Raw genomic sequence first — 67,527 nt, 5'->3', positions numbered from 1 at the left:
GGAGGGAGGGAGACAGAGAGGAAGGGAGGGAGTGAGAGAGGAGGGAGGAGAGGTATAGTCGAGAGGGAGGGGCAGAGGCAGCACTAACAGTGTGCTGACAGCATGTAGAGCAGTCACCAGATATCTTTAATCAGTGAAATGTATTCTCCCCCCGCCACCAGCACCACCACAACCACCGCCACCTCCCTCCCTTCCTCCCTCTTCACCCACCCCGCCCGGGGATTGTACTGCCGGTCAGACCTGCTGGGCCGACACAAATGAATCTTGGCGGAGGTGTGGACAAAGGCGGGCGTAAGGTTATGGCGTGTAGATGATTGGAGAACAGCCACTTTCTAAGGGAGCTGCCACGTCCCACAGAGAGGGTGTCACCGCCAGATGATGCAGACAGACTTCTACTGCCCCCCCCCCCCCCCCACACACACACACACACACACACACACACACACACACACACACACACACACACAACAATGGTGCGGGGGCGTAGCCACCGAAGAAGCATGGGACCACTACACTGAGCAGGTTTGTTGTAGGAGATCCCAGTGCAGCGCCGTCAGACAGTCATCTGTGCATCTCATGCATTGAAACACACACACACACACACACACACACAGACGCACACACACACACACACACATTGACATTATTGTAGTCGTATTTAATGCTCTGTGCTCGCACATACTTAAGACTCTCTAATAATTAATTTACCAATGCAGATTATGGATACAGTAGTTGCAAAATGACCACATGATTAAAAGTGATGTTGTATTAAATGAAACATGTCAACATGCCAATAGTGATTTTATGTATTATTTATCATCCCCATTCTCTTCGTGTGTTTTTTTCCAATTATTCCAGCACAAACAAAAATGACAACAACTACAACAAAACCCAGGCCCTTCCTGGTAAATAATGTATTGTATTCCAATTTTTACAACATGTCTATTATTCCCAAGCAACGACAGGAAAGGGTACGTATTTATTGCATTTTCTATTTTTTTAAAGAACCCCAAAGAATGTTAGACATCATTTGTTTGGATGCAGTTTGTTTACTAAAGAAAACAAACACTCAATCTTTATTTTGACCTTGTCTCACAGACATTCTTTGATTCGTCTTAAAAAATAGAATGATATTTTGAGTCCATGTAACATATTGTTCCGTCCTTGGTTTGACCAATATTAAATCTGTTTCAGACCAAGGCAACTTGGATGCCGGTGACTTAATTATAAACAATTGTCTTGCACTGTATGTGACACAATTTAAATAAGTTATATTAGTTTAACTCAATTATTATAGCCTGTATCCTATAGACCTGTGGACTACAGCTATGCTATGTATAGGCTTACTCTGTCCCTACTTCTTTGGCCAATAGGAATGCAGTGGGAGTAGCCAGAGAGCTCCTGTGGTTGTGGCTTGCGATGTGCCTGATGACCCGCGCCCTGTGAGACAACCTCCTCCTCCACGACCTCCTCCCACGACTGTCTCAAACTGGACCGCATTCTCTGCTTCAATGTGCTGCCTTTTCTAAATGGATTTGATTGATAAAATTGTGCAATATGAATCACATAAATTACATAAATATTGAGTACTTAACTATAAAGAGATTAAAAAAAGCCATGATGGACAAGCAGGAGGAGGGAATTTAGCAAAGAAAAAGTCAAAGTAAAAGGCAGACAACTAGGGTGGATTAGTGAACTACAAGCAGTGGGAAAGGCGGAGTGTGTGTGTGTGTGTGTGTGTGTGTGTGTGTGTGTGTGTGTGTGTGTGTGTGTGTGTGTGTGTGTGTGTGTGTGTGTGTGTGTGTGTGTGTGTGTGTGTGTGTGTGCACAATTTTGTTAGTGTGTGTAGACTGCATTGCAGGTGCTAAGGAGCTAGTCAGAGTCACTCAATAACTATTATAGGAGAAGTTTGAAGCGGCGCGTGGGACTTTAAAGGAATTTTAAAAAAAAATTAGCGTTGGACAGGAGGTATTATTGTCAAAGAATCGTTAAAAAACGGCATCCACCATCCACCATCCACCCAGGTTTATAAACCCGGGAGGAAAACATAAGGAGTGTCACTTTGAGTGTGGGGTACGCTGGCAGGACGCTCGTAGAGGTGTTGGAGAGGTGGAGAGATCACAACCGAGTATACACCGGAGAAAGCATGAAGACAGTGCTCTGATTTCTAGCACTTGTTAGGGTAATAACCGACCACTACATTTAGTTGGTACTTGCTAAGCATGGATTTGTTTTAGAAGGACTTCACTTTCAACAGCCGATGTTAAAGCACAACTTGATTAATACGTGTTTAAACTGCATTGGATTTTTGTTTGTATTCCATTTTTATTATTCATAAAAGTAACCACCGACCATTGCATAAAATAAAAATGAGATACAAATATATGTTAAAGCTAATTATAGATGACTACCATTTGTGCCAATACATTTTTTGGCAAATTATTTTATTGTATTCATTTGTTATATTATTATAACAATTTAGACAAATGGGAATATTGTTTGAATTTAGTTATACAGCCTTTGAACACATAACTTTACACACACATTAAACATGCAAATGCAGTATATGCATGCATTATAATTTCAAGTTAATTCTGAAATTATTTTATTGAAATCGACAAAAACTAAGATATTAAATCATGTTATTTTTATTTATTATTAGACAGGTGGATAGTGCTAATTAAGATAGAATCACTAATAATGACGTGTTAACATTGACATCAATAGCATTAAACAAGACACAATTTGTTCCTGAACATTTATGTATTTGTATTATTTTTACTATTTTGTAAATACTTAAACTTTTCATTCTGCTTACATTGTTTAACAAATTATAATGGCAATGACATTTTTAGCTTTGGTTGTAATTTTTCCATAACGGGCCATAACAGTGGATGTTTTCCTTAATACATTTTAGGAACAAATTTACTTGAGAAATGTTAATCACATTTGTTTTTTAACCACATTTATTATTGTGCTTTCACTGAAGGATTATTTGGCATGTCCCGGAATTTAACTTATTCTAGAGGGCAAAGTAGAACAAATTAATTTCATTTTTATTTTTATATGGTAACTTTGAATTCTGTTGAATTCTGTGTCGTGGTGTCAAAAGCCACCCATTCATCTCACAGCATAGTTTTATGTCCATTGTCGCCCACAAACGGGAACACATCATTTTGTGGAACATTGGTGCCCCCTAGTGTTAATTACATGGCGTAATGATTAAATCAACATTGATAAATCAAAGTTGACTCCAATCGATAGTTGGCAGGAAAGGCACATTCAGCTCAGTTTATTATATGCATCAAATCATAGTCACTTATTTATCTGTTCATTTATGTATTACTTTACTTTTATACTCCATTTCAAGGTTCTAATGAACAAAAAAATAGTTTTTATCATACATTTCTTTCCTTTGGGTACTTTGTTAAGTACCTTTGGGTACTTTGTTAAGGTATTTGTTAAGTACCTTAACAAAATAACTTAACCTTTGTTATTCCGAAACATGTTATCCTTAAACATAAATTAAAGAGAGGGAGAGAGAGAGAGAGAGAGAGAGAGAGAGAAAGAAAGAAAGAAAGAAAGAAAGAAAGAAAGAAAGAAAGAAAGAAAGAAAGAAAGAAAGAAAGAAAGAAAGAAAGAAAGAAAGAAGTATAAACGTATAGCTGGATGGATAGATACTTTCCTCAGTTTAGACTCTCACTGTCTAGCGTTCGGTTATTATGACATTTTACCTTGATTCTTCTCTTCTGGTCCACACTCATCTCTTCTGCCCACTTAAATATGTACAATATCACACACACACACACACACACACACACACACACACACACACACACACACACACACACACACACACACACACACACACACACACACACACACACACACACACACACACACACACACACCGTTTATTCCTCCTCACATCTACTGCCTGTGTGGGACCGCATCATGAACTTCTACCCCCGGCCCCGTCCCTCTCATCTTGGAGCTTTGGAAATTAAGTTATTCTCATCTGGCAGCCCTCCCCTCGACGCAATCCCCTTGATCACAAAGAAGCCGTCAAACCCAAGATATGAGGACACCCCACAACAACAACCTCCCCCCCCCACACCCCCATAAGCATGCCATGTTTCTTATGCAAATGTCCAAAAGAAGCACTTACAAGAGCACTTTAAAAGTATGGAGACCCCTCAATGCAGCTGGGTATTATAAGGCTTACTTGCTAATTTCTATGGGTCAGCTGAGGAGGAATAGACCTGTCAATCATTTTCACATGTAGCAGAATTTCTCTGTCTACAAACAGGGATACTTTGCTGTTGCTATGGAGACTAATCCGAGGCGGCAACCCCCCCCCCCCACACACACACACACACACACACACACACACACACACACACACACACACACACACACACACACGCACACACGCACACACGCACGCACACACACAAAAACTAATTGTGAGTAGTGATGTTAACAGGCAGCTTTTTAAACTACCTGATCGCACATTTAACTGGAGGCTGACGGAAGATTTCTGTCACTATGAGGAATACGTCTGATTCCCAAATACCGCGAACACAGAACCACAAACACTTACAAGTATTCAACTTTTTGTGTTATGTGTTGAAATGGAATATATTTGTATCCAAGTACGAGAAATGTAACAAAAGCGGTTGCAATTTTTCACCTATGCACAAATAGGTTTTTAATCTAATACTTTCACCATTTAGAAAATATTTTTGTTCGGTAAAATGCAACATCATACGGAAGAATATTGCAAATGTATTGCAATTTTATAAGTGCAACCAATTACTTGAATCCCATATGTACCGAAACCCTATGGATAAAAACACGACTTTATACATCTATACGTATGTATTACATACAGCCTTATATCTCAAATATTTCATTGAATTAAAAAAATTATAAGATGTCAGCCGGACAATTACAACAATAAAAGGACAGTGCAGACACAGGTAAAACACAGCAACACTTTCTAGTGGTCTGTTTAAAATGCACCGCATAGATCCTATACCTTCTCCCTGCAAATCAAATATTCATGCACTACCTTGTTGTCTCTAGTCCTGGGGGTAGTGTGGGAATTACATATGCCTCACACGCATCTTCATGAATCATATATCACTGTATACCTTCAAACCCACACACACACTCATGGCAAGCATTATCGAGTCTGCAGCCACGTGCACAAACACTGATGCAGACATACGCGCACACACACACACACACACACACACAGCTTAATAAGAACACACAATGAGTTGCAGACAAAGAGACGTTTTTCACATGTGAAAACGCAACACTGCCCAACACTTCGCTTGCAATTACTGAGTGAACAGACAGGGATTACTGACGATCACTGAGTGAGGCCCGGTAAAGTGAGAGAGAGACAGAGAGAGACTGAGAGACAGAGAGAGAGACACACAGAGAGACAGAGAGAGACACACACAGAGAGACAGATCTCTGTACCCCTCTACCTCGTGATGGAGCCTAACAAAGAGGCGCTTGAAGGGAGAACCAACCGGACGACGTGAGGAAGAGGAAGGCGTAACCTCAGGAAGATGGGAGACATCCCAGACCCTCAGGTGCGATAACCTCTCTTCCTCTGTGTGTGGGGGAGGGGGAAGGGGGCTGTGTGGGGGAGGGTTGCTGCCCCCGCCCCTCCCCCCTCCCACCTCCCCATCAATTAAGCGGCGAAATTGATGTGTATCATTAATTATGTCAGTAATATCATAAATCATCACTGAGTGCACTAATTAATTATTTTCTACTGGTCCGAGGAACATGACAGAGTAGAGATAAATAAGGTGGTGCTGTGGGTGGTGGTGGTGGAGGGGTTGGGCAGGGAGGACCCCCCCACACACACACACACACCCAGAGATAAAGAGGAAGGGGGTAAGGGAAAGGGAGGAGAAGGGACATGGGAGGGCTATTTGTCCATCAGAAACCAGGGGTGTGTTTGGGAGGTGAGGGGGGGGGGAGCGAAGGGGGGAGATGTGAGGTTACTCTCACGCTCTATTTACTGGACCACTGGGATGTGACTGGAAGGTGAAACCACCCCCTCCCCTCCCCTCCCCTCACCCCTCCTCCTCCTCCTCCTCCTCCTCCTCTTCCTCTTCCCACTTACGTCTCTCCCTCATGGAGCAGCGGCAATTAGGCTGCGGGACGAGACCAAGACTTCCCGGAACAGATGCCGGAGTACCCCGAGATCGACGACCCCACCGTCTGCCTGGGAGGTCAGCCTGGGAGGTCAGGTGTGTGTGAGTCAGTGTGTGTGTGTCAGTGTGTGTGTGTGTGTGTGTGTGTGTGTGTGTGTGTGTGTGTGTGTGTGTGTGTGTGTGTGTGTGTGTGTGTGTGTGTGTGTGTGTGTGTGTGCGTGCGTGCGTGCGGCGAAAGGTGCGGCTACGACTCTGACTGCAGTAAACAGCCGCACCACGGGCCAGGGCAGAGGAGGAGGGCAGCAGCATTGCAGGTCTGCCTGAGAGGCCACCGAGGCTTGTCTGAAGGGCCCAGTGCATTGTATTTTTTGGTCTCGACTCGTTCAGTTGATTGTGCTGAATGTCGCTGTTCTATGGCTGGAGTCTGACCACGTTGGCAAAAATAAAATAGAAAGATATTTCAAGGATTTTTATTTTGTTTTTTTGTCTATTGTTCTTTGTTGTAAAATTGCAATGTATTAACTGTAGTGTATTTACTATATTTAGTTTGGTTCTCTGTTGAAAACAATTATTTAGAAGCACACCAAATACGAGTAGTAATGAAAATGAGCCACTTCATTTCTCATTTACGCGTACAATAAAATAAATCATTATTTAAATAGTTTTTACTCAAAGTATACTAGCTTCTTTGTTTTATTGTATTTAATTAATTAAATATACATTAAAAGCTTTTTATTATAGCCAGTTATAATAAAAAAAGTCTTTATCAGTTGATTAAAATCCCACAGAAGAAAACGAAGGTCTCAATTTAATAAAAAAAAATCTGAACTTGTTATTCAGTCTGTATTACAATTGATCACTTTAATATACGTTTTCCAAAAACTTTTAATTAATTCAATTAATTACAATTCATTTTGATAGGAATTTATTGCAAAGATGTCACAATTGCTAATTTTACCGGCAATGGAGTTCGTTTTGGTATTAAAACTCCAAATTTCAATTTCAAAATCACAGGGGCTTTGCAAAATAATGAGAAAGCCCTTATTGTTTTGGTTTTTTCTTCCCCTTCTACGACTCAGTTCTTGTTCTCGTATCTGTCTACGTTGGAGTGTGTCTACTGTGGACTGTGTGTCCACGGTAGACACCCCTTGTACTCCAGACTGTCTACTGGAGTACAAGGGGAGAAGGTCGGGGTTGGGGGGGTGGGCAATAACCACAGGCCTCCATAGCCTTTAGCTGGGTTGCTGAGTGAGTAGCGCGCTCACACGCTCACGCTCTCTATCTATGTCTCTCTCTCTCTCTCTCTCTGAGCCTCAGTTGCATGCCCACTATCGATCCAGGAAGCTGGGAGGAGATGAAGGGAGGAGAGCATGTGGGGGGAAAGTAAACACAGCTCCAGATGACAAAACACTGATCACCCTGGAGACCTTTACCTCTGACACACACTCACACACACACACACACACACACACACACACACACTATGTCGGGAATCCCCAAGCCATGAACTGCCACACACATTGAACCCACAGTTTATTAGTGTGCGCAAGCGCGCGCGCGCGTGCGTGTGCGTGTGCGCGCGCGCGTGTGTGTGTGTGTGCGATTGGTTAGGTTTTGTGTATGTTGGTGTGCATTTGTGGTACTGCAATCAGCGTTTCCAACAGTTTAGCTCTGGGCTGAAATGCTGTTGCATGTATGCATGCTTGTGAACACGGTGATGTCCATGACAGAACGGTGTGTGATAATGTCTGTGGAGTGTGTGCTTGTGTGTGTGTGGGTGTGTTTGTGTGTGTGTGGAGTGTGTGTATGTGTATGGGTATGTATGCGTGTGTGTGCACGCGCATGTGTGTTTGTGTGATTGTGCGTGTGCATGTGTATGCGTATGTATGTGTGTGTGTGTGTGTGTGTGCGCGTGTTTGTGCGTGCATGTGTTTGCGTGTGTTTGTGTGATTGTGCGTGTGTGTGTGTGTGCGTACGCGCGTGTGTCTGTGCGCGCGTGTGTCTGTGCGCGCGCGCGTGTGTGTGTGTGTGTGTGTGTGTGTGTGTGTGTGTGTGTGTGTGTGTGTGTGTGTGTGTGTGTGTGTGTGTGTGTGTGTGTGTGTGTGTGTGTAGCCAAGCTGTGTGTATGAGAGGGGAGGGAACAAAGTGGTCCGGGCGGTGCTTCCTCCCCAGTGCGCGCGGCCCGGGGTTTAATCAATACCCAGCCTCTTTTGTTTTGCCGCCGCTGCCGAGCAGAGGAGCGGCCATTCAGCGCCCAGGGGTTAATGCCGGAGGTCAAGTGATTTCACACCCACGCCCGGATCCTCGCGTCGCCGCGGCGACCACGCCTCCGTCCACCATGACACAAGCGTCCTGATTTATGGGCTCGGAGAGGATGGAGTGAAGAAGGTGAGGGGGGAAATGGAGAGAGGGAAACGGAGAGAGGGAGATGGAGAGCAGGAAAGAGAGAGGGACAGAGGGAGGAAGAGATGGAGCAAAGGGGGGGGAGGGGCAGTTGGAATTAAAATATCCGAATGCAAACGAATGGAGGGATGGATGCCGAGAGAGAGAGAGAGAGAGAGAGAGAGAGAGAGAGAGAGAGAGAGAGAGAGAGAGAGAGAGAGAGAGAGAGAGAGAGAGAGAGAGAGAGAGAGAGAGAGAGAGAGAGCCGGCGAGCGACAGACAGAGAACACCCCCCCACACACCCATGTGGGTGTTTATTTTCCCCGTCTTTTCTCTCTCCGTGACACGACCCTTTTGTTTCAACCAACTGCTCTACATGCGGACAGAATGGTAATCTTTATTGCAAATAATGCCGGTTAATTCGCACAACCGCGACTGAAAGGGCGAATGATCGTCAGCACAATGCCGAGCGAGGCGTGCCGGATTAGAGTATCAATAAAGCTGACGGCGAAAGTTTGTGAGAACTGTTTTCATTGGCAATTAACAAATCAAGCGGCGCCTACATTTCTCGGCCGTTTACCTCTTTAGTGCAAGGAGTGAAAACCGTTAAGTGTCCTCCCGCTTGCCCCGTTTTTAGCGTCTGTATTAATCCGTCTAATGGGCGGAGCAAGCGACCAGAGGGAGGAGGGAACACCAGAGGAATTATGGGAGAACTTATCTGGCGAGGGTCATTATTTAAAGCCTCACTATTCCAAACACGCCACTCCTCCAATGAGAAGGACAATAAATAATCTTTCCAAAGAAAATCCCTCCACTGCAAATTCTCCCGGGATACAAGCCATCATTATCAGTGGGAGGAGACAGACAGCAATTAATAACGTAGTCACCCGTCTCTCGCAGGGCATCCATCTTGTTTTTCATTAGGTCTATGGCGGTATGCAAGCATGCATGCGGTGTGTGTGTGTGTGTGTGTGTGTGTGTGTGTGTGTGTGTGTGTGTGTGTGTGTGTGTGTGTGTGTGTGTGTGTGTGTGTGTGTGTGTGTGGCTGTGTGTGTGGCTGTGTGTTTGCATTGCATTTTGCGAATAAACCACACTCTCATCCCCCTCATTCGGTCGTTCTCTGCAGGGCTGTCCGTGTTTTGGGGCTAACTCTGTGATCTTGACTTGGAACACATCTAACACCTCATTACTGCCGTATTAGAACGCCCTTTTGGTTGACTCCTCCAGATCCCCCGTTTCTTTGTAATCCCGTGTTCGGAGGCGCTGTCCCCCCTACACGAAAGGGACGCTCGCGCTAGCATTAGCATCCTGCCGGTCTCTGGGGTTGACGATAGCAATTACCTTCAACGACAGGCCGATGTGAAGCCTTGTTGATTGGCAGCCGCCCCCAGAGAAGAGGCTGAGTGAGGTGACAGCTGGGCTCCCTCGGCCGCCCCAGGCTCTGGCCCGGTGTCATCCGGCGCGCGCCAGCCAAACTCTTCCCCGTCGCGGAGGTACAGATCAGTTCCATCCCGTGTGCCGGCCAAGCCCTTCCCTGTGCCCGTCATCAGACCCTCCACCCCTGTACAGACACACTGTGAGCGTCCTGTGTGTCACGTCCTCCCCTCGCCCCCTGGGTCGGTCTCCTGTTATCCCAACAGACGTGTGCACACACACACACACACACACACACACACACTCCTGCGGCGCGTAGCCGTGCTATTCCGTTATGCGTTATCCGCTATGCTACTCTATGTTAGCTATGTTGCTACGGCAGCAGCAGCAGCAGATTTGGCACATCAGCGAGTGTTTCCACAGCACAAGCCTGAGGAAATGAAGCGCTCCACGATCTATTGATCCCCCCCCCCCCCGCCCCCTTCAACTCTCTGCTGTGCATGGGGGGAAACTATGTTTTCACTGCCTCACAGAAACACAGCTCCATCAATACAGCTCTCCGCTCCACGGCTACAACACAGGCAGCGTCCCAGGAGGCTCGGGATAGACTCTGACTGCTCACTGTACACAAACCCCCCCCCCCACACACACACACACACACACACACACACACACACACACACACACACACACACACACACACACACACACACACACACACACACACACACACACACACACACACACACACAGTGAACGTGATGTTTGTGTATGTTGTGATGTGTTTGTTATCGTGCAGACGGGAACCCGGCGACGGCTGCGAGGACAGTTTAAGGTGTCTAAGAGGCGTTTTGTTTAGCACTGTGTCGTCATGATGTATTGCGTAATGTAATCCCAGGAGTAAATCTCTCTCTCTTCATCTTCTCCCTCGCATTTTTTTCCCTAGTTCCATCTTTCTGGCTCTGTGTTTTTTCAGTCTTTCTGTCTTTATTTTCCTCTTCCAATTGCTCTTTCTATCTCTCTCTCTGTCTTGCCGTCTCTCTCTCTCTCTCTCTTTTTTACACACAAACACACGCACAAACACACACACACAGACACACACACTATGTACGTGGGTAGTTGTTGGCTTTCAAGGCTCAATTTCCCATGCATCAAAATAAGTGGCAATAAACAAATCGCTGCGCTAAACGGCATCAAGGTCACATCAATCTGAGCACAACAATGCTGACTGGTGTCACCACAGTCTATTAGGTGAAGGCAGGGGGGCAGGCCAGACATGTGTGTGTGTGTGTGTGTGTGTGTGTGTGTGTGTGTGTGTGTGTGTGTGTGTGTGTGTGTGTGTGTGTGTGGAAGAGCCCTCTGTCAGCACTGATAAAGACCCACTACTCTTATTTACGGCCCACTGTACCACACGTTAGACACTCAGCCTTCAGCCGGTAAATAGACCCATTGTACTATACAGTAGGGGGGGTGTCTGTGTGTGTGTGTGTGTGTGTGTGTGTGTGTGTGTGTGTGTGTGTGTGTGTGTGTGTGTGTGTGTGTGTGTGTGTGTGTGTGTGTGTTGCCAAGGGAGCTGGATGTGCACACAAATTTGATATTTGTGTGCACATCCAGCACCAAGTGTTTTGCTGTGATCTGGAGGTAATTGATATTGCAATACTAAGCAATCTTGTCATTTTCCTTTTTAATTGCTCACCATCAGCCCAGGGCACAACATATGGGTAATTAAACACATGTATTTGTACCTGAATGTCTCCTCCATATGAATAACTCGTATATAATTGTACATCTCAGTTGGCTCTAAAACAAACGTTTCACTGTTGAACATTCAACATTCATGTGATGTTTTGTGTATGCCCAAGCCACTGGTTTGAACGGGGCTGACTCCAAGGTCATGCATTGCTGTTTAACAGCGCCAACAACTAGAAAGGAAATTAAGAGGAGGAAAAGGTAAAGGTTCTACTTTGCAAATATAAATCTGCACACACACATCTTCCCATCACACATCCATTATATGAGAATTATGAATCGGGTGAAGTCACCGGCAGCAGTCTACATTCCCTACCTCCCATCCTCCAGCCTCAATTTAACCAAACAGACGCTACGTGGGGCAGCCCACCGCTTAATGGAGCCATTCCCTCTGTTCTGAGAGAGAGAGAGAGAGAGAGAGAGAGAGAGAGAGAGAGAGAGAGAGAGAGAGAGAGAGAGAGAGAGAGAGAGAGAGAGAGAGAGAGAGAATAGAGGAGGGGGTGGTTGAACTACGGAAATACACTGAGAGTGTTAGAGTATGACGCGTGCGTGTATGTTTAAAATAAACACCTTATTAAATGACAAGCTTTCCCTGGTTGGCGCTAATTAATTGTGCTCTGCCACTGAATGCTAATTTACTGGGGGGGAGGTAAAAAAAAAAACTTGTCCCAAAGGCAGAGGGCTACCCTGCTTGAACTTTGCCTCAGAAGCACCTAATTCACCAGTGACTGCAGCTGTGTCCCTCTCCGGGACTGCAACGCTATTAAATTAGAGCGACCGGGCCATCAATTTAATAAGCGCCAGAGCAGATCATTTGAATAAGGACAGTATTAGTATTCTAGCGGAGGACAACTAAGAGCAGCTGACCTTTTTCACCGCCGCCAAGAATCCTTGAACACGTCCGGCTGCATCAGAGCACGGCGTAATAAGGCCGTCAGTGTTCAACAGTGTCATGGGGGGAGGATTCTCCCCCTTGTCTTTTCCCGCCCGCCCCCCTATCATTTATCCCAGGCTATCTCTCTAGCTATCTCTCTCTCTCTCTCTCTCTCCCTTTCGTTCTTTCTTTCCATCGTCTCGCTCGCTCACCGTCCTCCTGCACCCTTCCCTCCCAGCACCCGGGCCTCGAGCCCAACCTTAACCCAGAAGACCCCCTCACACCTCTGGGTGCGGCCTGCTATTGTGGGCCATGGTCTGGCTATAGAAACTTGACTATCAGAAACAGGGCCGATATGGTTGACAGAGAAATAATACATCAACATTTTTTTTAGAAAGAGTACGAGGGGAAATAGAGAGGAGGCAAAATGTTAACACTGTGTTTATGATTAATTGCACCAAAACCAACAGGCGAATCCCCGTGCACGTGGGCCTGATGCATGCGTGTATGCATGTATTCATACAGTGTTTACTCCCCCGTGTGTGTTTCCCCCAGATGTAACATTGATTTATCTTCATGTTGGGGTGTGGAACTGATCGATGCGCATCAAAATTCCCCATGAACTCCCCCATAACAAATCAGACTCCGACCTTTGGCTCCGACATCTTTAGCTGCTGATGCACACCTGGGGGACGGACTATTAAGCAATGCTTCAACACATACACTAAGTGTTTGGGACAGTACACAACTGAATTGGAAAGACAGCGTAGCATTAGCTGTAGGAATGCATCAGGCTGTAGTAGCATAGCTCATCCACGCAGAGAGTTATGGCGCCTGTCAGAATGAGACAGAGGGACAGAGAGACAGAGGGACAGAGGGATAGAGGGACAGAGGGACAGAGGGACAGAGAGATAGAGATACAGAGAGTTAGAGGGACAGACGGACAGAGCGACAGAAAAACAGAGACAGAGACAGAGAGACCGATGGAAAGAGAGACAAAGAGACAGAGACAGAACTAGCCTTTCGTCAGCAGGAAATAAAAATCTCTCAGGCTTAGGATCGTAGCACTGCAAGTGCCTACTTCCCTAATGGAGTGGTAGATTGTAAAAAATAGAAATAAAAATCATGACGTTCTATGCTAATCTGATGGGGAGAATAGCTCAACACTACCTCACCGCACTAACAGGTAGGCTGTTAACACGCCTCCCTTTTTCTCAAGTCTGTTAGCAACCTTCCATTTACCAGAGCGCTCCAAGGTAACTCCGTTATGACAACGCAACAATCAATACAAGGCTGTGAGTGGAACAAACGGGCTACAAGGGGAACACAGAGAACAAGGTCTCCGTCTGACTGGCCGCCCTGTTGCCACCTCCGGGGCTGTATCCAGGGAGATGATAAATAAACAAGATGGCGGCCCCCTCACTCACCATGCAGCACTTAAACCGCCGAGTACAAGTAAGATCCATAAATAATGGGGGCTCCAGACAGGAGATATATGTTAAGCTTGGGCCGGCACTGTGTTTTATGGGGCTACTTGCAATGTTGATGAATATTTGCCGGTTCACAATCATAGCTTAATGTCAGCCCACAATTTGTTGCAATTAGCCAAGTGATTTATTGGAATGCCTGGGCCGAGTGCATGGTAACAATTAACACTGCTTTCTCTAGGCTTTATATTAATGGGGTGCCGCAGCAGAGGGACATTTCAACAATAGCCCGTCAGTTTGCAGGCTTCTCGTGAGGGGTGGCGTTACAAGCACCAACAGAAGCACAGCGTAGAAAGAGTTCAACGCGCCATTCTCCACCATAGGATTTGTTGTACATTTTGACTGCAAAGTTTGCATGAATAACATGCTTGTGTTGTGTTGTTCTTTGTGTGTGTGTGTGTGTGTGTGTGTGTGTGTGTGTGTGTGTGTGTGTGTGTGTGTGTGTGTGTGTGTGTGTGTGTGTGTGTGTGTGTGTGTGTGTGTGTGTGTGTGTTGTTCTTTGTGTGTGTTGTTCTTTGTGTGTGTGTGTGTGTGTGTGTGTGTGTGTGTGTGTGTGTGTGTGTGTGTGTGTGTGTGTGTGTGTGTGTGTGTGTGTGTGTGTGTGTGTGTGTGGGGGGATGTGTGTGCCATGATCATTTGTAACAATATTACACAGCAATACCTTAGTAATATAACTATATAAAGTATCTGCTAAAATACAACATACAATACAAACAAAAGCAAATGTCGACTTAATAACTATATATTTAATCTTTCATTTAATTTTTGATTTGAAAAACATTTAACTGTTTTTTGTTAAAATAAACAGATTTAATCAAACACGGTAATTTGTGACAATCAGGATCTGTTTAGTTTTTTCGTATCGCACACAAATATTTGGGGAAATGTGTGCATGCAGCAGCAGTATTGATATAAAAAGATTTTTTTCCCTCCAAAAACAACTATTTGGCATTGGTGTGTGTGCCTCTGCAGGACAACGCAATGAAACAAATAGTAAAAAAGAGTCCAAACAGCTGGTCCGTCTGGCAATAGCCGGGTTCAAGTGGAGCGATGTGCCCCTAAACGGCTAATAAACGGCACAAAATGAGCCCGCAATTAAATTTATACACTTGATTGCACTGCTGTCATGTCCACTACAGTCTTATCGAACACCTGGGATCTATTTCCTAATAGAGAGAGAGAGAGCAAGAGAGAGACAGAGACAGAGAGAGAGTGAAAGTGAGAGAAAGAGTGAAAGAGAGAGAGAAAGAGAGAGAGTGGTGAACAAAGCAATGTTTCTCCTCCTCTTTGCTGATGGATTCACAGGGTTTATTCTATTCTCTTCCAATCTTTAATAATATTTTTTGGCAGTAGATTCCTTTGACTTAGGCATTGTTTGAGATCCAAAAAGAGAATGGTAGGGTTTAGGAGAAACTGTGCATACACTTTGTTTCCCTTTAATTTAATTTAAATATTCTTTATTTGTATTAAGTTAGCAGTATAGCCTTCCGAAAAAAGGGTTGTATGATTGTGCATTCATCCAGTTTACTTATGAAAATAATAAACAGAATGAAGAACCAAATAAAGAACTGCATCGCTGACAGTTTAAATATCTCAGGACAAAATGTCCAGTGTTTTGAACAAATGTGCATGCTAATCTATAAGGTGCATGGAGGGTTTATGTGTTACCCACAGCCTATCTCATACAGCCATCTGCATGCATGATCTCGTCTGCCAATACACAATAATGAATAATGTTTAAAATATAATTAAATAAGAAATTGTCTTATGACACCACGGAGTGCTGACAATGCAAAGCAACTCCGGCACACACCCTCCATCCACCACTTCCTAATCTAAAAAGGTGTGGAAGTGAATTAAAATCGATCAAACTAATGTGTTTGTTAAAAAAATACATATGTTTATGCAAAATTTGGCGATGCAATGATTTTCTCTCCTTCCCAGATTTCAGGCATTCAACCCTCAATTATTTAACGCAATTTCCAATCTCTATTCACTGAAGTCAATTCACAGCTGTTCCAATTTTACAAGTTAAAAATAACGTGAAACATAATAAAAAAAATGACGCCATCCCTGGGAAAAGGGACTAGCAAATAGTTTAAACTAGACATTATAGTAACCCATAAAACATATAAGGCTAACTTGAGAATTCACAGGTCAGCAGTCTTCTACATTTAATGGGTTCAATCAGCGAAAACTTTGACCGTGAATAACGACACAATGTGGTGGGAATAGACGCACACCCCCTCAGTAGAGCCGTCGAGTGCGGCACATCAAAGGTGCTTTTAGGTGTTTGCTTTTCCAACACCTAAAATCTCCTGACGGGCCTCAGCTTTCCCTCTTCGCTGTCGCTGCTCACAGGTCAAAAGCCGAAAGAGCCCGATTATACTAACAAAATCAAGAAATAATAAAAATCTAACTTACTGAGACAAGATAAGTGAAACCGATAGGGTCACATTCAGCAAATCACATAGATTTACCCATCATTTGGTTTCCAGTCGATGTCCTAATTATATAAGAGAGAGCAGGTTTAATAGGAGAAGTCACGTTTCAGGGACTCTGGACTCATAACCTTTCTCTGACCACTGCTAAGCCACATAAAGTATGTGGCAGGAGGCCAACAATAATTTAGCTAACCCTTTTTTAATTGTAAGAGGGTCACTCCCAATGCCCAGTAGAAGGCATTATCCACTGAACTGCATCTGACAAGGGCACATTTCCCAGTGGGAAGAGGCACCTTGCAGGCAGGCCAGGAAGACCGAAAAAATTAAAATGGAGGAATTAAAGTAATTTTTGAGGTCAACTTGGTGCTGGATCTTGAAAGGATATTTTCAAACATAATATTTGTTTTACTCTGTTGTTGATTTATATTAAAAGGTTATGCCTAATAATATGTTTGTGTTTTTTTTTGTCTATTTTGGTGACTGAATAGGGTTAGTGAAAAGCACAGAATCATAAATTAAACTTGAGTCAACTCAGGTATTTCATAATTTTGTTAGCATGTCAAGCAATTATATGGCAATGTCATATTCTTCTCGTTACCTGGTTCAATGATTGGCTAATGGCATTTGTAGCCTTTTGTAAATTATGAGCGGGTTCCTGAACGAATCAACAATGACTTCAATATGTGTGACACAAAAAAAAGATCAAATACAAAATACAAAATCAATGCTACAATTCTACTAAGTAATATCTCATCCACCACGCGAGAATGTGAAGGGGAGAGAGTAAACACATGCTTCTCTGCTCCTTAAATCGTGCACTCTGTGATGGCTGACTAACAATCATCATTATGGCTTAAATAGTTACCTGTGAGGATGGCCATAAATCTTGTTAAAATAACCAAAACCGTCTCTTGCGCATTTTACCCACAAGAAGGCAACCTGCCTGTGAGCACAGACCATCTGTACGTAGTTAAAGCCGTGCGCACACAGATGGCAGCCAAACACTCCCAAAGTTGCTCCGTCCGCACGTCTAACCTTACAAAGCAAACTAATTAACAGTAAAACGCCATGAGAAGGAAGGAGCCGTTTGAAAGCGTTCACAGCGACTCTAATGAGCATGGAAGGAGAAGGGAGAGAGAATGAAGAGAAAAGGAGAGAGAGAGAGAGGTCATCTGTGTAGTAATGCAAGAGGGATGGGGTCTACTACCGAGGCTCTAGTTTTATTGCCCTTTCTAAGGTGCCCATTAAACGAAGGCCACGGTGGGCGAGGCTCTGTCCCAGAACACGAGGCTCAAACAGCAGCTCGGGGCATAGGCCATGGTGGGAGTGATGGCTGAGTTTAGCAGAGAGGGACACAATCTCTGGAAGCTTCATTTGTACAAATAGATTGAATGTTCATGGTTTGCTTTGATTTAGCATTTATGTGTGTGCTTCGATTGGGAGTGAACAACAGGAATAACGCTGGAATGAAAATATTTTATCGTGACTAAATTAAAACAAATACGTTGATGAAACGTTTTATTAAATACAGGCAACGCAATAAGCAAAATCAAACCGAATCAATTTCATTAGGATATTAAACAGCCAACAAGGGACTGGCATGTATGTGTGAGCTGAGCGTGTGTGAGTTTGTAGCTTGTTTGTTTGTTTTGTTGGTATTTTCATAATAATGTGAATATCTTTACACTTTCAGTGCCCTCCCATTCTGATGGAATTCATTTAGTGGAAAGGAGGACAACTCCTTGGAAAGTTAATTAGTAGGAAACCAGCCGAGGAAAAGGCAGGAAACCAGAAATGACCCAGCTGCAAAAAGTAATAACATTTTCATTATTTATTTCATTATTCATTTATGGATGTGTTCAGACAGAATTAATAATAGAAATCCCTGGGAGAAAATAGTTGTGCTGGAACCCTATTACCAACAGGCCAAGTCCGGTGGCACAGTTAGTTAACATGCACAAATGTACTGCCCCCCAACAAATAACTATCAAGTAGGGTGCTGGTCTATTTGGTGCCCAGGAACCTCTCCATATGTAATATTTGCCTTTCACGTAATTATCTTATTCCAGTTGAAGGTTGTTTGTAAACTATAACTCCACTTGCTATATGTCTTCACATATTAAAAAAAGTTCATTGATTGAAAAAAAACACGCTTTGGTCAAAGCAGTTATGAGGATTTCATCAAAATATGCACCTCACTTTCGCACTTGTTTATTTGGTTTGACTCTTTTCGTAATATTGCAAACTGTCCATTTTAATTATCGGGAAACCTGTAATGAGATACAACAATTAATTACCCACTGATGGGCCATGGTTGGGATTTGCACTGTTCTATTTCTTCCAAATGCTCTTCATTTGGGTCCAAACTTTACTCTGCATGATATTCCCTAGTCTGGCCTAGGTCTGCTTATTTGCTCACTGTTTACAGCAACACTTCCAGGCCAACCGAGTTCTGATTTCCCCCCGATGTGATTCCAAACACACTCTTCAAGCACACTGCGCCATGAGGAAATGAGGCCACAAAAAGCGTAACGGCAGATTACTCAAGGCTGGCCAAGGATCCCCGGTACAGAAAAAAAACAAAAACAGATTTTTTATTCCCACTTCCAACTGCGCCATCTCAGATAAAAGTGTGTCAGAGGGAAAATGGGATGACTGGTTATTCTCTTGGCATATTATTATTTTTACTGATCATGTGTTTCCCTCACCAGCTTCCCGACCTCCAAACCGCCCGGTTCAGCTCCACCGCATTAGAAGAAACAAAGAATTGGGAGCGGATGGCGAGGGAGTGTGAGTTTCCCCATTGGATCTTTACAACTATCTGTGGGTCATGATCACGGAAGGGGGGGGGGGTGTGCGCCTGCATGTGTGTGTGTGTGTGTGTGTGTGTGTGTGTGTGTGTGTGTGTGTGTGTGTGTGTGTGTGTGTGTGTGTGTGTGTGTGTGTGTGTGTGTGTGTGTGTGTGTGTGTGTGTGTGTGTGTGTGCGCGCGTGTGTGTGTGTGTGTGTGGCGGCGACGGAGGCGCTCTGCCATTATGGGGGGGTGCACCGAAGTAAAAAAAAAAAAAAAAAAACTAACTAGTAGGGAGCCTTGGCCACATGTCAGTGGAGCGTTTTTTTACATTAACCATACGTAAGGTGTTCCTTCCTCTCGCAAAGCAGCAGGGCCACGGCCATGTGTGAATAATCACGCCGAGGTCCTTGGAATGGCCCCCACCGCCAAGTGCAAGGGCAGACCAGCTAGTGGGGGAGAAAGAGAGAGAGATAGAGAGAGAGAGAGAGAGGGGGAGAGGGGGAGAGGGGCACGGGCTGGAGAGAGGGGGGCTCGGTGGGGCCAGGCCCGTCGTAAATGCTAACACGTTGGAGGATTTGCATGTGCTCACAAGCTTGGCTCATTAGCCGCTAATTGGCAAAGCTCTCTCTCTCTTTCCCCGCTCTTGCGCGTCTTTGTTCTGCGAAATGTTTCTCTGTTTGTTTTATTCAGCATGCGGGGTAGGGGGGAGGTGGAGGGGGGTTTGAGAGAGCAGTGGACGTACAAGGTAAGCAGGAAAGAGAGCGAGAGCGAGAGAGCAAGGGAGCGAGAGAGAGAGGACTGTGCTATGCATTAGATCCTCCATTTTTCAAATGTAAGGGCCTAAGCCCTGAAACGCAATGAGGGATCAAAATTGAGCACTCAGCCTGCTTGAGCAAATTAGCAGTGAGATCAGGGGGGGGGTAGTGCAAAGAGAGAGAGAGAGAGAGAGAGAGAGAGAGAGAGAGAGAGAGAGAGAGAGAGAGAGAGAGAGAGAGAGAGAGAGAGAGAGAGAGAGAGAGAGAGAGAGAGAGAGAGAGAGAGAGAGAGAGAGAGAAAAGGGCCTCTTCTCTTTCCATCTCTTCCCTTCCTTCACTGCTCCCAGCTGGGAAATGGTAGGAAAACATCAACACAGCTAAATGGCAAATTATTACCAAAGCTCCCCCAGCGCTGAAGCAGAAGTAGACGTATTGGAGTTGTCATGCAGGGCGATGGCCAATGCTTCCCTATGATTGTTCTCACTATTGGACTGTTTGATCAACATTAAACAAGACAATCAAATGCAGAGGTAAAGGTAAATGTTCCTGCAGCAAAGGAGATTGGGGGGTGTAGGGTGGGGGCTGTAGGACGGGAAGAAAGAAAATAGGTCTGAAGTGGCCTGTGAATACATCCTTGGCAGCCCCTCCATTGCGTGAACCCTTCCCAGAAGGCCTCAGGGCAGCAGCCATTTCATGATTGGTGATTTCAAAGGGCTGGGTGCACCTCCAGGATTTCTGCTGTCATTGACACTTTCTGTTTCCGCATGCGTCTCGCTCACTTTCTCCCTCTCTTTCCCCAACAGGACCCCCAACGCCACCAGAGGCCGGTGGATGGGGGGGTAATTGTCTGTTCCTGTTGGTTTAGGATTTTATTTGTTTTTATAAAGATATAAGACTTCAGGACCTGAATGTGGTTTTCTTTGAGTAACCCAATGCCACGACATTGACCCTGCAGAGGGACATGCAGACTGCCAGACAGACAGACAAGACAGGACAATGGAACAGGGAGAACTCTGAACGGATTTGTATTATTAAATAACAGTTGCTGCTGAACACACTGATGCAAGCAGTCATCAAGACTCAAGTCCCATCAAGTCCCACCATCTCCTTTCACAACCAAGTCTACAATCATATGAACACACATCAGATCAGAACCCCAGCAGCAAAAAAAACACCGTCCCTGACCAACAAACGCCTTGCAGCGATTGCCTTGCATTGGTCGGACAGCTTCACCGGGACTCGGACAGGTGGAGTGTGACCCCGAAAGAGGACCAAAGAGTAAGGGCCTCAAACAGACTGCACCTGAGTATCTTAACCAGTATAAGGCGTGTCAAGGGCTGGGGAATAAAGCCGTTCAGACACCGACCCCGGCGAGACCCCGGCGACTGAAACAGCCCTAACAAGGCCTCAGCAACACGGCGTCTTCGGACACGCAGCTGTGAGGGAGCGTGTTCCGGGCACCGGGCGGTCGCAGGCAGCGGCAGCTCCGGGGTCACAGAGTCAGAGCGATAGAGGACGAGAACATTTCAGTTAGTGTGCGTGCGTGTGTGCGTGCGTGTCATGGGACTTTTCCTTTTGCCATACAAATTTTGCCATTGCAGTATTGAGTTCAGTTTGTCCTCTAAAACGTGATGTGGTTGCATGTGACCGTGTGTGTGTGTGTGTGTGTGTGTGTGTGTGTGTGTGTGTGTGTGTGTGTGTGTGTGTGTGTGTGTGTGTGTGTGTGTGTGTGTGTGTGTGTGTGTGTGTGTGTGTGTGTGTGTGTCTGGAGGAGAGAGAAGCCTCATCTGTTAGCAGCGCGGCGGGGCCGGGCGCCGCGTGAAGGAGAGCGACAGGGCGTCACCGACGACGACATTGATGGATGCCCTGAATTCCGTAGGCAACTTGGGCAATTGGACACATTAACAACAGGCACCTGCTTCCCCCACCCGTACAAATCTATTAAAAGATAACAGCAATGGCGGCTCCCGCGCTATTAGTAAATTATAGCCTCTGTCTGCGAGGTAAGTGTAGGCCTGCCTTCTCTGACCCCCCCCCCCCCACAACATCACCAACTCCCCTCCTGATACACCACACACACACCCCATAGGCGGTCTAATAATGCCACCTAGTGGCATACGTCTGTAACTAATATATAGATATCTTTTTATCATTCTGCTCCATTGAAAATGTCTGATACCCATCATAATTGTAATTGAAAAAAATTAAAAAAAATGTTTTCCCATCAAAAAATACCATAATTAATCAATCTAAAACAAGCTTTCCGTGCCTTGTGTCGATCAAAACCGGGAGTTTTAAGACTGCGTTTGGGTGGGCTTCCTTGAGTGAATAAGCATGAGCGTGTGTGTGTGTATGTGTGTTATAAGGGTTTTCCGATAGCCCTGAGACAGTAAGAACTCTCGTTGGGACAGTTCAAAGTCCTTCATTGTTATTTCGCCCAAGTACAAAGCACAATGACACAAGGTAAAGAAAAACATCACTTGCAAGCATGTGTTTAACCCCCAAAATGTTAACATTGAACGCTCAACTTCAACAGATCACTTATAGAGGACATGCGATTCATTTAAAACTGCCCCAGCATTGATAGCCGATTTACATCCTGACCGCAGGGCCTAAAAACACCAAGTTCAAGAAAACATCACATACAGTCGTTTTGAGCAAATACGTTTCAGAGTGATCCCTGTCTGGTGTGTGTGTGTGTGTGTGTGTGTGTGTGTGTGTGTGTGTGTGTGTGTGTGTGTGTGTGTGTGTGTGTGTGTGTGTGTGTGTGTGTGTGTGTGTGTGTGTGTGTGTGTGTGTGTGTGGGTTCGTGTGCGTCTGTCCGCGTGCGTGTTAGAAATGGACAAGGTGGAAACAAACCATAAATACTTTAACCCAAGGCAATTTGTCAGGATGTGTAAATGTCTCCAATTCCCAAACAGCATTGCAGTAAAATGAACAGTCACATCAGAAGTAACAATCCACAAAAGGATCACACTTTTAACACTCTCCTCTGCATCAGACCACTATAAATCTCCCTTTGTCCCCCCAACCCCCTCCCTCACAAGACCGTCTGCTGTTGTCAGATATCATGCTTTGACAAAGGCTTCCACCATCATTGTCTTGACAGAAATATGATATGTGAAACTGCAATGTCACATCACTTAACATGATTTAGCCCAAGCTAGCCAGCACCATTTTAATCAATCAGACGTGTCACCCTTTTTTTCGCTGTAATGATGGCAGAGGTATAGGATCTCTGTGTTAGGTTGATCTATAAGACTTATCTGGGCTACTGATTTATGACTTCTTGCAGCTAATGTACCGCCAGAGCCTCTTCCTCTTCCTGTGAGCAAGGCTTCCATCAAATTCGAAAATAAGTGGAACAGCCTTAGCCCTTTGGCAAAGGAACACATTTTTTGCCATTGATTCAGATTTTGAACACTATACATCCCTATTCACAGCAACAGGACAGGCTCTGTTCACACTCCATTGCCCGGCATATTTGTATCTCTCTTGTATCTCTCTAGGAATCGAGCACAACCATCTCTGCCCAGAGAGGTGCATGCAACCATAAAAAAAATACCTTCATTTCCCATGACTACAATACAATCTAACTTTTCCACAAGGGTTTTTCACAACTGCCTTTCACGTTGGATTACGCACATAAAAAATCCCCAAAAGCCTTTTAATCTTTGAATGTTTGTATCATCTGTTGCAAAGTTAGAGTTGAGGCACAATACCTAACTAAACTCAAAGGCCTACTTTGAGTACAACTGAGGAACCCATGGTGACCGTACCTGTAGACACAACGGAGTGACTGGATCCACAAGCCAGCAGCTTCACCTTCCCCATGCAGCCCTGTGCAAACGGCCGCAGTGGGCCCTCCTCGTTGGCGGTCGCCTCTGGTCGGCCATGCCCATCGTGGCCCAGCTCTCTGCTGCCCCAGCTCAGCAGCTCTGGACCCAGCTGACACTGCCCTCCCTGGGGATGCAGAGAGGATGGGGTGGAAGTGTTAGCTGTTAGGAATCATGTTTAAACAAATAAGAGACTTGCAAGTTTCACTACCAGGTCATGTGTTTATTTTTGGTAGAAGAGTATTTATTTATAATGAACATTATCTTTACATGAAATGTTTTCTACCTTGCTTTTGAAAAAAACAGCGTGTCTGAAAATATAGTATAGTGTACGCACTACGCACGCAGGTCATCAATAGCCTCGTATTTATATAGAATGTGCCTTCTGCACTTATAGATCCTTACTCTGGCACCAATACACACAAACACACATACCAGCATCATTCCCACATGTATGCACACTCTTACACAAACTCCCACTCCCACAGCAATATTACTAGCACAATTCCATCCGACTGATATTGGATTTTTCTGAAAGAGTAAACCAATAGATAACCTATTACAAAATTATAAAGGGTCGATAGCTAATTTTGTTGCATTGATTACCACTTGGACATTTAACATGCACCCTGTGGCCACAATATGTTTTCAGCAGGCTTAGATCCCCATTGGCCCTCATGAGTATTACAATTATTGATTGAGACAGAGGACTAAAAATGTCAAGCTGTTCATTAATCTTAATAAAGAGTGGACTTGACCAATACACTTTTCCCCCAATGACACACACACACGCACACATGAACACACACACTTACACACACTTACACACACACACACACACACACACACACACACACACACACACACACACACACACACACACACACACACACACACACACACACACACACACACACACACACACACACACACAGATGTGATTTAAGTATTTCCTATTAGTAGATTAACTACACACAAACAAGTTGGTTATATTATTGCTTACTTTTGGCTCTTTTGCAGCTCAAAATAACTAAAAACTAAATATTAACCTCTTAAGCTCCAGCCCATTTGTAATTGTTTAATTTGTCTAATTAATATGCTTGGTGTTTTAGTTGTGTTTGGTGTGTGTAAAAAATACTTATATGTGCTTGTAGCATAGTTTTTCATGTTTAATTTGATATGACTATTTCTACATAATGTAGGGACATTTAAAGAGTTTTTGTGTTATGTGTTGCATTGTATTTCGTTGTCCGTTTTGCCAGTTGGTCTATTTGCATGCATTGGAATGTTCTACTTGTCATCAGTGTGGGGGGCGAATCATCAGGTCAGCTGGGGGAGGGGCTTGGGAGAACAGGAGGGGGGGGGGCTTGCACGTTGAAAGGACCGGGTTGGGGGGTTGCCCGGGTAACCGGTTGTTGTTGGTGTGGATTTCCGCTGTTGGTTACGGGTTTCAGTGACCTGGTTTGTAACATTAAAGTTCCTTCAAGTACTTATTACTGGACATCGCTATGTCACCGGCGAGGTCATTACATTGGTGTCAGAAGTGAAAGCTTTTTAAAAAATATATATATGGTTCTGCTCTGCGAGTCGGCTGAAGTTGCTAACGCCGTTAGCTCTGTTTTTGTTGTTGCTTTTTCTCAACAACAATAATACTCCCTGCGGAATGTCGGGTGAAGATAGAGATGGACGACTACGGCGAGGGGGCGTATAAATAAATAAATAATATATAGTATGGAGTAGCTTCGGAGTCTCTGTTGAGGGGAAGAACCCAACGGGAACCGGGCGCTGTTGAAAAAAAATATTTTTCCCGCATAGTTTGCAGCGTCGACTGCCCGTGGCCGCCACAAGACGGCGACAGACATGACGGTGCCTTTCTCACATCGAGCCCGGTGTCCATCAAGACGCCTAGATACACCGGTAAGGCAGACTGGGAAGCTTTCCATGCGCAATTTGATTTTTTGTCCAATGCTGCCGGATGGTCAGTGAAGGTCAAAGCGCTGCAGCTTGCGATGTGTCTGGCGGACGACGCATTGTCATGTTTGTTGCTGCTTAGCCCAGAGGACAGGGGGACTATGTTGCCCTAGTGGGGGCACTAAGGAGGCATTTTGGACTGTGTGTTAAGCCGGGGATAATGCGCTCAGAACTCTGTAATAGGCGCAGGATGCCGGGGGAGACACTGCGAGCCCTGGCCAGCGATATCGAGAGCCTGTCTCGGCGAGCATACGCCGACATCCCGCCAGCCGTGCAGAGCGAACTCGCTCTGGATCAGTTTCTACGCACTACGCACGCAGACCCAGCTAGCCCACCCGCAGACTTTGCAAGAGGCCCTGGAGATGGCCATAGAGAGGGAGCTGGTGTGAGCAGGAGCCATCGACAGTCATCCTGCTCCTCAGCCGATGGTGAGATCGGCAAGGGAGAGGAGTGAGGACTCACAGAAGCCAGCCTGGGTGGACGAGCTCACTGAGAGCCCATGGAAACGAGTCAGGGTCCCCGTAATTGGGGAGACGAGAGGCCCTGCGCCCGTACCCCCGCCGGCATCGTCTGGAGGAGCCCACCATCGCAGCCGGGGGGGGGCGGGGCTCCAGCCCCCCCCCAGGAGCAGACGACAGCAGCCCGGAGCCTGTTGTCGTGGTGGGGCGGACCTGGGCGGGGGACTTTTGTCATGGTCTTGTCACTGTTGAGGGGGTGGCCTGTTTGGCTTTAGTCGATACAGGGTCTACAGTGACCCTGGTGAGGCCAGACATTTTGCCAAACTGGACAGTACTCGAACCTACAACTGTGCAGCTCCCCACAGTCACGGGGAGAGGGCTCCCATGAAAGCGAAGGGGTTGTTGTCCATCTGCCTGGGGGGAAAGACTGTCCTCCACCCAGTGTGAGTAGCAGCTGTGCAGGACCCCCGTATCCTAGGGCTGGACTTCCTGCAGTGCACAGGCTACCTGCTGGACCTGGAGAGGGGGGCGATTGGCTTCTAAGGAGGGCCCACAGTCTATATGGCCCCACCGACAACAGCTCAGATGGACCAGTCACACGTCCCCGGCCCCCTTCACCCCCTTGCAAAGACCTTCCAGCCACTCTGTCATCCTGATCCGTGTCCATTGACCCAGTCCTCCTTCCGGAACCCTTCCCCCTCCCTCCCATCACCTCGTGTCAATGTTGCGGCCCCTGCCGTCTACTCCCTTGCCTCCCCGGCACCCCACTCCATGAGCCTGGGCCCCTTCCCCTGCCCTGCCCAGCTTCCCCAGACAGGTGAGGAGACTGTGCTGTCTACTGTGCAGGCAATTTGGCAGGGGGCACTGTGATGGAATAGACCCTCAACAGCAGGAGCAGCTGTGGCGACTACTGGTGGAGTTTAAGGACAGCTTTGCCTTGAAAGAGAGCGATGTGGGTCAGACGCACCTGGTGCAGCACAAAATCGACACTGGGGATGCCAGGCCCATCAGAATGCGCCCGCGTCGTCTGCCCTTGGCCCGCCAGGAGGCTGCGGACCAGGCGCTGTGGGAGCTGCAGCAGGCGGGCCTCATAGAGCCCTCAGTTAGTCCCTGGGTAGCAGCCGTGGTGATGGTGCCTAAGAAGGGGGGTAAGTGGAGATTCTGTGTCGACTACAGGCCACTTAATGCAGTAACAAGGAAGGACCCCATCCCGCGCATTCGGTCGTCCTGGTTCTCCTCACTCAATGTCCACTCTGGCTACTTCCAGTGCCCTTTCGCCCCTGATGCCAGACCCAAGACTGCATTCTGCACTAGCAGAGGATTGTGGCAGTTTCGGGTCCTCCCTTTTGGTCTCTGCAATGCACCTGCAACCTTCGAGAGGCTAATGGACAGAGTTCTCGCCGGCATCCCCCGGCAGCAGTGTATCGTCTACCTGGACGATATACTGGCACACGAGGGCTCCTTCAAGACAGCACTTGCCTCGCTGCGTCTGGTTCTGGAGAGAGTTGCTGCGGCGGGCTTGAAGCTCCATCCTGATCAGTGCCATTTCCTGAGGAGAACGGTAACTTTCCTTGGACATAAGTTGGGGGGAGAAGGCATTAGCACCATGGAGGACAAATGCAAGCTGTCCAGGGCTGGCCTACCCCCACTGGTACCAGACAGCTGAAAAGCTTCCCCGGACTGGCGTCTTACTCCAGACGCTTTGTGAGGGGCTTCTCCTGTGTGGCCGCTCCCCTGTTCCGCCTGCTACAGAAGGACAGGGAGTTTGTGTGGGCAGAGGATTGCCAGTCTGCCTTCGAAACACTCAAGGGAGCTCTCACCAAAGCCCCGGTGCTCTCCCCTCCTGACCCTGCCCTGCCCTTCATCCTGGACACGGACCCTAGTAACGTTGGCAATGGCGCCGTGCTGACACAGGACGGGCCGGAAGGGGATCGAGTGGTGGCGTATTACAGCAGACATTTAACAAAGCTGAACGCCGCTACTGTGTCACTCGTCGCGAGCTGCTGGCCATTGTTAGCGCTGTACGCCACTTCAAATATTACCTCTGTGGCCTGCACTTCACTGTAAGGACTGACTACTCCGCGCTGAAGTAGCTCATGTCTTTCAAGGAGCCAGAAGGGCAGGTTGCACGGTGGATCGAGGAGCTGCAGTCCTATAGCGTCAGTGTGGTGCACAGGGCAGGGGCACGCCATGTTAATGCAGACACTCTCTCCCGATGCCCCTGCAGTCAGGATGGCTGCTGCTAATGTGAAAGGAGGGAGAGCCGTGAGAAGGAGCTGTGCAGCAGGGAGGAGGGATGTTCTGCAGTGGAGGTGGCGTCCCCAGTCAGCTGTGAGCTCCGGGAGGTCGACACTGCAGGATGGAGACAGCAGCAGGAGGAGGATGCAGACCTTCGGCCACTGTGAGTGGTTGGACCTACAGCGGCGGCCCCCATGTTAAGAAGTGGCCGTTCTCTCCCTGGTCACCAAGGGACTGTGGGCTAAGTTCGAGGCCCTGCAGCTGTGGGATGGTGTGCTTCAGCAGGCCTGGAAGGAACCCGCCACCGGAGAGGAGAGGTGGCAGGTGGGGGTGCCTCACTCTCTGCGTGGGGAAGTGCTTCAAGCGGTCTATGGTGCTGTGGGCTCGGGGCACTTTGGGGTGACAAAGACCCTGCGTCACCTCCGCCTTGGCTTCTACTGGGGGCAGCACAAGAGGGAGGTCGAGGATTTCTGTGGCCGCTGTGATGGCAGTCCCCTGTGGGGTTCCCTATGGAGAGGGTTGGGGTGGATGTGGTGGGCCCACTACCCTGCACAGAGAGGGGGAACAAGTATGTCCTCACAGCCATGGACTATTTTACCAAGTGGCCGGAGGCGTACGCTCTGCCTGACCAGGGGGCAGAGACCATAGCGGACGCTTTAGTCGGGGGGATGATTAGCCGTTTTGGGGCAGCAGAGTCCAGGGGACAGCTGCTGAGCGCAGGGGTGAGGCAGAAAAGGAACTATGATGTGCATTCTCGTGGCAGGGACTTTGAGGCTGGGGAGCTGGTCTGGACCTACGGCCCGCAAAGAAAGAAGGGAAGATGCCCGAAGCTTGATAGCGAGTGGATCGGGCCATGCAGGATCCTGGAGAGAATGGGGGAGGTGGTGTACAGGGTCCAGCTACCACCTCGGGGAAGGAGGGTGGCTCTCCACAGAGACAGGTTGGCCCCTTATCGAGGCAACGCAACCCCTCAACCTGCTCCAGCGAGCCCTGCAGCTCCCCGCACCGGTGCGAATAGTCCCCGGACCCGCACATCTCAGTGTTCTGGCCCTAGGTCCCAACCTAACCCTATCCTTGTCTCCCCTCCCTGTCGTTCACCACATTCAGCAACTTGGCCTCCAGCCCGGCCCCTCCCTTTCCCCGTGCCCATCCCCCGCTCCAACGGGGCTTGCCCGTTGGAGCGACCGGGTTGGGGGGTTGCCTGGGTAACCGGTTGTTGTTGTGGATTTTCGCTGCTGGTTACGGGTTTCAGTGACCTGGTTTGTAGCTAGGGATTGGAATTGATAAGAATTTCACGATTCCGATTCTGATTCTGCTTATCGATCCGATTCCTTATCGATTCTCTTATCGATTCTCATGGGTGAGAAAATAAGTACAAATGTGTTTGTTTGTATTAAATCTCTTTAATATCTGATCAGAAGTGCGTCTAGTATTAGGAAATTGTACATTTTCAAATCAATTGGTCTAGACAAAAAAATATATGTTTGGCTTTTTAAGCCATCATTATGTGCCATAAAACTAAAAACACAGACTGAAAACAGTCAAGTAAGAGCTTGTGCCTTTTGGAATGCGAACAGTGCTCATTTGCAGTCAAAAATTAAACTGACATAAACAAAATGAAGTATTGATTAGACAGACATTTATTAGATGTGCCTACCTTATAAACCGTTGGAACACACACGACCGGAAACTATAGCAACGCCAGTAAACAAACCCCGAGAAGCCCAATCCCTATGAGAGCTCCGCACGCTACGGCCATCCGGAGGCGCACAGAGCTGTTAGCCGGGATATTATATATACAATTATATTATATTATATATTATTATATATAGAGCTTCGGGAGTCACAAACTGCAACAATCACTTTCTCCTCCATGCTGCAGTTCACCCCGGACTAGACTGCACTGAGTTTGACGGTTGAACGCTGATTGGCTGTTACGTTACACATGTCAATCAGTTGTCACGCTGTTGAACGCTGATTGGCTGTCACCACGACAAAAACTTGCTGCCGGTTTTCTCTCGCGAAAAATTCGCCCGATAAATTTCGGGCGAATTTCCTTCAAGTACTTGACTGGACATCGTTATGTTACCGGCGAGGTCATTACAATAATAAGGGCAGTGTTGTATTCCTTTTGCTGCGAGAGTGTTCACGGTCTTCCCAAATCTGGGGAACCTCGAGTTTAACGGGTTAACAGATTTTTAATTGAATATAACTCCACTATTTGAGTATATAACAACTTTACAACAGTACAATACTAACACTTGAAAATGGAAAAAATGGAGTGTTCATCAGGATTTTATTAAGTTAACTGATATATTAATCCCAAATCAAACCTGCTTTTAAAACCATTTCTCATAATTTTATGTATTTTGTGTTGGTACGCATGAAGTGTGGGTTGATCCCAGAAATAGTCTTGCTCTTGTTTGTTGGCTAATTTGTTCAAACCTATTTGAGTTTCTGACGAAACAGAAACTCAAATGCAGCAGCAAAGGAGAGTTATCAAGGCAGCCCTCAGGTTAATTATACAGGGCGAAAAGATTAATCATTGGCTACAAAAAATGAATATGATGTTTAAGTATAAATAGACTTGTTGGCGATGTTTAATCGCCATTGTTTGTGCATAATTTTACAAGATAGGAAAATCAAAGATAAACTGCAATGTTAAGAAACTTTAATAACTGACCTGTGCTGGAGTTGGAGGATAGGGCTCTCCCATTATTATGCAATCATGTTAATCAATATCTTGTATGATCTGTGAAAGGTATGCCTCTGATACAATGTGTGTTTCGTCTCTGAACCTAGCATGGTTTGCCCCGGTATCCATGACACCCCACTCCCCACCGTCTCCATACAGTGCAAGCATATTGCCATGGTAACTGTCTCCATAGTTACAGTACCGCCCATTTAAACCACTCAGACACAAAACTTGTAACTTGTAAATCTTTTTTTTTAAAGACATTGCAAAGCAGATTCTTAATATGCGGGAGCATGCAGTGGTCACGTTTATTCATAATGGATTATAGAATACCAAATATGATATGTATATTGTTTATGAGACTTAAGTAGTAATTAGAGTTTGTTCTACACTTTAGATATGCTGTTTGAATTGAGGGGATAAGGTGGAGCCGAGGGTGGTAGCGATCCATCTGGAGGAGGAGTAGTGACATGAGAAGGAGGCTGCCTGCATGCTGTGCATGATGCAAAGATAACCAAGTTAAAGCAGTCAGCAAATAAAGGTCAGAAAGGACTCTCCAGTCGCACGAGTAAACTGCAAAGATGACCTTGTTGGCACAACCCAGATGCACGACTGAAAAAACCCCGGCTCAGTGAATGGGAGCAGCAAACACAGAAGCTGAGCCAGAATCGTTCCTGATACTGCATACAAAGTCACAATCTGGTCCAATCTGTAGCTTCTCATAGGCCCACAGGTGCCTGATCAAAACTAAAAAGCACTTGGTAAGCATTATTTTAAAAGGTGTTATTCACTAGTGCTATAGTATCATATTTTCATTTTTATTCCCAATTAGTTTCAACACACAGGCAGGCACATCGGATGAAAAATGTGTAATTTGTAATTTGTGTTTTAATGCATTACTAATGGTAATCACAAATACACGAGGTAACCCGATCTATCCGTAACATATCGATTCATAGTTATTAGGTTGCCTACTGAAAGAAATAACGTCCGGGTCTTTTCAAGCACGTGTCAAAATTAAACACCAGATGGCGCTAGAGGTTTACTTTCGACGCGTGAATATTGAGATGGCAAAAAGCCACACCCTGCAGTGTTGCTGACAAGCAGGCGGTCATGCGAATCTCAGATATCAGTATGGGCGTGGCGAATTCCACTATAGACTCCTCCAGCCCAAAACAAACGTTATTTCCGCGTTAGGTAGTTATACGTTTTTATCTACTACGCAATGCCTACAATAAAGGATTTAACGTTGACTTACGATGCACTTAACGAGGAAAAGACGTTTTCCGAGGGAGACACTTTAACAGGCACAGTGACGATGTGCATGGAAAAAGATACGAAAGTTGAATCCTTTTTCGTCAAACTTAAAGGCGACGCAAATGTGCATTGGAGCGAAAAGCGTGGTGAACACAATCACAGTTATAATGCACACAGGAGGTACTTCAAACTTAAACAATTTTTGATTCCTGAAAACACTAAAGGTAAGTGAAACAACAGTGTATGTGGTGGTCGGAAACATCAGCATTATGGAATACAAATGTGTTCTGGGAGCAGCATAACCAGATGGGACAAGTGAAACCAAGCTCTCTCCCTATTCGCAGCCATGATGTGTGATCAGGAAACGAGGTTTTCGCGTGTTGTATTAATGACATACTGGTTACCTCTGGTACTGCGACATTATTATTGATAAAAAACAAGGTATTAGTAATCTATTCTGTGTTTTGCCATATATCCCCAGTAAAGGATTCAGTCTGGCCCAAATGGTTATTCCCACTCAGAACCAATCACCCTATAGTAAGCAATTCATAGCCAAGAGAAAAATACCACCTACATATCAATCAATGTTGGTTAAAGATTAAATGTATGAATTGCTGATGGGTTTGGCTTTTATAATAATCAATCTAATAACAGTGGCCAAACATTGAAACCAAAAGCATAGCTGTTAATAAACTAAAGGCTGTACTAATAAACTACAACAACATGTGTTGTAGCCTTTCAGCATGTGAGAAGAGATGCCTTAACACAGACGGAGGATCCATATTTGAAGAAGTTGAAGTTAACTCCCGATTCGTAGACTCCTGAAATCAGACTGAGCCTAGTTCGCAGCTAGTGATTGCAACCAGTAACGAGTCAAACAGTTTATTTTTTAAGGACAAACTGGAAATACATATATATATAATATATATTCCCAGGAATAAGATTCAGTCTGGCCCGAAAGATTTCCTGGTAGGCCTAACAATATCATTAGAACCGGTCTTAAAAACGGCCTTTCACGGAGTAAAACTATATCACTTTCTTCAATAAGATATTGCCACACCCTCTTGGGAAACTTTCCATATTTCCTGCTCAATCAGTGTGACACAACGCAGTTTAACCTTTCACCATGTGAGTTTAAGAATGAGCTTACACGTTGCTTGCCTTACTATAGCGCTCAAGTGCACTGTCATTTTAAAACCAAGTATGACCGCATTCCATTTTCATACTCTTATCATGCTAACTATAAATTTAACACAATGACATTTCTCATGCAGACACTGAAATCTCCAAGGGATATCACTCCTATAAATTCAGCTTCAAAATTCCATCCGGGTAGGTAATTCTCAATCCAATTGTTATTAAGGTAACAGAATGCACCAAGCCTTACATCCCCAGGCAAATTCGCTAATGCATGTGAGACTGGGAATTCTCAGTTCATTTTCGACTTCCATGGGGCTTTGTCAACAGGGGCAGACCCAGAATGCAACTTCATCTGGTTTCCACAGTACAATACATCCTATATTTCTCATCAGTTGAAACACATCAGCCACTTACGTTACTTTTTTCTCACACATGGACAGTTGTGATTATTTGAGTTGTTCTGCTCTGTGTGCTTTAATAGGAGTATGCCCTCATCCTTTCACGGGTATTATGGTAAGATCATCTACAGACTGGAAGCCAAGCTTTCAAGGAGCTGGAAGTTGGACAGTTGTGTAAAACAGGAGATCAACTTTGCATCGAAGGCCATTCCAAACCTCAGCCACCTGATGGTATGTAGCCCTGGCGTACTTGACCTGGTAACAGGATGGGTGGCACAGTAAGAATGTCATTGGTTCAATGGGGGGGCACCTTTCTGTATGGAGTCAGTATGCTCTTCTCGTTTTCAGTTAGGTTACCTCCGGGTGCTCTAGTTTCCATCAACATATTGAAATTCATCCATGGTTAGGTGAATACTCCTGCCGGTGCCCTTGACCTAGGCACCAGGGTAAAGCCCTGTAGTGGGTCCCCCTGTACTGTGTGGCTGCCCACTGCTCCTAGTGATGGGATCAATTCAGAGTCCTCACTTTCCTTCCTGATCGAGCCGGAATGAAAGTACCTGTTTGTGGAGGAGTCAAAAATTGCCAGAGGCCAGATTTTTATGGACATATCCAATCTATATTTATATTCTTTAGGGATGTCACAAGGTCATCATCTGGGAGTTGGAAATGTGGCTTCATTCCCCATTCCTCTCTGGACAAAGCCTCGAATATTTGGACAGCAACAGGCAATAATGTGTATTCAACTACAATTAAAAATCACTTAACTTAAATCAAAAATAAGTTGACATTTGTTTAAATGAAGAAGATATTGGTATTCACATTTGGTAGAGCTGAATTACTTGACTAACTGATCTTATAAACAAAAGATTAGGAAGTTACTTAAAGGATGTTATAGAGAAAAGTATGAACTTTGTATGCATCCATTGTTCAATATTGGGCTACATTTCAATTACATTGGACACATTCTAGCATCACTGTGAGACTAACTGTCATGTGTGTATCTCCACCTAATTTCAGGAACCTCCTAATTTCAGGATGTTTAAGTTACTTAAGCCATGTATCAGACCGGTTCACCTACCTGTAGCTGATCAGTTAAGTCAACATTTACGAACATTGTCCCTGCTCACCATGTTCTACTCTAGACCCGCCAGGTTGGCCAAATGGACAAAGACATAGGAATCTTCTCAAAAGGATCCGTACACATGGAGGCGTTTGTGGAGAGCGGAGTCTACGCCCCGGGTAATGTCTCACTCACACACACACACACACACACACACACACACACACACACACACACACACACTCACACACACTGTGTGGACTTATCTGTTAATTTAATATATATTTTTTTCCATAGGTCAAACTGTGGCAGTTACTGTTAAAGTCAAAAACACATCCTCAAAAGACATGACCCCCAAGTTCTCTTTGAAGCAGAATGTTACGTTCCATGCGCAAGGCCATAGAAAGTACAGTGGTAGTGAAATCTGTAAGTTAGTTGGGGAGGTTATTGAGAAGAAAAGTGAAAAAACAATCACTTGTGCATTGAAGATCCCTCCTGACCAGATCCTATCCATCCAGAACTGTGAAATCCTTTCAGTTGAACATCAATTTAAGGTATGTGCTCCATGTGATGACAAAATGTTTATACTATATGCCTAAATTCAAAAAAGGTTGTGTAAATGAGGTGCCGACCGTTCCAAATAGGATGTTCCCCAATATAATCCTACCCAAATTATCTATATTATACATTTAGAAGTAATGCAAATATAAATGGGTATTGGGTTTACATCTCACTGTGTACTCGTTTCCCTAGGTGTACTTGGACATCAGCTTTGCCTCAGACCCAGAGATCAAGTTTCCACTGGTCATTGCCCCTTCCAGCTTCATGTTAAACCCAGGGCCCGGGGGAATGAACCAGCCGTACCCCCCTGTAGCATACGGGGGCCCAAGCAACAGCGACTTCCCTCCCCCCGCCGCCTTCTCTCAGCCAGCTCCGCATCAGCAGACCTATGGTCCCTCAGTACCCTTCGGCCCCCAAGCAGCCTTCGGGCCCCAAGCAGCCTTCGGGCCTCAAGCAGCCTTCGGGCCTCAAGCAGCCTTCGGGCCCCAAGCAGCCTTCGGGCCCCAAGCAGCCTCCGGGCCTCAAGCAGCCTCCGGGCCCCCGGCAGTATGGGGCCTGGGCCCCGCTGCGCCCGGTGCCATGGGAGCAGCTTACTACCAGCCCGTGCCACAGAACGTGTCTCCGTATGGACCCCCGGCCCAGCCCTCGTCGCACGCCCCCGTGCTCCACCCTCCTCCTCCTCAAAGGGGCCCGGTTCCTCCACCGGCGGCTCCGGGGGCTCTGCCCTCTGCGCCGACGATCGACCCTGACCAGTACGCCCCGCCGTCATTCGCCTCCTGCTACAACACCCCCACGTATAGCATGCTGCCGCAAATGCCGGGGATGGGCACCGATTTTCTATCCCAACAAAATGAAGAACCTCCTTCGTATCTGTCTATGTTCCCCCCGGCAACCAACGATAAGCCGCCAAAATAATTGAACAGAAAGCGCTGATGATTCATTGTCGTGGTTTTCGAAACATGGAAACGTGCCATGGGATGAATGTATACACCTCAATATGCAACCTTTGTTCCATTAATGTTATGCATATATACAAGTATGCTAGGAAAAGCCTTATTCAATGTCTAAAATGTGGGTCGGCTTAGCTCAGGAGGTAGAGCAGTTGTCTTGTAACTGAATGGTTGCTAGTTCGATCCACAGCTCCTCCTAGCTAGTGTTGATGTGTCCCTGAGCAAGACACTTGACCCTAACTGCTCCTGACGAGCTAGCTTTCGTCTTGCATGGTTGACTCTGCCGTCGGTGTGTGTATTAACCGATGTAAATCGCTTTGGATTAAAGCGTCTGCTAAATGCCCTAATTGTAATTGTAAAATGGGGAAGTTTAAAGGCCTTTGTTATTTTGTGATTTCCTCTCAGGGTTCAACCATGGCCAGTGATGTCATTCAAACACACCTGGTTGCATGTGGTCTTCAACTGCAGTAGTGTGACCACAATATCCCTACAATGGACCATTTTATATTGAAGACTTTATACAGCCATGCATGTATGGGAGAATTGTGTGACATATTTGAAATATAAATATAATTATTATACACTACGAATAAATAAAGAATTATCAGTATCATACCTATACATGCTACATGAAAGGGTGGAAAAACAGTCGCCAAAGATTCACATTATTTTAATAAAGCTCTATTGGACGTACTAATATTAATCAATATTCCTATATCGTCTACATTTCCGGTTCTCTTTTCTTATACTTTCCAGGACACATGTCCTGCTGAATTTAGGGTATTATGATTTGGTTGATCGCCCACTCTTTGCTTATTGTAGGGCAGCTCACCTATGTAACCAATGAACACACCCTTGTTTGACATTGGAAGGTGTTTTGTGATGTTGGTGGAAGGTGATGTACTGAACTGGTTTTCTGATGTACGGGATGGCTTGAAATAGAATAGCCTTTTAACCTCAAACAAATGTATTAGCCTCGGAGAAACCGTTGTACTACCTCTTGTATAAGCCTGTTTAAATATAGATTTATGATTTTTCTTTGTATGTTTCTGTAGTGTGCCTTTAAAATAACTTTTCCAAATGTGGCTAGGTGTCTGGACCCTTTTGTAAATTGCTTGCTCTTTGCTGTTAACCAATGAATTGTATGTTAAGAATAATTGTACCAACAAAAAATACAATAAAAACCCACTTCCATATCCAGATTTACTGTGGATCCACTTGCACATGCGACACTGAGCACTCTGGGTAATGAGAATAATAGCATTTAAAATAATTTGTGGTTGTACGATAAAGCTTTCTTACTACACAGTAAAAATACGGAAGCATCACAAATAGCCTATGGCTAATTTAAGCAATAAGAAAGACAGGACAAGGATTTGTTAAGGATGTGATGCAGGGTTTGAACGTTGCGATTGATACGCCTGTTGCAAGGTCAGTTTTATAATTTCCTGTACGATTTCCACATAATAATTACCTAACTAACTAAATCATCTCACATGGCTATACCACTTTCATCTTGAAGAATAGACTACCAATATGTCTTCGGTAAAACGTGAATGGATGCTTTTTAGAAGGAGACAACATTAAAGGAACATTGACCTTTGATTTAAAGAGCGATACAAAAGTTTACTTTGTACTGTAAAGTGTAAATGTATATTTAAAAATGCTGATGTCTTATACTAATTTCCATGTTAAAAAAGAATGTAGGCCTACGTCTATCTGTGTTTGTGATTCATTTTCACAACACTTATCTTTCAGAAACAGATTCTGAAAGGCATCCATAGACCTGATTTTCTGGTGACAATACCAGAGAGGACGTGGGGATCTTTTACCTTTGCATACCCTATCACTGCATAGTTTTATTTTAAAAATAAAACCTTTTTAAAAGGTTTTATTTAATAGTGTATATTATCATATTTTCATTTTTTATTCCCCATTAGTTTCAACACACAAGCAAGTTTTTTTATTTTATTATTAAACACACATCATAAGCTTATGGGGAATATGTTGATCGTTTTAGTTAGTTACTTTGTCCCTTTATTTCTTCAAAAAAAAAGATGTAACACTTTTTTATTGCATTGGTAATGGTAATCACGGATATACGAGGTAACCCTATCTATCCGTCACATGTCGATCCGCAGTTAATACGTTGACTACTAAAAAAATAACGTCCCGGTCTTTTCAAGCACGTGTCAAAATTAAACAGCAGATGGCGGTAGAGGTTTACTTTCGAGATGTCAACAAGCCTGCTTTGTTGCGGACCAGCAGGCGCTCATGCCACCAATTGGTCCATGTTTGCCACTCTATCAAGTCTGTATGGGCGTGGACAACTCCAGGATAGACTCCTCAAGTCCAAAACAACCGTTACTTACGCCTTGGGTAGTTCTTCCAAAAGGTGTTACCGCTACTAAGACAATGCTTACAATAAAGGATTTAACTTTGACTTACGATGCAATTAACGAGGAAAGGACTTTTTCCGAGGGAGACACTTTAACGGGCACAGTGACGATGTGTTTGAAAAAAGATATGAAAGTTAAATCCTTTTTCGTCAAACTTAAAGGCGACGCAAATGTGCGTTGGAGCCGAGGGATTCCTAACTACTACCAAATCACTTATAAAGCACACGCGCGGTACTTTAAACTTAAACATTTTTTTATTCCTGAAAACACTAAAGGTAAGTGAAACGACGGTCTATGTCTTTGGAAACATCAAAGCATCCTATACATGTTTCCTTCATCCACTAGAAATAATGAACGGTGGTGTGAAAGTTGCAAGAGGTTCATGTAAACAAACAACAATGAATTTGCCCATATGGACTTTCAATCATTCCAAATATATTATGGAATACAAATGTCTTCTGTTAGCAGTATTACCAGATGGGACATGTGAAACCAAGCGGATGTCCGCATCCTATTCGCAGCCAGTGTTGTGTGATCAGGAATCAAGTCGAGTTTTTTCGAACATAGTTTTCTTAATGACATACTGGTTACCTGGTATTGTGCAATTTTTATTGATAAAAAACAAGGTATTAATAATCTATTCTGTGTTATGCGGCTGGTAATACTCAGTTACCACTGGTACAGTGACATGTTCATTGATCAAACAATGAATTTGTAATCTATTCAGTGTTATTTCCATATATAATCGGATTAAGTCTGGCCCCAAAGTTTTTCTAGGGCCAATATCATTAGAACCGGTCTTAAAAACGGCCTTTCACAGAGTAAAACAGTTTGTGCAACCCAAAACATGCCCGTGATATAAGCAGGACTATCTGTTTATGCTGTTTAGTGTCTGGTATTCTAGAGAGCTGAAAGACAGCTCCTTATTCGCATTTAAATGAGATCGGTTCGGAGGAAAAAAACATTCTGCCAAAGTGAATCCTATACATTGGGGACATATGGCATTACAATTAATAGATTCCAAATTCAATTAATTGTTTTTCGATCTGTAAACGTGTTACAGTGTCAACAAAGTATCACCAGTTTGTCATTAAAAAAAACGTTACAAAAATCTACTTGTTCTTGGTCGCACATCACAAGCTGCGAATAGGGATCGGGGGCTTTAGCTTCGTCCATATTCGCTATCCTGATCATGACACAAAATGTTTAAATCATCGTACAAAATTGGACTTTTGGCATTATTGAACGTAAAAACAGCAGAATTATCGTACAAAAATTATACTATCGTACATCTGGCAACTCTGTCTGAAACTATAACAATTATCTATGAAAAATCTAAATTGAACACTGGTATTTTCTTCAATTAGGTATTGCCACACCCTCTTGAGAAACATTCCATATGTCTTTTTCAATCAGTGTGACACAACCTTTAAAGGCTGTCTTACAGGTTAACCGGCACTTTCGATAAATTTGTACATAAAGCACTCAAAATATGTATATCATTCATAAAATGTCTCCATAACAGTGCTAAAGTCCAGTTTTTGTCTTTTTTTGTAGTAACAGGTGTTTTCTAACGCCATTCGGCAATGACGTCATGTTGAGCAGATGTGGTGGAAGGTAGCCTGAGCCTCGTACTAGAACCATGGCATCGAAGAGGTGGCAAGAACCACAAATAACATGTATGATGGACCACAGCCGTATAATTTCAAACCTGTGAGACGTGAGAGGGCGAATAAGGAATTGCCGAGAACTGTCAAAGCCAATTAAATGCATGGTCAGAGGAGAATGAATGGAGAGTTGCTATCATTTAGCAACGCAGCAACAAGTGCTGGAGCTAGTCTATGAACAGCAGAGCATACAATAAAAAAACACTTTTCTTTTTTTTTTACTGTGAGTGAATAGCCCAGAGTGAAAGTCAACGTTTTCTTTATATCTAGTGACAGTGATTATTTCGTTATGTCATGCAGATAAGTAGCCTACCGGTGAACCAGAAGATCTAGAAGTAGAAGGCATAATGCTAGCTATGGGCTCACTTAAAGTTGCCAGTCCCACCTGTGAAATCCCCTCCCAGATAATCCCTAATTAAATCTTTCCCTCGACTTTGTAAACACATTTCCGATTAGATATCCCACCATTTGATGGTAGGCGGTAGCCTACTAGTTCCAGTAACAACATCTTTGCCTAGTATTTATTTTTTAGCTTTTACCCAGCGTGCAAAATACCCGTCAATATTCGGGGGTCCCCATCTCCAGATTGTTGCGCAATACCGATCTACATTTTCTCAATATGCAGTAGGCCAATAACATTACCATATTTCGCGGATGCAAGCCAAGACAATTAGTCTATAGCCTACATGACAACACACACACTTAAAAATTGTGATAATCCGATATGCTATAGTATTCGTAAAGCAACAGTGCGGAGATGGATCTGCTGATGGATGCGAACTCACAGAATCATCTGATATTAGGAGAAGAGCTACAGAGGTCTTCTCTCAATTATACACCTGTGAATACAGCGACAACCCAGACGGTCTAACCCTTTTTCTCAGTAACATACCTCAAATATCTGAGCAAAAAAGAGCTGAAATGGGACAACGTATTACAATGCAGGAGCTAACAGTTGCACTAGAGGGCATGAAAAAGGGCAGAGCACCAGGGATCGATGGCATTCCAGTGGAGTTTTTCAAAGCTTTTTGGTCCTTTCTAGGGGAAGACCTACTGGCTGTTTTAAATGACAGTATGGAGAAAGGTTGTCTTCCTCTTAGCTGCAGGAGGGCTGTCCTCACTATTCTACCTAAAAAAGGTGACCTCTGTGAGGTTAAAAACTGGAGGCCAGTAAATCTACTGTGTACTGATTACAAGATTATCTCGACAGCATGGCAAATCGTCTGAGGGACGTGATGGATCAGGTTGTTCATATTGACCAGTCCTATTGCATCCCTGGCAGATCGATTAGAGATAACATTGTGTTAATTCGAGACTATTTGGACATCTCAAACTCATTGGATCCCCAGCTTGGTTTTATTTCTTTGGACCAAGAGAAGGCTTTTGACCGGGTGGAGCACCAATACCTCCTGAAAGTGTTGGAGGCTTTCGGTTTCTCCCCTGGTTTCATTGCTATGATCAGGGTACTCTATAGTGAGGTTGAAAGTGTACTGAAAGTCAACGGTGGGTTAAGCGCTCCTTTTAGCATTGGCAGGGGTATTCGACAGGGTTGTAGTGTCTTGGGTATGCTTTACTCAATTGCAATCGAACCCTTAGTGTGTAGGCTTAGGAAAGAGATGAGAGGGGTCAGGGTAGTTGATGGTATTGCTCCATATTTCCTCTCTGCATACCATACGCAGATTATGTTATTGTAGCTATTAGGGAGGATAGTGATGTTCAAACATTGACCCATATTGTGGAGCTTTATGGGAAAATATCATCCTCAAAAGTGAATTGGGCTAAGAGTACTGCATTAGGAAAATGCAGTAGGAAAATGCAGTAGGAAAATGGCAAAGAGAAAGACCAAAACTACCTGAAGGGCTTTTATGGGTCACAAATGGCATCAAGTACTTAGGAGTTCACTTTGGGGATGAGTCAATGGTCATAAAGAACTGGGAAGGAGTGGTGGAAAGAATGCATGGCACTTTTAAGAAATGGAGATGGCTCTTTCATTTAGGGGGCGCACCATTATTGCTAACAATCTTGTGGCACCTGTACTATGGCATCAACTTAGCGTTTTAGACCCCCCTAGCTGGTCTTTTAGCAAGGATTCAGGGCATTATTCTAGATTTATTTTGGGATAAGTTGCACTGGATACCACAAGATGTTTTATATTTATCTAAAGAAGAGGGAGGGCAGGGTTTAGTCCACCTTGAAAGTAGGAAGGGAGCTTTTAGAATAGAGTTTTTAAAAAGTCTTTTTTATGGACCACCAGACTTACCATGGAGGCCAGTTGCAGAATTGATTTTAGGTCGAGTTGGGAATTTGAACTTTGGTAGGGAATTTTGCACTCTTGAGTCTTGACCAGTGACGGACTGGAATGAAAAAACGGCCCTGGCATTTTCACCCACCAGCGGCCCACACGGGGACGCGCACGCACGTGCGTGCCCGCAACACACAGCTATAACTTCACATGCACGGAAATAACACGCACTTTTGTAGCTCCATTGGTGATGAACTCTCTAACTTTCTGCATAAAGACTTACTGTCCTCACTGTCATCCTGTCTTACTCCCTGCGCCTGGTCTGTTTGTTCAGTGTCTTGAATATTAGTGCTAGCGCTGGTGCTACTAGCTGAAGCTGCACTTGGCGGCTTAAAAAACAAATCGGTCAGTTTTGCGCATTTTTCACTGTCAGCCAACAGTAATTACCTGGATTTCGCTCTCTTTTTCTCTGCTCCTCCCTTCTGTTGCTTAATTCCTCGATTCATAGTTCATACTCATAGTAACCTCAGCAGACTGGTATCTTCCAACTTTCAACTTCCAACAACCCCCTAATACGCAGGCGCGGTCTGATTCGGTTTTGAAATTCCCAGAAGTCATTGCTTCATATAACTTTTGTAAACCAATAATACAATTTAAAATACAGGCAGATTTGTTGTATTTCAATTTCAAACAATGCACTTTTTAAACATCTGATTGAATAAGGCTACAAATAATGTAGACCGATGTAAATATTAAGGGCAACCATGACTGTAGCATAGACAGTCATATGTGGTATAAATACCAATTCGTTCCCTTAGAGACAAATGGCTAATTTGAAGCTTTGAACACTATAGAATGCTTGATAGTGCGCGAACCCGACAAGCATGCCGCCCCGTGATTGGCCGGCCCACGAAAGGCCGCAGCCCATCTGGCATCTGCCCGAATGCCAGACCGTCAAGTCCGTCACTGCTCTTGACTCATCTTTCTTTAATCTTAAATGTTTGCCACTTTTCTATGCAAGTGTTTTTAAAATGTGGAATATGATGGATAAACTACTTAAAGACTGGTGTAATGGACTGAAGATACCAGATCAGAATGACCCTTTTCCGCGGTTGGCTGTTAAGGTCAAACTAACAGACTCTGAGGTGCTGAGCCCTCTTCTGGAGGTGGGAAGTAAGGAGTGGATGGCACTGGACTGTATTAAGGGGAAAACTCTGTATAAAGTGTGTGTTAAAGCTGTGAATAAAGGGAAACTAAAGACTAGAAAGGATACACCCTGGAGAGAACACAATTTATGGTCAAAGGAGAAACAAAACCTGCCTGGGGCATGTACAAGCCACCGTTGGCTAAAAACATTGGTGATCTTCATTGGCGAGTACTACATGGGATAATTGCAGTGAATGCTTTCATATCTATTTTAAACCCTGCCGTATCAGATACATGCCCATTTTGTTCATGTAGAGGGACAATTTTTCACAGTTTTTTATATTGTTGCAGATTGACACCATTATTTACTCTGCTTAGAAGTTTGTTAAATTCCTTTGGAGAGAATTTTAGCGAGCAGTTTTTTATTTTTTGTTTTTCATATGGCAAGATAAAGAAGAAAAAAGGGAGATTGATTAATTTCTTGTTTGGGCAAGCAAAACTTGCGATCTACTATAGTAGGAAGCAGAAAATAGACAGTGGTCAAGCTAAAGAGTGTGTTTCAACTTTCAAGGGTTTGGTAAAAGCAAGGATTTTACTAGAATTTAAGTATTATGAACAGATGAAAGATCTGGATTCTTTTAAAAACATTTGGGATGTTGATGGTGTTTTGTTTTCCTTCGTCGATGGTGAGATAACAGTGCACGTTTGCACAGACACAACCTGACTCGTTCATTCACTACACTGACATGCGCTACCGCTCGCTCTCCTCGCTCGTCCGCTCACACACATACTCGATAAGGAGACTATCGTCTCCTTATACTTCCGGCTCCCGGCCCCCGGGAAATATCGAGCATGCACAGGACGCATAATCCGATTCCAATCGATTGCCGCATACATGCACGCTTAATTTGACTAACAAACGAATAATCTAGGGGTCTTAATTTGACCATGAGTAACTTGATTTGATTTGACATTAGACAGACTAAGGTGCATTGCATTTTAATAATCCAATCAAAGTCGGAGTAAGCCGATAATTCGACTTTCTTGAGTGTCATGTAAACGCACTGACTGACATAGGAGGCTGCCATGGCTAAAGTTGTTTGGATGCACGTTGTTTTATAACAAGGAGAGGCAAAGTTGTCCATTACAATGCAAACACGACAATAATTGGCACCAATCTGGCGCACTTAGAAGAGCAATTGATTGAATAAATGCCAGGTGTAGCCTATCGGACACGCATCAGTGCACTTGCAAATGAGTGCCTGCAGTATGACCGATTGTCGTGGTGTGACATTATTTAACCATTCATCTACAGCAAATACGATCAGACAGATACATAATTTAACACGTACACAAAGCACATTCGTTCAACCCGGCGGATGCTGACAGACAGCAAACATCACCACCGCGGGAGTGCTCTCTCTCTCTCACACACACACATACACAATCACTCCAACTCCAAGGCTAGGCTGCTTCACGAAGACCACAACGAACCACAAGGCCTTCAAAACCATGCAGTATGCCGAAGCCGGAAAGGACAAATGCACAGTCCCACACACTCATCTTATGCACAACAAACAGTTCTATCATCAACATTCAGTCGCTGCAAAGATTTAAAAAATCGCCTCTTACCTTAAGTTAGAATGGACCCAAAGTGTTTGAGTTGCCAGTTAGCTTTCGTTTGCTATCCTTTTTTAGAATGACTGGGGAGCGTACATAGGACCCTATGTCCCTGGGTTCTATGTTCCCCGCTTTGTATGTGACCGGGGATGTTACGCGGCTCAAACGTAACAAAGAAACGGGGCAGGAGACAGAGCGAACAATCAACGTTTCTTCATTTAATTGCGTCAAAAGCATTGAATCAAACAGATCTTAACAATCATAGTGCAAAGCACAAATCAAATCTCCCGCCCGCGTCTCGCCAGGCCAGGCCCACTTTTATCCGGTTCACGGGGACACATCCCGTACGCAGGCACACCCCCATCCTGGAACATGTGGGTCCAGGCCTATGAGAGCAAGGCAGACAAAACACGTAGCACACATACAACGACAACCGAAAGGCCAATGTGGCCGTAACAGGGGAACATAGGAAATCTTTTTTTCGTAGGATGGTAGGGGCAAGCACCGCCTTTTTCGCCGCTGATTCGCCTTTGATTGGTTAGAATGGCTCTCCTCCGATTGGTTATGGTTAGGGTTAGGTTTAGGGTTAACCCTCACCCTAACCATAACCCTAAACCTGAATCTAATCCTTTGCACCCGGGGAACATAGGATGACCCCTATATATGCTACACATGAACCTCCTAAGATGGCGCAATTTGATTGCTATCTCGGGATATTGGGCAATATCCCATGATTGAGAACTCAAACTCGGGATATTGTTTTCATTGCGTGACGGTCGTCTCGTCACGCTAATAAAAACATATAAACCGCTGATAAAAAGAAATAAATCCCGGCCAAAAGTGTTATCTTGTTTATTTTCGGAGTGTTTGCGTATACTAAAACATTTATTCACCAGACCTTCGTCTCGGCGGCTATATCTTTGCATTCATCTATTATCTGTATGATCGGCTGAACACTCTCTTACTAGTCTCTACTCTCAAGGGTCTCAATTCGGCTGTGGTCTGTCGTCTCCCCAACGTGATGTCATGCAATGCATTGTGGGGAAATGAGAATCAAGCGCAAACCGCTAAAATAGTACTTCTCTTTCGTCTTACATTCCATTTTGTGATACCCAACAACATCAAATACAATGGATAACAGTTTAAATGTCTATCACCAACAAGCAAATTTGTTGGAAAATTAACCCTGCAACACAGACTTCAACCTTTCAACATGTGAGATTAAGAATAAGCTTACACGTTGCTTGACTTTCTATAGCAGTCAAGTGCACTGTTATTTTAAAATCAAGTATGACCACATTCCCTTTATAAACTCTTATCATGCTAACTATATATTTAACACAATGACATTTCTCATGCAGACACTGAAATCTCCAAGGGAAATCACTCGTATAAATTCAGCATCAAAATTCCATCCGGGTAGGTAATTTCATTCTCAATCCAATTCTTATTAAGGTAACGGAATACACCAAGCCTTAAATCCCTTGGCAAATTCGCTAATGCATGTGAGACTGGGAATTCTCAGTTCATTTTCGATTTCCATAGGGCTTTATCAATAGGGGCAGACCCAGAATCCAAATTCATCTGGTTTCCACAGTACAATACATCCTATATTTCCCATTTGTTGAAACACACCAGCCACTTACGTTACTTTTTCTCACACATGAACAGTTCTGATTATTTTTGTTGTATTTGTTCTGCTCTGTGTGCTTTAATAGGAGTTTGCCCTCATCCTTCCACGGGGCTCATGGTAGGATCGTCTACAGACTGGAAGCCAAGCTTTCAAGGAGCTGGAGGTTGGACAGCAATGTAAAACAGGAGATCAACTTTGCATCGAAGGCCATTTCAAGCCTCCTGATGGTATGTAGCGCTGGCGTATTTGACCTGGTAACAGGTTGGGTGGCACAGTAAGAAGGTCATTGGTTCAATGGGGGGTCAGCTTTCTGAATGGAGTCAGTATGTTCTTCTCGTGTTCAGTTAGGTTTCCTCTGGGTGCTCTAGTTTCCATCAACACATCGAAAACCATCCATGGGGTTAGGTGAATACTCCTGCCGGTGCCCTTGACCTAGGCACTAGGGTAAAGCCCTGGAGTTGGTCCCCCTGCAATGTGTGGCTACCCACTGCTCCTATATAAAGGCCCATATCCAACCTACCGTTCATTGGAACAATTATTGAAAAAATTGTTTTTAATCAACTAACCTCTTTTCTAACGCTCAACAACTGCCTTGACAACTTTCAGTCAGGTTTTCGGGCCAACCACAGTACCGAAACAGCTCTTGCCAAAGTCACAAGTGACATTTGGCTAAATACAGATTCAGGAAAGGCATCAATCCTAGTATTACTGGACCTCAGTGCAGCCTTTGACACTGTGAACCACACCATATTAGTTCAGTGACTAGAGCACTGGGTTGGCTTCACTGGTGTTGTTATCAGGTGTCTCAAATCCCACCTATTAGACAGGAGCATGTCTGTTACAGTTGGAAACTATTCCTCTAGATCTTTGATCTGTGGAGTTCCCCAGGGCTCAATCTTGGGTCCACTATTATTTAACCATTACATGCTGCCGCTTGGTCAACTTATAAAGAAGAACTCAATCGCCTACCACAGTTACGCTGATGACACTCAAATGTATCTACCGCTAATGCCTAATGACTACAACCCTGTTGAAAGTCTCTGTCATTGTATTTATGAAATAGATAATTGGATGTCACAGAACTTTTTACAGCTCAACAAAAACTGAGGTTGTAGTTTGTGGAAAGAAGGAGGAAAGGCAAAATATTTCTGCCTTGCTTGAAAGGAAAGGCCTTATAGCAAAAAGATTGTTTTAAAAAACTAGGTGTCGTTATAAATAGCAACCTACATCTTAGCAGTCACATTAAATCAGTCACAAAATCAGCATACTTCCATCTTATAAATATCAACAAACTTAGAGGATATATGTCAAAGGACGATCTGGAAAAAAATCATACATGCTTTCATCACTAGTAGGACTGATTATTGCAATGTACTTTTCACAGTACTTCCCAAAAATAGTATAAAACCACTTCAAATGATACAGAATAGTGTAGACCGGGTCCTCACTAAAACAAAAAGTAGAGATTGCATTACCCCAATCTTGAAGTCCCTGCACTGGCTCCCAATTAGTTACAGAATTTATTTTAAAGCACTTCTGCTTGTTTTTAAGTCTTTGAAGGGCGTTGGGCCAAACTACTTACATGACATGTTTAAACAATATTCCAAAACAAGGTCCATTAGATCACAACATAAACAATTACTCCTGAAACCGACCGTCAGAGAAAAAAGCAGGGTGAAGCAGCTTTTAGCCACCATGCCATCCATCTCTGGAACCAGCTTTCAGAGACCATAACAAAAAAAAAAAACTGTCACCATTTTTAAAACAAGAGTTAAGACCAACTCTTTTTAGATGCCGTTAATGCACATTGTTTTTACATGTCTTTTTTATTTTCTCATTTACTTTTGCACATTTAATTGCCAAGTGTATGAAATGTGCTATACAAAGAAATATGCCTTGCCTTGCATTGCCTTGCATAGTGACGGAATCAATTCAGAGTCCTCACTTTACTTCCAGATCAATCCGGTATTTAAAAAAGTAACTGTTTGTGGAGGAGTCAAAAATTGCCAGAGGCCAGATATTTATGGACAGATCCAATCTATATTTAAATTATTTGGGGTTGTCACAAGGTCATCATCTGGGAGTTGGAAATGTGGCTTCATTCCCCTCTGGACAAAGCCCTGAACATTTGGACAGCAACAAGCAATAATGTGTATTCAACTACAATTAAAATCACTTAACTTAAATCAAAAATAAGTTTACATTTTTTTGAAAAGAAGAATTTCTATTCACATTTGGTAGGGCTGGATTACTTGATTTACTAATCTTATGAAAAAAAGATTTAAAAAGTTACTTAAAGGAGGTTATAGAGAAAAGTATTGCCATTGTATGCATCCATTGTTCAATATTGGGCTACATTTGAATTATATTGGACACATTATAGCATCACTGTAAGACTAACTGTCATGTGTTTATCTCCACCTAATTTCAGGAACCTCTTAATTTCAGGATGTTTAAGTTACTTAAGCCATGTATCAGACCGGTTCACCTACCTGTAGCTGATCAGTTAAGCCAACATTTACGAACAATGACCCTACTCACCATGTTCAACTCTAGACCCGCCAGGTTGGCCAAGTGGATAAAGACATAGGAATCTTCTCCAAAAGATCCGTACACATGGAGGCGTTTGTGGAGAGCGGAGTCTACGCCCCGGGTAATGTCTCTCTCTCTCACACACACACACACACACACACACACACACACACACACACACACACACACACACACACACACACACACACACACACACACACACACACACACACACACACACACACACACACACACACACACACACACACACACACACACACACACCCCTGAATAGCTTATGTGTCACATACAAAAATGGGAAATACACATGAAGTTGACCTTACTTAGATCTTTATCGATTGAAGAATATGCTTACTTGATATTTAAGAGTATGACACCACATTTTATATTGACCAACGATGGTGGCGGGTCTTTTTGCACCCAATCACCACGAGGTACCCATAGGCTGCTAGACAAACGACACGATGTTGCTTCACAAACAGGCGGTCATATCTTCCGCTTGGCCCCAACCGCAACACCCAGTTTGCAGCCACTCTAAACACACTACAACACACAGTTCCACATCGTTGTTTGATTTGAATATGTGTGGACTTATCTGTTAATTTTATATATTAATTTTTCCATAGGTCAAACTGTGGCAGTTACTGTTAAAGTCAAAAACACATCCTCAAAAGACATGACCCCCAAGTTCTCTTTGAGGCAGAATGTTACGTACCGTGTGCTAGGCTCTACAAAGTACAGTTGGAGTGAAATCTGTAAGTTAGTTGGGGAGGTTATTGAGAAGAAAAGTGAAAAAACAGTCTCTTGTACATTGAAGATCCCTCCTGACACCATCCTATCCATCCAGAACTGTGAAATCCTTTCAGTTGAACATTATTTGAAGGTATGAGCTCAATGTGATGACAAATGGTTATAGTTTATGCCTAAATTCAAAGAAGGTTGTGGAAATTAAGTGCCGACCGTTCGAAGTAGGATGTTCCCCTATTTAGGCCTACCCAAACATATATTTTAGATTAAAAAGTAACGCACATGATGAATGGGTATTGGGTTTACATCTCATTGTGTACTCGTTTCCCTAGGTGTACTTGGACATCAGCTTTGCCTCAGACCCAGAGATCAATTTTCCACTGGTCATTGCCCCTTCCAGCTTCATGTTAAACCCAGGGCCCGGGGGAATGAACCAGCCGTACCCCCCTGTAGCATACGGGGGCCCAAGCAACAGCAACTTCCCTCCCCCCTGCTGCCTTCTTTCAGCCAGCTCTGCATCAGCAGGCCTATGGTCCCTCAGCAGCCTTCTGCCCCCAAGCAGCCTTCGGTCCCCAGCAGCCTTTGGCCCCCTAGCAGCCTCCGGGCCCCCAGCCTGGGGCCCGGGCTTCGGTGCTGACCCACAGCGGCCGCTGGCCCCTCCCGTATACCCGCAGCTGCCTGGGGCTCAGCCTGCCCCGTTTCCCTCTGCGCCCGGTGCCATGGGAGCAGCTAATTACAAAGTCCGTGCCACAGAACAAGTCTCCATGTGGACCCCGGCCCAGCCCTCGTCGCACGCCCCCGTGCTCCACCGTTCTCCCCCTCCGTGGGGCCCGGTTCCTCCACCGGCGGCTCCGGGGGCTCCAGCCTCTGCGCCGACGTTCGACCCCGGCCAGTACGCCCCGCCGTCGTTGGCCTCCTGCTACAACGCCCCCACGTATAGCATGCCGCCGCAAATGCCGGGGATGGGCACCAGTTTTCTATCCCAACAAAATGAGGAACTTCTTTCGTATCTGTCTATGTTCCCCCCGGCAACCAAAGATAAACCGCCAAACTAAATGAATGGAAAGCGCTGATGATTCATTTTCGATCTGATTGGTGTTTGATAAAACAGAGTGGTCGACAGTTGAGCCGAAATCAAGGGATTTTCTATCACTCAAGACAAACCTTCTCTCCCCCCCCCCCCCCAAAAAAAAAACAGCGTGAAGGCCTCAAGGAGTCCGCAAGCGATCACAACAAGTGAACGCTAAAGTTGGTGCGGCCGTTATAATCGATGAATCTATCAAGGTTTCCATGCTCAGGCTTCTCAGGCTGTCTTCTGGAAGTTAGATTGGTCTTGTCTTCTGCAGTGATTTCCTGCATTCCTACATAGCGCCTCGTTATTGGTCTTGTGCTTTGATACCGCCATTTTGTTTTTTTATTGTTCGTAAAAGAAAGGATATGAATGAAACATTTAATATCAACATTGAACAGTGTTTTTATTAGATAGTTCAGGGGAGTTTCTGTGTGTGTTAGTGTGCATACGTGTGTGTAGTTGTGTGAGCCGGCATGTGTTTGTCAAGGGCTGTTGAGGGTGGTTTGTTTGTGTATGTGCATCTATAGTTGTGTGTATGCGAGTATTACTAGTATTACTGAGACAAAAAAGGCTTCAGCCGTAGACACAGTATAAAGGAAGTTTCGCATAATCTGCCGAACGCAAGGTTGCCTACGTCAAAATATGGCAACTTTTGCATTCCTGCTGCAACCACTAACAGATTGGGGTAGGGGCTCTCAAAATAAGTGCTTTTTAAAAAAAAGCAAAATATATATATAGATATAGAATGTTAAAGAATTCAAAAAAATATATATATTTAAAAATGTCAGCCAATTTTAAAGGTCAGATTGGTATGATAATGCAATAATTGATAATTCTGGATTATTTAGAGAAATAACAGCTCTGGGGTAGAAACAGTTTTTTAGCCTGTTTGTTTTTGATCTGATTGCCCTGTAGCGCCTCCCCGAGGTTAACAGTTCAAACAGGTTATGGCCTGGGTGGGATGAGTCTCTCAGGATGCTATGAGCTCTCCTGAGGCAGTGTCTATTGTAGACATCCTCAAGAGAGAGAAGAGGACATCCAATTACTTTTTGGGCCGTTTTTATGACCCTCTGGAGTGCTTTCCTCTCAGCTGCAGTGCAACTTGCAAACCACAGCGAGATGCCGTAGCTTAGGACAGTCTCAATGGTGCACCGATAAAAGGTCAACAGCATTTTTTCCTGAAGATTGTTCTTCCTGAGGAACCTTAGGAAATACAGTCTCTGTTGGACCTTTTTCAGAAGCGCCTTGGTGTTTATTGTCCAAGTCAGGCTTATTCCTCCTATAATCAATGATCAGCTCTTTGGTCTTTGAGGTGTTGAGGATGAGGTTGTTCTCCGCACACCATGTAGATATTCTTTGGACCACCTCCCTATATGAAGTCTCATCCCCACCTAAGATGAGCCCCACCACTGTTGTATCATCCGCAAACTTAATGATGGTATTGCTGGGGTGGCTGGGGATGCAGTCATTGGTGTAGAGAGTGTAGAGTATGGGGCTCAGCACGCAGCCCTGTTGGGAGCAAGTGCTGATGTGGGAGCACTCGTGTTTCATGTAAACACAAAACATGGGAAAGCAGGATTTAGTGCTACAAATAGCTGGAATAAACTCCCTGAGGATTTAAGATTTGCCCCAACACATACCACTTTTAAAACAAGACTGAAGACGTTTATGTTTGCTTAGCTTTCTGCTTAATCTTAAATACATTGCACTTTTTAAAAAAAAAAGGCCTTTTTAACTTTACCTTTTTTTTCTACACATTGCACTTTCTAAAATAGTTTTTTTTAATTTAGCCTTATCTATTTTACAATTTTTTTGCATAGGTTTTTTCTCTATTAATAAATTTTTAATGAATTGTATTGTATGAAAATGTTCCTATGTGAAGCACTTTGAGTCTGCCTTGTCTATGAAATGTGCTATAGAAATAAAGTTGCCTTGCCTTGCCTATGTGTGTGTATTTGGGGAGGAGGGAGGGGGGGGGGGGGAGTAAAACGGCAGATGAAGTCCTTATGCTCTTGAGATATTTCATGACTGCCTTGACCTTGTAATGAAACAGGGTTATCAAGCCATCAGAACAGCCTGTCCAGGGACTGTAAGACACAACATTAAACTGAGAAGAGAGCATGTTTATCCAAGGCTGATTTGATGAACTTTTCTCCCAAATTCGCCAGAGGACCCTTCGCAGTGGGGCATCCGTGGCATACTGGTTAAGGATTTGGACTGGTAACCGGAGGGTTGCCAGTTCGAATCCCGCGCCTCTACGGATGAGGTGCCCTTGAGCAAGGCACCTGGAACACCCACCTGCTCCCGGGTGCTGCACTGCGGCAGCCCACTGCTCCAGGAGTGCCGGTGTTCGTCCCCATGTGTGTGCCCCCATGTGTGTGTTCCATCTGTGTGGACCTCTCCGTGTGTATGTGTTCAGGCGGCTACCCGGATGGGTCAAAAGCAGAGAAGAATTTCCCCTAAAAAGGGATAAATACAGGATAACTTAACTCATACAGTACAGTTGGAGACGCTGTGTAGCATGTGGAGTTGTGCGTGTGTGTGTGCACGCGTGGGAGAAAATATCCTTCTAGGGCCTGTTGGGGGATGCGCATGATCCGCTCTGGAGGAGGAGAAAACAAACGAAGGGAATGAAGAGATGGAAGAATGAAGGAGGAGGAGGAGGAGGAAGAGTGTATGGGAGTTTACCCGTCCCGATGGCTCCTGTCCTTGTAAGGGCAGGCAGTGGTGGAGAGGGGCGAGATGATGCAGCCACTAAGGAATTTGATTCTCGTGCAAGGATTCGAAGAATCTGGCTGAATGACCTTTAAAGTGATATTTCAGGTTCTCCTGCCAGAAGCCTGTCCAGTGTGCTGTTGAGTCTGGGGGGTCTGTTCAGTCCATCCGGCCAATGCACCTGGCCTATTATTTTGACTTCAGAGGTCATGGCCACATATATCCCATAACCTCTCTGTTGCCATGGATATGGATTACCGTGCACAATAACTAAACACATACAAATGCCTTATAGTATGGAAAATGGCTTCTGTGTGTGGGTTCCATTATTCCTATTATGCTTTGACGACATTTGTGTGTGGTTAAAGTTTAGCAAGTTTAGCGGAATTTAGCATGTGGATTGTATGTCTAATGGTTATTTCAAAATTAGCATTCTGATGTACCAAATGTTTGTTAATTATAAGAAAAGCAATATTAAATGCTTCTGACTCAACCCACACTCCAACGATCTGGAATTCCTCCTTCCTTCCCCACAGCCTTGTCAAACTAATTGTACACGTCTGTGCAATAAATATTCTTTCAGTGAGCTATCACTTGCCTCCATTTTGGTCCTCTGATTAGATCTAAGCGTGCATGCAGAACCTCAGACGAAATCACAAAAGAATCAGTGCAAATCTTTCAGCTGCGGACAATGGCATGACATTATAGTCGGCATAAATGAAGCCACCCTTTATTTACTCTACATCTTTAAAGTGCAATTTAAAAAGTATGGCTCAGCTCCATTTCACCCTGTGGTCGCAGGTGAAAATTCGATATTTCGTGTTCCATTCGTTGTTAATTCTTTAATCGTTTCCAAAGTCAGGCTAAACTTGCTGAGATGTCCAACTCAGGGGGGATTAGTTTAGGCGTGTCCACCGGCAGCAGTGGAAGATCCTCCCAGGACTGTGTCCTCCTCTCTGTGGAGAGGAAATAACGAGTGCTGTTCCAAATAATAACAGCACTAGGAAAACAAACCCAACTCAAATAAACACCATTCCAATGAGGAACAGATCAGAGGTTGACGCTCTCACATTTTTTCTCACACTAATATCTCAACAAAAAAAAAAACGTGCAAAAAGTCAAAGCTGGCGGACATGATAGTGTATTTCGTTTTATTGGGGCTTGCTATATTTTTTGGTTTGCAAAATAATGTTGATATTTTTTCATTTTAGATTATGTATTCTTATTAGGGTCGGACAGATTGTCATTTTCTCTACCTAAATAATAGTATTTCAGATATATGTTTAAGCCAAATATCACATTATTGACATGTTTGATCTATTTGTATGTCTGGAGATACGGCGTTTGTTATTCCCCGGACGTCAGGATGTTGTGGGAAACCTTTGTGTTCAGACTTGTACTGTGTAAAGTGTGTGTTGGTGTCAAAGCCACTGCGATCCAGACTCTGACGCCTCGGGCCCCCTGCAGAGAACTCTACCTCGGAGGTAAACGGGCAAAAAGATGATCAGGTTCCTGAATGTGGAGTAGTGACCTGGCTAAGGGGAACCTAAGATCCATCACCTTTCACCTCTGATGCTAAAACAAAAACAGATGCCAGGGTGAGATGACTCATATCTCCCTCTCTCTCTCTCTCCCTCTCTCTCTCCCCCTCTCTCTCTCTCTCTCTCTCTCTCTCTCTCTCTCTCTCTCTCTCTCTCTCTCTCTCTCTCTCTCTCTCTCTCTCTCTCTCTCTCTCTCTCTCTCTCTCTCTCTCTCTCTCTCTCTCTCTCTCTCTCTCTCTCTCACAGAATACATGACGAATGAACCTATTTTTTCCTCAAAAACTATCAATAGCATGCAGGCAAGCGCTATATAAATTGTCTCTAATAAATACAATGGATTGTGTTTCAAAAAAACATGCTAGCATTGTGGCTTGAAACTCTTCTATTTTATGGGGTGGGGCTGCTGTTGGTTTGGGGTCTGCCTATAAAAACGTATACCTTTTAAGCTCAGGGAAGGTCTTATAAATGCCAAAACCATTAAGGACACTCCGAAAGATCTTTGGCCCGCACAACCTCAGCCTTTACAGCCATAATTTCTCTAAATTGAGCTTGCACATGAACGAACCTCACATTTACACAGGTGGCAACTGGTTGGACACAAGCCATGGGTTCCTATAGATGTAGTTGTTCAAGGTCTCAATGTCTTCCAAGGCCTCTCATCTCCATTTGTTGACCAGACACTAGCAGTTCAACTATAAACCGAAGTGACAGTTATTGCTTCTCAAAGCCTGACTGAAAAAAAAGAGAAGGATAGAAAGAAAGGAGGAAACCATAAAGCCATTTCCTGTTGTATCTCAATTCCCTGAAGCAGTTCATTTGATATGGCCACATTAACCTCGCGCTCCTGAACACAGTACATAACTCTTCTACGCTTTACGATTTACACCGCGGCTGAGCATTATGGGATGCTCATCGTATATACAACTTGTGGAGCACTCCCTTCGCTCATTTCTGACACTTTATAAAGTGTGGCACCACTCCTAAAGTGCCTCTTTTTAATGTCTCTGCCCTGCATTAACCCCAACACAGATATTTATCTCTGTCTACCTACCAAGCACTTGACTAATGTCAGTGTGTGTGTGTGTGTGTGTGTGTGTGTGTGTGTGTGTGTGTGTGTGTGTGTGTGTGTGTGTGTGTGTGTGTGTGTGTCTTAGGGGTAGCATGTCCATAACTCGGCAGGCGCTTTAGCTAGCTCCAGCCCACTTCTAGCCTACACCCACCCAACCACTCTTAACCCACTCGCACCCAGTGCGGGCGGGTGAGTAGAACCAGGATCCTAAATCTGATGGTGTTCCTTAACCTGAAACAACTCCTACTGTACGTAAAATGTTTTAGCGCGAGTTAGGAGCACTCCTAGCGGTAAGATAAAATGCTTTGTGAATACGGCCCCTGATCTATAGGCATGGTGCCTAGCAAGGAAAGTCGCATAGCAGCACCAATGTGAACTGGACATTTGTCGTGGCGTTTGGTTGCGCTATCAAGATTTTTCACATCAGTGAAACCATGAACAGCCTACGTTGGAGATATGCCATTATTCATTAGCAAACAGGGCCAGCAATACAGTCGATTGCTAGAAAGCCATGAGTACCTACTAGTAAACCATGTAGCACCCACAACACTGACGTTGCCATTACTTTTGGTGATTTCGATTTTGCGAAGTGGTCTACCGGTTTCTTTGGTCGCTAACTTAGCACTGTAACTCAATGAATGGAATGTTTTGTAATTAAACATGAACAATTTCCTTTGTTTCCAATGTTTTCCATTGTACACATTATTCGCAAATGTTAGAATCTTGTTATCCTTCAGATGATTTTACCTGCTTTGCGTCTCTTATGCCGCGTTTCCACTGCAGGGTGCAGTACGGTTTGGTGCGCAAAGGTGCGATACGGATTGCGTTTCCACCGCCAAAAGTGGGCGTGACCCGGACTGAGCCGTACTCGTTTTGCCCTCGTCTTCAGTACTCCTCCGTTGGGGTACTGAGACGCCTGAAAGGGTGCCGGAATATTCGAGCTACACACCCCCTCGTCACTTCCGGGCGACGTGGGGATAAAAACAAACAAACAGTAGCCTCGAGTTATTATTCTTTTCAATAAAACACGACAATAACGTAAAACATTTCCATTGTTTTTATTGAGCAGGCTACACTGTGTCGCGCTGCTATGATGTCACAATGTTTACGTAGCTGCCGCAGCGATTCACATCCGGCCTGCCTTAAAGGGTACTGTCGGCGGTGGAAACGCGACCTCGGAACTGAGCTGGGCTATACCGCCCCCTCCCTACCGGACTGAGGCAAACCGAACCATACCGCACCCTGCTGTGGAAACGCAGCATTATCAGACTGAAAGGCAATGCAGGCAGAGCGGGTTTGTTATCGACAGCGTTGCCAGATTGGGCAGATTTCCCGCCCAATGATATTTGGGCGACAATTTTCCAGCCTAACGTGGTTAAAAGTAGCCCAATTGGGGGGGAAAGCTGCCCAAACTGGCAACACTGCTCACCAGCCAGGGATCCTGCTTATTGGTTCATAGCTCATTTTTTTGGAATGAGGAGTCTATCGTTTGTCACGCCCATACTAGACCTGATATCTGAGTGGCACGAGTGCCTGCTTTATAGATCCATGGTCCCCAGTACTGCAGGCTATTCACACTTCGAAAGTAAACCCCTAGCGCCGTCGGCTGTTTGATTTTGACAAGTGCTTGAAAAGACCTGGGCCCATCAACGCGCTTCTTGCACTGACGAACAGGGGATTGTACCCCCTCGGTTTTACACAGCAAACTTGAGATTAGAAGGTGAAATCGCCTGGCGTGCCAAGCTGCTAACGAAACGGATTGGCAGTGTAAAAAGGCCCATCATCCTGCCCAACAATATGGGCAGGGTCTAGACCAGTGGTTTTCAAACTGTGGGGGGCGCCTGAGTTCTTCAGGGGGGGCGCGACTTGAGATCGAAATAAACCCGAAAAAAACCCTGAAAGACGATGATTCAAATCATCAGTCGTACTTCAACTGTAGAAGTAACATAAATCAATTTTCAACCGTTTATCTTCGTGCAAACCATTTAACAAATCTACACACTTGTATCTTCAATAATATCGAAACAGAATTTCGATATCATTTAAAATGTCTTCAGAATCACAGTTTTAGTTTCATAATGCTTCGTTTTCAGCTGTTTTCATTGAAGACGTCAGCCCATTCTGATACACCTACTTCTAGACATCGTAACTCATTCCTTTTTCAACCGTTTACCAACGTTCAAACCATTAAACAAATCTACACACTTGTATATTCAATACTATCTAAACGGAATTTTGATGGCATTTATACTTTTTTCAGAATCACAGTTTTAGTTTCAAACCGGCGTCGTTTTCAGTTGCTTATAATAATTTAGGTCACCATAGCAACGCCGGTAAACAAACCCCGCCGAATAGTCGAATCCCTGGACTGAAAAGGCAGATCTGATTCGACTCAGAAAATTCAGAGTCGGGGACCCTGAATTAATCTGTAAACTGGCAGTTTACACAGATTAAGATGTTCAAATGTATTTAAAAAAGGTTAAGCTAAAACATGCTTAGATAAAGTTGTTAAATTGTGTTGTTTAAAAGCGCAAAAAGATGTTGTAATGTTTCAGAAATATGTTTAAAAATGTGTTAAAAAATTTGTTTCGAATGTTTCAAAAATATGTTCCAAATGTTTTAAAATTATGATCGGAGATGTTTGAAATGTGTAAAATAATTAAAATAGCTTTCAAAACACAGGTATTTAGAAAAAATAATTGGGGGGGGGGGGGCTCAGCTGAATTTTTTTCTCTGAGGGGGGGCTCACTCTCTCACACTTTGAAAACCCCTGTGGGGTGTTCCACAAAGCCGGTTTTATCACATAACCGGGTAAGTTAACCCAGGGTTTTCGGTAACCCTAGGTTTTCCGTTCCAAAAGGATCACGGTATGTTAGTTGCTATAGCAACATATGCTCTGAATCAAACCTGGTCGGACCAGGTTTTGCGCAGGTTAAGTTTGAAACATAACCCGGTTCTATTTCATGTAGGCTACGCCGTCTAGGCTTCGCCTTATGGGCTTGTCCCGTGCGCGCGCTGGCGCGCGCTGAAAATTCAAACTATGCACCTATCAGCGTGGGCACCGCCCACATTTCCCACGGTATCGTGTCTATATAACGCGGTGTATACCGTCGCTCATCCTCCCTTTTCTTTCAGCACTTGTGCTTATCAGCGAGAAATTGAGAACTACTATTAAGAAGAAGATGAAGACTTAAACACGGATCTCCCGAGCCGGTGGCAGCGGCTCGGGCGAGGCCGCGGACAAACGGCCCCTTTTCAGGGCCACCTGAGAGCGCTCCTGGAGCTAGGTCCTTTTCAGGACTCCTTTGCGCCTCCTGTCCCGCCTCCCTGGCACCGGGTGACGGGCACTTGGCGTGCTCTTTGTGCCTCGGCACCGACCACGCCGAGGCTGCTATGGCGGCCTGTGTCGCCTGCCGGGAGCTGCCTGAAGAGGGGATCCTCTCCAGGCATCTCTTCTTTTCCCCTGCGGTGGACCTGACGCGATGGCATCATCGACGCCGACGACGACGCCTCCATGGACGGGCGACTCGGCGTCCGGTTTTTTCCCCGCTCTCGGGTTACAACCGCCACCGTCGCGGGGAGATCATGGGTGAGGCGGCGGCCATCAAAGGGTTTCCCATGCCGGCCCCGCCTCTCGCCCCCGTATCTGACGATATGCAGGGCGAGTGCTTTCGCACCCCATCTGCTTCCCGGCGGGTTACCCCTTGTTCCCGCCTGTGCAGCACTTGTTTACTGCTGCAGGTGGGGACCCTTCTACCCTGAAGGCTCCGGTAAGCGAGGGGGATCCCTCGCCTGGAGCCTCCACTGGCAGCGCTTCTCTGTCCGGGCGCCGGATGGCGCCCTAACGAAAAGCCGCTGCCCCCCGACCGCCTCCAGAAGCAGATTGTCGGCCTAACGGACGTTAGGCCGACAATCCGCGACGGCGGTCAACAACATCGCCCTGCTCTCCTCTGCCATGGTCTCATTGTTTGCTGACAGGGAGGCCTACGGCCCGGAGGAAGCCGTGAGATGGCTGGCGGTTTCCCGCTTTTTCCAGCGTCATCCTCCAGCTATGCCAGCCGATAGCCGTTTCGGCCGGCCGGCATATGGCGTGGGCTACCATGATTCAAAGGGTCATATGGCTCTCCCACACTGCGGTGCAGGAACGAGAGCGGGCCAGCCTCGTCCAGGGTCCACTAGCGCCTGATGGCCTATTTGGTCCCCGGTTCTCCGAGGTGCTCGCGCACCAGCAGTCAGTCCGTGAGAATCGTTCCCGGTTCGGGGCGATTCTCACGTGCTCCTCCCACCAGCAGGCTGGGAGGAGGCGGGGTCCAGACCGGTCCCAGTGTTCCAGGGGGCCGCCTCCGATCCTGCCCCGGTGCCGCAGCAGCCGGGTAGAGCAGCGCCACGGACCGGTAAGTTCCGGAAGCTTGCTCCTACTTTTTCTTTCCCTATTAAAAAAAAAAAAAAGTAAAGACCGTTCGGCCGAACAGCGGTAGGCTACATGGTACCTAAAGAGCGATATTCCTCAGGCCACCTGCGTCCTACGCTTGTGGTGCGTTCCTCCATGTTGCCTCTTCCCCCCTCTCAGCCCTGTGGCTGTAGGGTGGCGGTCGGACGGCGTGTTCACATGGCCTCTGGTTCACCTGCTTCTAAGAAGCGGCGTCCCTTGGAGCCTCGTGGACGGATCAGAGACTCGTTGCACGAGCCCGTGGATACGGCCGCTTGTACCGGTCTCCTGGTTCCCCACATTATAGGTGAGGAGATGGGTCCGCGCGCTGTGGCTACAGCCTGCGGACAGGTGCTGCGGCCGGACGGCTCGCTCCCTGTTCAGCGGGCACGAGCGCGACGTCTAGACAGCTCGTTGTTTTTACAACTGCTAGTTGTGGTACGTCTCCTACGCTCGCTGAGCCTCCTCCCTTTCATGGGGAGCCCCCCATGGTTCACACGCAGTGTGAAGGCGGTAGGGGCAGAGGAATACGGGTTATTCCTGGACGGTCTTCCTCAGCTGTCGGCTCACCCTCTCTCCAACCGCTATGCGTGTTGGCAAGAGCGGTGCGTTCTGCCATCGTGGTTGGACACCACGTTGAGATGGGGCCATCCCATACAGTTCAAGCGTTGTCCCCCACCCTTTATGGGGTTGGTGGAGACCACGCTACGGGACCCGGCTGCGAGCACGGGTCTTGCAGCAGAGGTGGCACGTCTCTTGGTAAAGGGGTCCATCACTGTCGTTCCCCCCCACGAGTCTCACCTAGGTTTTTATTCCCGCTACTTCCTGGTTTCCAAGAAGTCAGGGGAAATTAGACCTATTCTGGATCTTCGCGTGTTCAACAGATTCGTTGCCACGAGGAAGTTCAGAATGCTCACGGTCGGAGCATTGTTCCGGTGTGTGAGAGAGGACGATTGGTTCACATCCCTGGATCTCAAGGATGCTTACTTCCACGTCCCTGTTCGGCAGGCGCACAGGAAGTTTCTCCGCTTTGCCTTTATGGGGATGGCGTACGAGTACCAGTGTCTGCCGTTCGGCTATTCCCTGGCTCCGCGCACCTTCTCGAAGTGTGTGGAGACGGTGTTGGAACCGCTCAGACGTCAGGGAAAGAGGATTATTTTCTACCTAGACGATCTGCTTATTCTGAGCAACTCAGAAGAGACCGCGAGAAGGGACACCATGTTGGTGATAAACCATCTCTCCTTCCTGGGTTTTGCCATCAACTGGGAGAAGAGCTCCCCGCTCCCCAGCCGGCAGACAGTCTACTTGGGGCTTTGCCTAGACTCAGCCACCATGACTGCGATGCTTTCGCCTCCTCGGCGAGACGCCATCCTGTCGGCGCTCTCCCGTTTTCACGTTCGCAGAAACGTGACCGCACTGTCCACCATGCGCCTGTTGGGGCTGATGGCAGCTGCCCACCCCGTGGTCCCCCTGGGTCTGCTTTTTATGCGCAGACTCCAGCGGTGGTTTGCTCGCCAACGGTTGGACCCCAGGCGACACAAGCTCAGGGTGCTCCTCGTCCCCCGTTCGGTGTCGCCAGACCTGGAATATTGGAAAGGACCCTCCGCCCTTCTCAAGGGTGTTCCACTGGGCAGGGTGGCGTCCTACGTAGTGGTCTTCACGGACGCCTCGTTGACGGGTTGGGGAGGAACGTGCCTCTCTCACTCGGTCGGAGACGAGTGGCGCACGCCCCCTACAGCACACATAAATGTGTTGGAACTCGACGCAGTTAGGAAAGTGCTGTTGCATTTCTTTCACCTGGTGCGCGGCCGCCACGTTCTGATCAGGACAGACAGCGTGTCGGCGGCGGCGTACATCAACAGACAGGGGGGAGTCCGCTCCCCTGCTCTCCACCGAAAGGCGGTCGAGCTCTGGCTTTGGGCTCATCAGTATCTCCGCAGTCTGAGAGCCCTGCATATCGCGGGCGCCCAGAACTTTGGGACGGACCTCATGTCTCGAGGCGGTCCCCGCCGAGACGAGTGGCGGTTACATCCCGACATTGTCAGATTGATCTGGCAGAGGTTCGGGACAGCGCAGGTGGACCTCTTCGCGTCCCGGGAGAACACGCACTGCAGGTGGTGGTTCTCCCTCAGCCCTCGGGATCTTCCCCCGTTGGGGGTAGATGCGTTGGCACACACACCTTGGCCGCGGGCTCTCTTGTATGCGTTCCCCCCGCTCCAGCTGATCCTTCCTCTTCTGGAACGGGTCAGACAGGAGAGACTGTCCCTGATATTAGTGGCCCCGGAGAACCGTTCAGCTCTGTGGTTTCCAGAGCTGGCCGCGCTCTCGCGGTCGGCGCCTTGGCCAGTACCATTCAGGCCGGATGCGCTTTCACAGGCCCACGGGACGGTGCACCACCAGCCCGATGTCTCGGGACGGCTGTTGGTTTGGCTCCTGAGAGGTTGATCCTGCAGGGCAAAGGTTTGCCTGAGACGGTTATCAACACTATTCAGAGTGCTCGTGCGCCTTCTACTTCTTCCCTCTATGCGGCGAAGTGGTGCGCCTTCTCTAATTGGTGTGAGACGAACCACGCTGTCCCATCTCAATGCGAGGTGGGAAGCGTGCTTTCGTTTCTGCAAAACTTATTGGAAAAAGGTTTGGCTTTCTCCACTATCAAGGTCTATGCGGCAGCCGTTTCGGCTGGCCATGCAGGCTGTGATGGTGGACCGATCTTCAGCCATCCACTGGTCAAGAGATTCTTGCGTGGGGCTAGACGGGTTAGGCCTGTTTCACGCGTGCTTAGGCTACACCACGCTGGGATCTCCCCACCGTGTTGCGCGGATTGTCCAGGGATCCTTTCGAGCCTCTCTCCCAGGCCCCTTTGGATGCCCTGTCATTTAAGACGGCGCTCTTGTTGGCCTTGGTTTCTGCCAAGCGGGCCGGTGAGCTAACCGCTCTGTCTGTCAGCCCGAGTTGCTTGTTGCTAAACGAGGACAGCTCCTTCGCGTTGCTCAGACCTAATCCTGCGTTCCTCCCGAAGAACATTAATAGTTCTTTTCGGTCGAGGGATATTGTGCTTAAGGCTTTTCACCCCCCGCCTCATTCTAGTGAGGCGGAGGCTGAGTTGCATCTCCTGTGCCCGGTTCGGGCGTTGGCTATGTACGTGAATCGCTCGGCAGCGTTCCGCTCCACACAACAGTTGTTTGTGTGTTATAGCGACGCTAGCCGGGGCCGCGCTCTCTCTAAGCAGCGGTTTTCTCGCTGGGTATGTGAGGGTGTTTGCCTAGCCTACTCTCGGCAGGGCTTGGCGCCACCGTTGGGCGTTAAAGCTCACTCCACACGGAGCGTGGCCGCTTCAACGGCTCTACTCAAGGGCGTTTCGGTGGAAGACATCTGCGCGGCTGCGTCTTGGTCTCCCCTCGGCCTCTTTGTCCGTTTTTACATGTTAGACATGTCCAGGGGCTCACTCGGCAACTCTGTGCTAGAGTCCGGGACCCCTTTTTACGGCTTAAGAATATAGACATGTTCTTTAAAGCGGCGTGGTTGGATTTCCTCTCGCCGGCTGGCGAGTTGGTCTTGATTACCAGTCTCTTACTCTCCCACCTTTTTTCAAATGAAAAACAGGCTAGGGGGTTTTCTATTGGCTCGCCAATTGTCTGGTGGTTTTGTTTACCAGTGAGGCACTCCCGCCGTTTTCTTCAAATAAGAAACGGCCGAGAGAGTCCCATTATTGGAGAGCCGAATTCCGTAGCTCCGCCCCCGGTGGTAGCGGACCTAATGGAAACCGTGTTGCTCTGGTTTTCTTTTCCTTTTCATGGGTTCCATGAAGCACGGAATAGAGCCGGAGTCTTTACAGACTCACTTTTTTCTCCCTTGATCATTGCGTTGCTTGATCTAGGAGGAATTAGTTTTTATAAAGCTGTTGTGTTTTACACTTCCTTGGCTTTTTGAGTCTTAATGTGTTCTGGTGACTTAGGTCGTTTTGACTGGGGTCCAGCAGGAGTACATTGATCGGGCTCCGCTCGCAGCTTCACCTTAGCCCATAAGGCGAAGCCTAGACGGCGTAGCCTACATGAAATAGAACGATAGTTATGTTATTATAACTCTAGTTCTATGATTGTAGGCGTAGCCGTCTAGTTTCCCACCTGCTGTACCCTCCAAATGCTGAAAGAAAAGCGTGGAGGATGAGCGACGGTATACACCGCGTTATATAGACACGATACCGTGGGAAATGTGGGCGGTGCCCACGCTGATAGGTGCATAGTTTGAATTTTCAGCGCGCGCCGGCGCGCGCACGGGACAAGCCCATAAGGCGAAGCCTAGACGGCTACGCCTACAATCATAGAACTAGAGTTATAATAACATAACTATCGTTTTTGGTATTTCAACCGGCGTTCACCGCAGATTTCATGTGTTCACAATGACATGCCCTTTTGATGAGAGAACTGCTGATATCAGAGCGCAAATTATACGTGCAATCCACCACCGTGGTGAAGTTGGTTTGAAGTTGGATATTCGACAGATATTCGGCCATTCATTTCCTATGGGAAATTGCTTTTTGCTCAATAGCTTCCGAGTTATAGGAGCCAGTGGCCCCAGACCAATGTTGACCTGTCCTACTATGTGGTACTAACAACACACACCTCACTAAAAATTAATATTCTGCTCCTCCTATTTTATTTGAATATTTTAAGAATCCCATTCATTTCCTATTGGAAATTGCTTTTTGCTCAATAGCTTCCGAGGTATAGGACCCAGAGGCCCCAGACCAATGTTGACCTGTCCTACTATGTGGTACTAACAACACACACCTCACTAAAAATTTATATTTTGCTCCTCCTATTTTATTTAAATATTTTAAGAATCCCATTCATTTCCTATGGGAAATTGCTTTTTGCTCAATAGCTTCCGAGTTATGGGACCCAGAGGCCCCAGACCAATTTAGACCTGTTCTACTATGTGGTATTAACAACACACACCTCACTAAAAATTCATATTTTGCTCCTCCTATTTTATTTAAATATTTTAAGAATCCCATTCATTTCCTATGGAAGACGGCTTTTTGCTCAATAGCTTCCGAGTTATGGGACCCAGAGGCCCCAGACCAATTTAGACCTGTTCTACTATGTGGTACTAACAACACACACCTCACTAAAAAAATAATATTTTGCTCCTCCTATTTTATTTAAATATTTTAAGAATCCCATTCATTTCCTATGGGAAATTGCTTTTTGCTCAATAGCTTCCGAGTTATAGGACCCAGAGGCCCCAGACCAATGTTCACCTGTTCTACTATGTGGTACTAACAACACACACCTCACTAAAAATTAATATTTTGCTCCTCCTATTTTATTTAAATATTTTAAGAATCCCATTCATTTCCTATGGAAGACGGCTTTTTGCTCAATAGCTTCCGAGTTATGGGACCCAGAGGCCCCAGACCAATTTAGACCTGTTCTACTATGTGGTACTAACAACACACACCTCACTAAAAATTAATATTTTGCTCCTCCTATTTTATTTAAATATTTTAAGAATCCCATTCATTTCCTATGGAAGACGGCTTTTTGCTCAATAGCTTCCGAGTTATGGGACCCAGAGGCCCCAGACCAATGTTGACCAATGTTGTATTAATTATGTCTAAACTGCGGGGAATAGATACATATTCCAAGGTGCCTTTCGAAGGAAACCTTGGAATATCTGTCTATTTCCTAACCAGCGGACCCTATGACAAAAACAACATAATTGACGGCAGCTCCGTTGCCGCCCACGTGGTTTGGAGCCATGTAAGGGGCAGAGGGGGCTGACATAGCAACCATGAGAGTTACGTGACGTGGACGCAGGCCCATTGAAAAGAAAAGGCCAAAAAACCTAGGCATGGCACATGTTTACAGCCGTTATTGTATTTAATTAATTAAATATTAAAATATATATTATATAAATAATTAAATATACAATTATTTTGTTATAATATTATAAGTAGACCATAGCTTTTATTCAATTGTCGTTATAACAAGATCTGTATCCGACCATTGACCATCGACTCGTAAATTCTATGAATTTAATTCATATTGACGTATGGCGATGGACCGTATGGCACTGTATCCCTTA

The 67,527-nt window shown here is 45.5% G+C and overlaps 2 protein-coding genes across 2 annotated transcripts; both read left to right on the top strand.

Moving 5' to 3' along the window:
- Positions 1-32,380: 32,380 nt before the first annotated feature.
- LOC130384679 (arrestin domain-containing protein 3-like) lies at positions 32,381-38,095 on the top strand. The gene is made up of 6 exons (XM_056592990.1): positions 32,381-32,719; positions 33,770-33,827; positions 34,117-34,264; positions 35,176-35,272; positions 35,391-35,647; positions 35,847-38,095. Exons 1-6 carry the CDS (start codon positions 32,464-32,466, stop codon positions 36,567-36,569), a joined length of 1,539 nt encoding a protein of 512 aa, XP_056448965.1. The 5' UTR covers positions 32,381-32,463; the 3' UTR covers positions 36,570-38,095.
- Positions 38,096-38,838: 743 nt separating this feature from the next.
- On the top strand, positions 38,839-53,645 carry LOC130384839 (arrestin domain-containing protein 3-like). Its single transcript, XM_056593209.1, has 6 exons — positions 38,839-39,278; positions 47,040-47,097; positions 47,397-47,538; positions 49,868-49,964; positions 50,491-50,747; positions 50,944-53,645. The coding sequence occupies exons 1-6, from the start codon at positions 38,879-38,881 to the stop codon at positions 51,664-51,666; spliced, it is 1,677 nt and encodes a 558-aa protein (XP_056449184.1). The 5' UTR covers positions 38,839-38,878; the 3' UTR covers positions 51,667-53,645.
- Positions 53,646-67,527: the final 13,882 nt, after the last annotated feature.

This window comes from Gadus chalcogrammus, chromosome 6 (assembly GCF_026213295.1).
Source record: "Gadus chalcogrammus isolate NIFS_2021 chromosome 6, NIFS_Gcha_1.0, whole genome shotgun sequence".
Classification (NCBI taxonomy): Eukaryota; Metazoa; Chordata; class Actinopteri; order Gadiformes; family Gadidae; genus Gadus; species Gadus chalcogrammus.
This window is presented reverse-complemented; position numbering and strand designations above follow the sequence as displayed.

What these genes read in the sequence shown, in the direction of transcription:
- LOC130384679 (XM_056592990.1), top strand. Translation starts at nt 32,464, where the DNA reads ATGCCTACAATAAAGGATTTAACGTTGACTTACGATGCACTTAACGAG. An exon ending in CAAACCTCAGCCACCTGATG is followed by an intron (nt 34,265 to 35,175) that starts GTATGTAGCCCT and finishes GTTCTACTCTAG; the next exon opens with ACCCGCCAGGTTGGCCAAAT. An exon ending in CAGTTGAACATCAATTTAAG is followed by an intron (nt 35,648 to 35,846) that starts GTATGTGCTCCA and finishes TCGTTTCCCTAG; the next exon opens with GTGTACTTGGACATCAGCTT.
- LOC130384839 (XM_056593209.1), top strand. Translation starts at nt 38,879, where the DNA reads ATGCCACCAATTGGTCCATGTTTGCCACTCTATCAAGTCTGTATGGGC. An exon ending in GAGCGGAGTCTACGCCCCGG is followed by an intron (nt 49,965 to 50,490) that starts GTAATGTCTCTC and finishes ATTTTTCCATAG; the next exon opens with GTCAAACTGTGGCAGTTACT. An exon ending in CAGTTGAACATTATTTGAAG is followed by an intron (nt 50,748 to 50,943) that starts GTATGAGCTCAA and finishes TCGTTTCCCTAG; the next exon opens with GTGTACTTGGACATCAGCTT.